Source organism: Agelaius tricolor, unplaced genomic scaffold (genome assembly GCF_023055355.1).
Source record: "Agelaius tricolor isolate 1412-34295 unplaced genomic scaffold, bAgeTri1.0.p SCAF_2, whole genome shotgun sequence".
NCBI classification, from domain to species: Eukaryota; Metazoa; Chordata; class Aves; order Passeriformes; family Icteridae; genus Agelaius; species Agelaius tricolor.
The window spans coordinates 24,536,410-24,598,901 of NW_027269262.1; the positions used below are offsets into that span (position 1 = coordinate 24,536,410).

General features: G+C 38.5%; 3 protein-coding genes across 7 annotated transcripts; 1 reads left to right on the top strand and 2 right to left on the bottom strand.

Annotated features, from left to right (window-relative positions):
• Positions 1–11,047: 11,047 nt before the first annotated feature.
• MTRR (5-methyltetrahydrofolate-homocysteine methyltransferase reductase) lies at positions 11,048–39,840 on the bottom strand. Of its 4 annotated transcripts, XM_071454499.1 has the most exons (16): positions 39,651–39,780; positions 38,756–38,889; positions 35,977–36,140; positions 31,455–31,608; positions 28,027–28,144; positions 26,752–27,124; positions 23,753–23,875; positions 21,962–22,115; positions 21,105–21,193; positions 19,234–19,414; positions 17,848–17,890; positions 17,231–17,417; positions 14,829–14,947; positions 13,281–13,373; positions 13,014–13,193; positions 11,048–12,057 (listed from the first exon to the last, which is right to left on the bottom strand). In XM_071454499.1, exons 3-16 carry the CDS (start codon positions 36,118–36,120, stop codon positions 11,913–11,915), a joined length of 2,103 nt encoding a protein of 700 aa, XP_071310600.1. In that variant the 5' UTR covers positions 36,121–36,140; positions 38,756–38,889; positions 39,651–39,780; the 3' UTR covers positions 11,048–11,912. The 4 variants fall into 4 exon arrangements, with proteins under 4 accessions (XP_071310600.1, XP_071310614.1, XP_071310606.1 ...); XM_071454513.1 differs by lacking the exon at positions 35,977–36,140 and having other exon boundaries at positions 39,701–39,840; XM_071454505.1 differs by lacking the exon at positions 35,977–36,140 and having other exon boundaries at positions 39,697–39,836.
• On the top strand, positions 39,776–49,164 carry FASTKD3 (FAST kinase domains 3). Of its 2 annotated transcripts, none has more exons than XM_071454537.1 (7): positions 39,776–39,898; positions 40,268–41,728; positions 42,840–42,925; positions 43,333–43,495; positions 44,480–44,549; positions 45,840–45,954; positions 46,725–49,164. In XM_071454537.1, the coding sequence occupies exons 2-7, from the start codon at positions 40,297–40,299 to the stop codon at positions 46,821–46,823; spliced, it is 1,965 nt and encodes a 654-aa protein (XP_071310638.1). In that variant the 5' UTR covers positions 39,776–39,898; positions 40,268–40,296; the 3' UTR covers positions 46,824–49,164. The 2 variants fall into 2 exon arrangements, with proteins under 2 accessions (XP_071310638.1, XP_071310633.1); XM_071454532.1 differs by having other exon boundaries at positions 39,852–39,986.
• A 1,152-nt stretch (positions 49,165–50,316) lies between these two features.
• On the bottom strand, positions 50,317–58,315 carry CFAP90 (cilia and flagella associated protein 90). Its single transcript, XM_071454548.1, is given in 4 exon segments — positions 50,317–50,498; positions 50,500–50,630; positions 54,220–54,336; positions 58,051–58,315. Coding segments are annotated over 4 exon segments (549 nt in total). The 5' UTR covers positions 58,204–58,315; the 3' UTR covers positions 50,317–50,350.
• Positions 58,316–62,492: the final 4,177 nt, after the last annotated feature.

Genomic DNA, 62,492 nt, shown 5'->3' on the forward strand with positions numbered 1-62,492 from the left:
CCTCAGCTGAAATATATCATAAATCAAGAAGTCCATCTGCCATTGCTTCTGAAAAGAAGCTAATTCTACCAGCTAAAAATGATAAATAGAAGTGCTTGAGGTTAAATTTATTAAACAGTCTCTAGACTTGCAATCATTTGCAGCTCTTCTAAAATGGTTCTGAACCTAAATCAATGGACAGCCTCATTTTGCTTTTGCTCCTACTGTTTTATTTTAAAGCAATCTTTTACTTACTTTTTGACATTGTCATGATACTTTCAACTTTCCTTACAAAGGTCATCCCAATGGGTATCTCTTTATTTGCTCTCTCTCTGTATGATATAGATGCTATTGAGGCATGTTCACAGGAGCAGAAGAATACAACACAAAAATAAGAAGAGAAAATCTAGATATAGCTCCTGTGTTCTTTCTCTTACCCACTCAGGCAAAATAAAACTGTGACAAAAGAGTAGAGGAGTATAAAGTTAATGGCAGGTAAGTAGAACAGATTGAATATAAAAATTTGCAGAAATGAGATGTCAGGTATCAGCTAGACTAGAGCACAGACAACAATCGATCACAGTAATAGTTATTCATCATGACACAATGAGGATGGCACACTGCAAATAGTATTTTTAGTCATATGTAATTAAGACACAATGGATTTATTTTATGCTTTACCCTTAACATTATAATTTTTTCACCAGTGATTTCACAAAAAGACTCTAGTTACAGAGAGACTGTGCCACCCACTCATGATCTGATTTAGGAAATAAGAACTGCTTGCTTGTGTCCAAGTACAAATTTCTGCTCATTGACAATATTATTTGTTCAGAAGTTCCATCCCTGTTCACTTCTGATATTCATATTTTGCCTTATTTTAATTAGAGTAACAATTTCTACTAAAGCAATTAGATTTTTTCTCCCTCGCAAATCTATCCTTAGTTTTTTCTCTTTTCTATCCTTAGTTTTCTTTCTCTCTACAAGATAAGGTCAGACAACTCCTTTTAACATCACACAGGCTGCTATTTCCAGAAGCCTTTTTCCCTTTCCATCTTTCCCTATCTTAAAGGTGGTAGGCATTATAAACACCACCAAAATGTTTCCTCTGGTGCAGCAGCTGCCCATGGCCCAGGCAGTGAGTGACCAACGATATTGTGTTTGTGTAACATGTTAAGGGTGTTTGAGTGCAGGGAACTGTTGATGTCCTCAGTGGCAACATGGGAACACCTTCTCCCAAAGAGGTCACAGAAATCACTGAAGGCAGATGTGCACAGCACTTCCCAAAACAGTATCTCACCAGGAACATAAGCTGTTTGGAAAGTATGCATCCTTCAAAGCAGGTGACTGACCGTGTTAGTTCAGCACATTTCCTGTATTGCTGACTATGGTGGAATTTTTATCTAACTTCAGCCACAAATTAAAGCTGATTGCAAGACAGCAGAGTCCGCAGCACCTGACAGCAGTGAAAGCATCCTCTGCATCCTCAGAGAGTAAGTCCACCTGTGGCAGAACTGCCTTCATTGTACTCCTCTGCTACAGTTTGCCAGCAGAGATAAACTGGGCTGTCTGCCTTAGGAAAGCCACTGTGTTTACTCTGAACAATCCAGGCAATGAATCACAGGCACCCTGTCAAGGAATCTTCTCAACCCTAGCATGCAGCAAGGAGACAAAAATCTGACAATGAAAACCGTGTATACTGAAAACCAATACTCATTATACCTGCTTTAATGATCCTTCTCCTCCTTTCTTAAAAAAAAAAGGGTGATGAATATGCCAAGGGCAGATTCACAGCAAGAAAAATCTGTGTATGCTACATTGATCATTGATTGCTTATTTGCTGGCTTGCCTGGGGAATGATTTACACACACACACCCCCTGCATGGGTGATGATAAGAGGATGCACACACGTTCTGCTGTCGTCTTCCTCACCCCGGTGCTGGAGGTGTGTATATCATGTGTGTGTATTTTTTGTTTCCCTTGACACTGCATTATTTGAACCTGGAATTAAACAAAGCCAAAGGATGACATGGCTATCTCCATCACATTCACTTGGAGTTTACCAGCATCAATGCTGAAGAAAACAATAATACTCCATCTCTTTATTCTGAATGCTCTGTCATTTAAAAAGAAGGGCATATCCTCTGCAGAGGACAACCCAGAGTCTGCATAAATTGCCCAGTGCAAGTTCAGAACCAAAAAAAACCAAACAAACAAAAAAAAATATTAAGAGACAAATAGAGTATTCTATTAAAAATGGGGATTTTATAGCAATTATTTCTGAAATACACAGAAAAATTTTTTCCATTGATGACTCCTGGTTGCTTTACACTTTATTGCACCAGAAGTGCCAGAAAAGAAAGACAAAATTCCAACCTCGATAATGCCATTGGAATTATTGCCATAAAACAGAAAAAAATATTGTCTACCCTGCACATCGATGTTACAAGCAAGTATCAACCATTCTCTTCAGATGTCTTAGAAATATAAGTGATCATCTGAAACTCACAATAACCTGGATCTCTTTTCAGATCAAAGCTGACTATTCTCTGGTGCTGCAGAGCCTCAATAAATGACTCAAAAAACAGCAATGTAATCATTCCTTGCACAAGCCCAGCGGTAGAAGTATAAAACAAAATGTGGTTTATTAGGCCAGCTGGCATGTATACTTTGTCTTTTTGAAGCCTGCATGCACCCTTTTTTTGCAGCCTGACTCACAGTCAACTAGTTTATTTTTAATTTAGCTCTGCTGGGGATGAACTTCCCCAGATGTACTGAATTGCAGAAGTTCATACCATGCCTTGAATATTTTCTTTTAGGAGATTAATCTGGCTTTGGACCAAAACAAAGCAGGAGTACAAATCACATGTAGTCACATACCAGTGCTTAAGATGCTGTGCTGAAAATCTTATAATGGAAAAATACTGTTGAACTTCAATGCAGAAGTTTTATTAGGAAACAAATTGGTAATTTTTAAAGCAAACAACAGGGAAAAGGTTCTACTGGATAGATGGCAGCGGTGGTCCATTAAATCCCCTCCCCCAAACCATCCCTTCCAAATATGTGTAGGCACAAAGTGTCAGGAAAGCAAGAGACCACAGACATCATATAATGCTGTAGGTAGCAGAGGCACCAAGGAACAGCTCAGGCTCCCCAGTGTGCAAGTTTTGGGTAACCTCTACAGGACTCTCTCCTCATTTGCAGGTTTCCTGGAGGAATACCTTTTCAATGTCTGAAGCCTGTGCCTAAAACTATCTGGGTGAAACTACACTCCATGTGAGAGGTGCCAGCAGTTGTAAACTGGAGACAAACACATGCAAAGGTCACTTGCAAGAGAGATTCCTGTTGGCTCTGTGCTCCAGACTGTCAGAGCCCCCCACTAAAAGGCAGCACACTCCTCTATGAAGCAGCACTGCACTCCCAGCTCTCCATCACCTGTCAGCTTGCTGAACCTGCACTTGCCCCATCATCCAGGGCATTGAAGGAGTGCTAAACTGGACTGGATCCAATATTGTCCCCTGGGGCACTTTAGCGACAGGCTGAGCTAATCTCTTGTGACCAGCAGTTCAGCCAGTTTTCAAGCCACATCACAGTTATTGCTTTAGACACGATTTCTTCATTAGGACAGTGGTAAAATCCACATTATAATTGAGCTCCAGGGATTTCCACTACTCTGCCCTGATTCAGGAAGGCTATTGCATTGGTCAGCTGCTATTTCCTCACCATCCATGGTGACTAATCCAGATCACCAATTTCCCCTTAGAAATGGTTTCCAGGAGGATTTTCTCTTATCACCTTCCCAGGGAACAAGGCAAAGCTGACCTTATTCAGATCTTCCTTGTGGTTCATCTGAAGTGATATTTTCTTTCCTCCAGCCCTTGGGAATCTCTCCTGGTAGTCATGACCTTTCAGTGATAATCTAGAGTGGACTCACAATCTACATGTTGAATACATAAAGAGAAACAGTGGATAATAATGTACTCACAGAATACAGATTCCCTCATTCCCCTAAACTTTGTCAGCAATGTCAGTTGATTAAATGAAACTCTACAAAAGCCTTTATAGTTAGTGAGATTAATATGAACAAGATCAGTTGTGTTTCTTCATGTGTTTGAAAGCCTCTAGCATGCTACAGGCACTGTAAGAAACAATGAATGAAAGAAAGAAATATTTCCACCACATCTATAGAACAGTTTACAGATTTATGCTCTCATTTTTATTTGCCATTTGTGCATCCATAAGTTTCTTTTTCTCAAAAAAAAAAAAATCCTGTATTCTTTTGATACCAATAAATGGAGGAAACTACCTGGAAGCTATTTTTTCTTGGAAGCATTCATTTGACCTTTTCTGAATTAAAATTTGCATATATTTTATTAGTATATATAGCTGTGTAAACTGAAGGACACCGTTATCCAAACAGGGATTTCAAAATACATCTTATCTGTAAAGCAAAGACAAAAACTGTATGCAGATCTTGGCAATGCATATATAAAAGATATATATTTCTATTTGAAGGTATATATATTTATTTGAATTTATTTTTTATACTTGGATATATACATGCATGTCTACAAAGACAAAAAAGATGTTTTACACACCCCGTTTAAAAAAGAAAAAGTGAAACAACTACAAACTGCTGAGAGAATTATTATTCCCATGGCCTCTAGGCAATGAAAGTTCTGAATGGACTTTGTTAGGAAGTTTTACAAGCATGAAAAATGTTTACGTTTACCTTAAAATGCAGTACTCTCTGTGTGCAAATTTGTAAGAGCCTTAACAAACTTGCCCATGGGTAGATAAATATAGCCATTTCTACTTAGGAATTACCTTTCTGTTTGGGAATTTTTCAAAAATAGCTTAAAGAAATATCAGTATGTTCTTCTTCTCATAGGAGCAGATATTTTAAAAACTAATGTGTGTGAAATTCTTGGGTATCCAAAAATTTATTTAAAAAACATGACAGTGTTCATCTCTCCTCCTCCTATTTGTGTTTTCTCTAGCTGTTTTAGGCAAGGAAAATATAAAAAGTTTACTACCATTAAGCTGTGCCTCTGGGGTGTCCATTGCAAAGCCACCCCTTCCCAGAAGCCTAGGAACTGTAACATAAAAAAAGGGAAAGAGATTCTGCCTTTAAAACAGTGTCTTACAAATGCCACAAGCTGATACTTGACTGTAGTTTTGGTAGCTCATGTACTGCTCCTTTCTCATCCTTGCAGAACACAAAAAGGTGGCATAAAGAGTGGTTTATCTACAGGAACCTGTTCCCACCACAAGGAAGAGAGTGCAGTATTATCTTAGTCTCAAAGTAGTGATCTGTAAGAATCACAAGAAGGGAGCTGGCATTTATCTGGAAAACACAGGATATACAGATGCACACAGAAGTGCCTATTTCAACAGCTGCCTCCAACCAAAAATGCTGAGTAGTTACAGCCCCATAATTCTGCTTCAGTCTGGTTTGATGTTCATAAATCAAGGGCAAGTGACACCATTTTCTCACAACATGCAAAAAACTGAAAACATTGAGGAGTACTGGAAGCAGCCTTGATGATCATCCAGCAAGTTACCATACAATGCATTACAAGAAAATAAGGAAACCTAATCAATCATCCATGCAATTGAGTTAAAAGCAGATTAGAAATGAATATTGCAGACTGATGGAGCTCTACAAAACTGCTGTTTTCAAACCAACAGTAGAACCTCCTTTTTTAATAAGAACAATTGGCTTGGAGTGCTTTGTCAACATGACAAACCTTTTCCACCACAAGTGAAGCATTTATTCAAATGCTAATGAAAGTGAATGTAATTTGTAGTGGTGCTGAATCAACTTTTCAAGACTGTAATTTGCATTTCTATAAAAGTCTGATTCTTTCAAAATGAAATATATTTGAATACGGTTTTCATACTAAATAAATTGATACACTGTTTTTTCCATCAATTCAAAAGCATTTTGATTTCTTTATGTGAGGCAACTCCAATAATACAGAGCAGCTTTTTATATTTACACTGTCTTCAACTAGAGAACAGACACAAAATTAATTAAAATTTCTATAGCTCTTATATTAAACCATTGTTATCAAATATCGCAATTTCAACAAATTAATTTTTCATATTCTGCTAATGTAGATTCATCTCTTATTTACCATAACTGACCAGGGCTTCTAGATAGTAACTTTCAGTGATGTAATATTCTTCTTATAATCACTAGCAGGTGCACAGTGATTCTCCCATTTTCATTCCTCCATGACATTCCAAAACCCATAAAAGAATATAAAATTATATTGAAAATATTGTTGCTATTTATTATATAATGACTGTCATGTCTGAAACTGGAGTACTGGATTCAGAGTTGGTCTTCCCAACTCAGATGATGCATAAGTGAATTAAATAGATCCAGAGCTGGAGACATAATTTTTTTTTAATTTGAGGAGCAGGGATAAATCTGAAGATGTCAGATTAAGATGCAGAATGACAGTGCTACCCAGAAAAGAAAAAAAAAAGTCCCTTTTACACAAAGTGAAACTGAGACACTAATAAATTGGTTGTGCAAAGCCATCAACATACCAAACTGCTAAATGTATAAATATTCAGTGAGAACATCAAGTTTTACATCATAGAAAATAAAAGTTGCAAGCATATGACTTTGTGGGAGCCATAAAACTCAAAGCTGAGTTACAAGCAGGTCATCTCATATCTGCTGCTGTAAGTGTTCTTCTATTCTTCTTTTTAAAAACTCAGCTGCAGAATAATGGATCAAATAGGTCAATTTAGTACAATTCATCACTACCTGGACCTGCAGCTGAATTTGTCCATTTAAACAGGGCATTTTTGAGTCAGATACATTTAAAATTATCTCTGGCATGGTGTTGACCAAGGTTTTAAAAAGCATGAAGTCTTCAGATATAGCATCTGATATGCTATCTGCTACGGACACTACTTTAGCCAAGCATGGAGCCTAACAAAATATTTCCATCCTCAACAGCACAGAATTATTATCATCTGGGAAGCAGCATCAGCAAGGATACAGCACAACACTCAGATAAAACATGCAGTGTGCATTTTCCATATGGTTTATGTGACAACACATCCTTGTACAGTAACAGTAATTGTTATTAGGCCGCATCAAGTATTACTGCTGGAAAAGAATTTGCATTACATTCAGGACAGGTTTCAAAAAAGTTGTAATTTTCAGAGTATGAAATACAATACAGTAACTAAGAGCAGTGAGACACTGGTTAATGGAAGAGTCTACATCAAACCTGCACCAGTGCTGCCAACTGCAGCATTCTATGCATCTCCTGCCCTGTGCAGCAGTATGAATGAGGGCAAAGAACAAGCAGGAAACTGAAGAACACTTAACAAACAGAAATAAGTCGGTTTTTTTAAATTGAATATATTGGAATAGTAACACCTTCACTGTAATGATCTAACCAGTTGAATAAAAACTGAACAACATAACCTGCCCAGTGAATGCTCTGAGAAGTTTTAATGAAAACCAATTATGATTGCTTGGCACTATTAAAAAAACCCCAAGAATCTGAAAGCATAAGAAATATATATTAAAATGATTATAGAAAAATGAAGGGGTGAGGAAGACACTTTCATCTGAAGAAACCGCCACATGACATTTCTGTTGGGCAAGGAAGACAGAAATAATTTTGTCCCATGAGTCTCCCTAAAAGCAGGACATATCTGAAGCTAACACCTACCAGTGGATGCAGTTGATAAAAACAACAAAAAACACACCTTGTCAAAAAACCAAGAAAACAAACAAACAAAACCGCATGAGATGACTTCACTGCGTTCCTGAATATAAGCAGCAGCTGATGTGATAATTATCAGTTGTACAGCTATACTGAGAGTAACTGGAGAGTAAAAAGGATGTCACAGGAGTAAGGAATAGCTCATGAATTTGCAGAACTTCTGGTTTTTTTTATATATATATATATATGTATACATACACATGAGCAGTCATTCATAAAATCAGAGCTGGGGGAAACCAGACACAAGGCCTCTGCTACAAAATCTGTGTTGTGGGTTCATATATATTAAAATGTACACATTCCCATATGTGGCCTCATCTTCAGATAAACTACATGCAAACAAAACACTAAATTTCAGCAAATATAGGCTTGGAGGGTTATTTCAAAATGCATTTAAAAGTCCATTATTTCAGGGATACAATTTGGGACAAGAACTGGTATACTCATATATGCCAATCTGTATCAGGCAGTGATCTGAGCTGGGAGGCTTTGTTCATTTCCTACTTTACTTTAGGCTTTTAGGCAGAGAAACATGAACATATAAAGATAGAAAGAAACTTATGAGCAGAATTCCTACTTATATTACTAGCAAAACCTACTTTAACTAATACTCTTATTCCTCATTTCCTGTTCCAAAAGTAAAATTTGAACAATTAAGCCAAAACCTGTGGCTTTGGGGCCTAATTTCCAAAGGAAACAAGCAGACAGCAATACACAACACATTCCCTAGGACTCATGAAAAATAGGACAGGGCTTCTGTGTGAAACAGATTCAACAAGCATAGCACACCAGTTGGTACTGCTCTCCTCACAAAGTTGGGCAGAACAAGTACTGACAGAGGACAAGCCAATTTTATTAAATAAAGCAGTGTTTGCAAATCTACTCAAAAAGATTCATCTCAGCAAACTAAATCCCCTTAGGACAAAACATTTCATTTTGTGTAAAACACTGTGTGATTCATCACAAATCATGGTTGCTGATAACTGGAAATGGTGAAAGGAACAAGTTAGTTCCCTATTTCAAAATTGCCAATGAACTATTCTTTGCAACACAGCCCCCCTTACTCCAAGAGCTTATGAGACCAAATCAACCTGTACTTTTACTCTCAATAACCTCTCTCCAACCCCTCACCCCTGTGCTGTTCAATATCTAAGGTGCCATTCAGTAAGTTCAACCCTTAAAATGGACACACAAGTGATGCTATGTGATTCTGCCATTTCTTTCATCTGGCCTTGTAATTTTCCAAAAGAAACTTCTCAAGATACTCAGTATCTTCAGACACTGCTAAAAAATCCTATTCATTCTATTTCTGCCAATATGCTAGATTTCCTGAATTGAATTCCTGAATGAGAGAAGAGGGAAGGAAAAGGAAAGGAAAAAAAGGGGCAAGAAACATGCCAATACTACTTCTGCTTCCAGGTGCAGGAAAGTCAGCTTTAGTTTAGAAGCAGCAAACTGAAAAAAATTTGTCATGATCTTAATAATTTGATAAGTCAACCCCCTTTTAAAAACTGTAGTTTAAAAGAGAAATTTCAACATCGACCCTGTTTCACAAATTCAGAGACTATTTAGAGACTACTGAGAAAATAGGCCATAAGGAAATGCTCTGGGACAGCAGCTTTAGCACAACCACTAGTCCTTGTTAGCAGCATAAAAATTGCAAACCTCCTAAATGTAACTGCACACAATCTTCACTACTTCTTTTAAATAACAAAGGTATTGTGTAATAAATTCTGTAATTTTGAGGAAAAGCAGATATGTGGTATTTCTCTAATAGAAGAAAATCAAAAGATGTTTAAAAAAACCACCCTCCTTGAGAAAATTTCGTAAAATCCACCATATATGCTTTTCTAAAAGAAACAGAGTCATAAATCAGTATTATCTAATTACAGAGAAACAAAATGCAATTAAGAAAAACACAGCTTTTACTGCAAGCCTTTTCCATCTCCATGATTCCTGTATTTCAGAGGTCCTCCTCGATCAGTGTTGCTGAAAGAAACTTCCTGCTCAGGTAACAGACAGTGGTGTTTGCTGGAGTTGTTTGAGCGTTGGGCTTTGCACCATGCAGTTATAAAGTTAATAATAACCTGCAACAATTTTTTGTGGTTCTAAGATATCATAATAAAGCTCACAAGTTTAACTAAGGATTTACCCCTAAATCATCCAAATGTTTTAATTTTGCTGAGGATTGACAAAGGAGAGGAGAAATGCGCAGACGCCAACTGTACGTCTGTCAAATGCAACGTACACAGTCCGAAAAGGACACTCAGCTGTCAGTATCCCAAAGGGTGCCATGCAGTGACCTGCAGTATTACCAAAATGGTCACTGCAACTCCTGGATTGTGGGATGGAAGTCTGAAAATGAATACCTGCAAGAGATATGGGGAAAGCTGAAGCTGGCAGTCAGAAAATCATTGCTTTTTCTGTAATCTCCAAGCACTTTCGAGTGGAACAGAAAACCCTAAGCTGAGAATGCACATGATACAGTAAGTGCTTTTTCCAAACAAGCCCCAGCCAACAGAAGGTGGTTAAAGATTTATCTTTATTATTCTAAAACTAGTAGATTGTTCTTTCATTAATAGTTTTGAAAAATATGTAAAGTTGATTCACTGATGCAAAATGTTGACATTTGCATTGTGTTCATCATTTGCATGAGTTCAAAATTAGAGTACTTTTGAAGAAGAAACACTTCTGTTCCTTTTTATGTGCTTAAGATTAAAAAATGCAGCTTGCAATTACTGTAAGCCACCTCTCTCTATGGAGTATTTCTGTAGAGATTGCATGACAGAGTTTGATATAACCACTCTTCTGAAGAACTCCTGCACAAAATTTTAGTTGATATCTTCCAAGGTTACTTAAATAATCATTGCACAGGTTATATCATAACCTTACTTCCAGGAACTTCACTGGAATGTTTCTTCTTTAAACACATGGTTTTATTCTAACTGATCATTCTAATTTTTCCATTTAAAAAAAAAATTTACCTACCAGTTAACTAATAATGACTAGAAAACAACAAAAGTTGCAGTAAGTGATGTGGTTCTGATTATGTGTAAGTCAAAACAAAACAACAATTCCTTCCAGGAAATAAATAATGATTTGCCTAAAACATTTACTCACACTTTGTGTTTATCTTTAAAGGTCTAAGCATGACTTGGAATCGAGGAGACAACATGGATGTTTAGAAGTCAGAAAAAGCAGAGGGAAGAGAGCAGGGCTCTGAAGAGAAGCCTGAATGACTTAATTTTACTTTTCCACCTATCTGTACTCCAAATGTCTCTTGTTAGAAAGACAACCACACACTTCAGTAATATACTTTCAGCCTCTTTATTTTGCAGTGGGTGGCCATACATAAGGGCAACTACTTTCAAAACACCATATTTTCTATGTCTTCAATTTCAGAAGATTAATTTAGTAATCTGAGAAAGTATTTACCAAGCAATATTATTCCATCAACCAAATTCAACACAACTGGTGAGTTTGCACATAAATTAAACCACAAATGTTTCAGAGACAGGAATGAAAACAATTTCAAAAGAATTATGCAGGAAGATCTAATAAGCATTAAAATGCTGTGTTGCAAATTTTGAGACATGATGTGATGGAAAAGCTAATTATTTAAAGAGAACTTTGGAGTTGAAATTTTTCAGTAACCTTCCTGTGGAACATCCTGGACATTCATTCCTTTTGGCAGTTATTGTCATTGTGCAAGAAGAAAATATACAAGCAGTCTCAGGAAGTATCTAGGAAGTGTTCAAGTAAATATTGGCAAGTCAGTAATATATTTCATTATTCACAGATCATTGTGCAACATATTTGTTCTGTAACTTCTTTATGTATATATTACAGGAAAAGATACACGATGTAATGTGAACTTACAGTTATGCTTGTACAAGTGCAGAAGTTTTTAGTTTATACAGGAACCCAATCTTAAGACGAAAAATCAAGGCACTGAGACAGTCCAATATGAAACATCTCTAAAACACCATACACTTCAAAGGCCAGCCTGGTTGGTTGTCATTTAAAAGGTTTCTTGTTCCTGTTGGAAAGGTCAATAGGGAAAGTTAACCTTTGTGCGACTACTGACAGAACTTTTGGCAGTAACTTTTAGTCAAAAACAGATGTGTAAAAGGAAGTATTTTGTATTACAAAGATATAGGAAAAGCTCAACATTTAGCTCCAAACATCCTGCAAATATCGTTTTGCTTCTCGAAGCATGGCCAGGATCTTCATTGCTTCCAACTTGTCAGCTTCCATTTCCATGCTCAAAATGTCTACTACAGCATCACTTACATCATCAGCCATGTGCTTCTTATCTCTGAAAAATAAAAAATAGAGGAGGAAAAGTGTGATAGTGTATTTTTCCATTTATCCATAGCTTCAGAGGCAGGACAACAGAGGAAAGAATCATTAAAAAAATCCCAAACAAAAATAGAGTTTTTATATTGTACAGCATGATTCTCAAGAGTTTTCCTGTAGCTGAGCATTGACATTAACTAGGGTTTCTCTCAGTCAAACACCACATAGTTTTCAGCATGCTGTAATTCATAAGTAAAAAACCTTGCCACCCTAGTTGAGCTGGCAGAGAATAATTGGTTTCTTTAAAGAAGAACTGGACCTGCTGAATGAGTGTTGATTCCTGTATCACTATACGGTTCCAATATTAAAGGAAAAAAAACCCAAAAATTGGTACCAAACCCCTCACTTATTAATAATGCTATTTTCATTACAAATAGCTGACATTTACACCTGCAGGAGAACACATTAACATTGGGCCCTATATTCAAGTAGTTTGTCCATTTATCAACAAACTTTCTAAAAAACTTGAACATCCAGGTAAGTTAGCATCCACAAACAAAATCTCCCCCTGTAAAATTTTTTACTATTACAGAGCTATAGCATTCTGGAGCACCTAAACCTGGAACACAGATGACTGCTATTGTCTCACAGATGAGGAATTTCTCATCACATCTACTCACATATATAATTTTCCAAAGAGAAATCAATTGGCTTGAAATCTCCTATAATTTAACTGAATACTGAACAAAAAAAGGAAAATAAATTATAAGTGACTAAAACAGTCAGTAGAACTGTGGTTACAAGCTGTATTTCAAGATTATACTGGGAAACAGAGGTCACAGGGATGGCAGTCTAGCTCTCCAGGAAGGCTCTTTCAGCATCATATTGGTCCTTTCTTTCAGACAGCTCTAAGTCTTTCCAAAGCCTCCAACTCTGCTACTCTCTTTCTGAACAGTCCATTTCCACTCCACTCACCCACATATATAGAAGTAACCTCCATCCTTCAGCAGGACTCTGGCAACTTCCTTAGCACAAAGCCTAAGGACATCTTGCACATATTTAGGTGGGGCCACTTCCGCAGTTGAAGAGTCTCTTGAGAAACAAACCTTAAGATGAGTTAAGGTTCCATTTTTAAGAAAACATTGGAGCTCATCTCTGAAAGGTAATAAAAACCTGTTAGCAATGGCTCAGAGATGAGCATTCCCTCATGAATACAAAAGAGATGTTAAGTGGTGAACTTGCTTGAACAAATAGTCTCGATCCTGATGCCGACAACCAAAGAACAGCCATGTTTCTCCAAATTCCCAGTCTGTATGTTGTTCCCTGAGCTTTTGCCTAAAGAAAAAAAAAATTTCAATCATTTTTTATCAAGTGCAGAATATGAAACATATATAACCTAATTTTTAATTATAATATTTTAACAAACCTCTGGACTGGCAGAAACGTAAAACGATTTAGGTAAATCAAAGTCAAACCCTCATTTGATTTTCTTGACTACTCACTTTCAGACTAGCTCAAGATCAATCAATTTTTTTTTTTGCCACAGTTTCATATTGGAATAGTCAAGACTGACAAACATCTCACAAAATAATCCTGACTGATTCACTACCTGGGTAATCACTGCCTTTTATCCTTCATTGGAAGCTATGTAAAACCACCTGGGAAAACTCAGCAGTTTTAGGCAGCTTTCCATTTAGATGTAGATACCTGCTAGATATTATGAATAATAATTTATTAACCACCACACCATCAGAAAAATTATTTCATTTTCTTGAAATAATGCTGGAAGTGTTATTTTAAAGGAGTTTTAGCTGCCATTTTCTAGTTACACCAAGAGAGAGATATTTCATTTATACTTTAAAATAAAATGCAAAATACTTTTGAGACGTAAAGGTATATTTGAGAATCAAAATTAAGGAGTACACAATGATTTGGCTAAAGCAAAGCATGGAGTTAGAAACACCATGTCAAAATTTCACTTTTCTCTCAAATAAAATGTTTTGAAAATTGCTATAGGACCCAAGAAACTCTGTTACCTTGCTGGAACTAATGAGTCACATTGGAATATGCGTTGGTTGCCTTCAAAACTTAGAACCATTCCCACCCAAATACTTCACTCCTACTGTTCTTTTCCTCAGAATGATCAAGGTTTTACATATTCTTGGTGATGTGCTGTCACTTTTTAAACAAACATCTCTTTGCCTTGCAAAATTACATTGCTGTAACTGGAGAGGGAAAATAAAGAGATCCACCTTCCCTCACACACAAACTCCCAAGCACCAAGACTACTGCTGAGTTGAAGGTTCTGGTGCCAAGCTCCTTATCTTAAAACACCAAAATGTAAACCACACAGAAATAAGAGAATATGGGAGAAATCTAGACATTCACCATGCCTTTTAATATAGATGCTGTTTCTCAAGGAAGTGGATTGAGTAACAAACTTAAGCCAATCAACACATTATAAAGAACTATCATACTCTTACAGGCCTTCCACCAGCAACACAAAGAGATAAAGGATTTAATTTCTTACTACTATTTCTGTAATTCACCCAACTTCTCATATATCTACTACGAATAGTAAATACAGTCAGATGAAAATGTAAGTTTTACTACTTTGAAAAACAAATAAATACATGAAAAATGCTTGTTTAAAATTATTAAAACTGCTTATAATCAGCATATCACCATTACATAAAGGAAAAAAATTAACTGCATTTATACTCAAACCCTAAGGCTGTATTTCTCCTCAACATAAAAAGGCTGCTCTCCAGATAACAACTTGGTACATACCTATGTTGTAGGAAACCAATAAATGGTGCAATTCCTGTTCCTGGACCAACCATAATGAATGGCACAGATGGGTCTGCAGGTAAGTGGAAAGCATTGTTTGGACGAGGAAAAATAGAGATCTAAAATAAAATCAGGTAAAATATAATTGATGGGCATTCTTAAGCCTTAAAAACACCATGACATTTTTAGAACCTTCAGGATATTTACACAGCATATGTACCCACACACCCTTCCAAATCCTGAGCTTGAGAGTTCATCTTTAATGCCACACAGACATTTAGAATAAAATCTTACAGAAGTCTCCGGAGGAAAAAAAACAAACAAGCAACAAAACCACACCATATTTACAAACCTATTAATCCATCTGGAGGAAAACTGGGATAAACCTCACAGACATGAGTTGCTGAATATCAAAACTGACTGCACCACAAATTTGGGGAATACTGTTAGAGAATGCATGGGAAGATTGCTGTTGGCATTTAAAGAGAAGTAAAGCTAGTTTATGGCTATCAAAGGCAACTCAACCTTTTTTCACATTGTTGGAGGTCAGGATTTGTTTATAGTGAATTGAAGCCTGCTGGTAAAGAGCCTGCTTTCTTAATTTTCATAAAAGTTTGACATGATTTCCAAAAGTGCATATGGGTGAGGGGAGGCACATAACAGCTCTGAGATCTTGGAAAATGTTTTATATAATCCCAGTGATAAACAGTAATTCTAATTTTCATATCTGTATCAGAAAGGAAGTCATATTTTCATATGAGCTCCATACCTATCCTCTGACACACAGCCAAAAAAATCTATAGAAAACAAGAGATTACTGTTTTTAATTCCAAGAGATTATTCAAGACTCAGCAGCAGCCATAGCAAAGCTTCATACATTAAAGTCATAAGTAAACATCTAATTTGTTTTATACATTAATTATGAAAGGATTTGAATTTACTTTCAAGTTTAATGAAGGAGAAAGGCACTAGACCAAGTTATTTAAACTACGTTGTGTAAATCTGAAAGGTTTAGCACTGCTAATTTTTTAATAGCTTAATTCACTACAGATATAACAATGTTAAAGAGCATTATTTTCCTAGTTTCATGATGATAAAAAAATAGAATAATTCTTGCAAGTGAGGAATGATACTTTATATACATACACTTCATACCACACTTGAGTTAGGAGGATATTTACCCTATTAATGATTCCAAACTGGTCATTCTTTCAAAACAGACTGCAAATGGTAAACACATTTATACTGTAAAGTGTATTCAATTAATCTAATATATTTTTGCATAAGATCACACTCATCTGTTTTGCGTGGTTATCCCATATATTTCTGCAATCTATGTGCACTGCTGGCCATTTATCTATGCTGAATTCTAGCTTGTGCGGTAGACAAAATCGTTTCTAAACTTTATCCAGACTCATTTTGTAATAATAATTTTTTTTTTCTTTTTATCCACATCTTTTTCTTTTTTGATCTTCAATTAATTTCAAATCAATTATACTTTAAATAAAGAGCAGACATGAATACTGGAATAAGATATATGATGCACATATTTATCTTTGCATTAGTTTTAAAAAATGAAGATAACTTGTATGGTGTTTTTCCCTATTTTGTCTGACTGATACCTTGAATTATTGGCACAGTTTTCTTTCAACCAAATTCTATTCTTGTTTCCATTTTTCATAATCAGATATAGATTAGGCTGCCAGTAGTTCTTTCAGAGAAAAAATATGTATATCACACATATCAATGATATAGCAGAATTCCTATTTTTAAAAATTAGCTTAGACGTAGTGACTTAGAGATGGATCAATTACACAAAATCTCTGCCACAAAATGAAATGAGGGGAAAAAAAATAAAGAAGTACCTTTTCCTAGTAATATCAACTGTGCCAAACAATCAGTGATACACGTCAGAAATAACCACAGAGGACTGTCCCCTGCGTCACATTCAATAACTTGGCCTTTGCAAACTCTGGAAGACCTGACAAGAAATGTGAGTTTTACAGTTTCTCCCCTATTACCTGCCACTGCTTCCTGGAAATGACCCAGTGCCTCATTCTTGTGATGCAAACAGTCACGACCATTTAATTACACAGTGGTAGTTTAGTCCACGAAAACATCCTTCAAGATACACTTAGAGCTACAGAGGGGTGGAAAACAACTCTGGCCTTTCAGCAATGGGAAATTTCACAATTTAGGTATGCATAGATAAGTAAAATTTAACTTTAGTGTTTAAGAATCAAGTTCTGGACATGTTATACAGAAGCAGGGTAGAACTGCAAAATTAAGGTTTATGCTGCCAAACCACATGCACTACATCACAACAGTGAACAAAGAAACCTGCAGTTTTTTCAGACATGCATACATTTAATAGTTAATGACTTTAGAGCTAATATTCATACCTTTTCAGTTGAAGAGCTTTCTCCTTTTGTACCCTGAGAGTTTTTACTGGGGTGCAGTAGAGGTGCAACTAACTCAGCAAGCCACCCTGTACAAACTCCTTTCCGTGAGACAGGTCTAGAGGGACCAGCAGGGAACTCCACAACATTAAATACAAAGCACAACCTTCCTGGCTGATATAAGTTTGAACTGCAAAGACAAAAATATTAAAAAACCAACCTAAAACCTGAGAGACAGCTGTACAGTGTTGCAGTGGGTCCGTTTGCAGCCCCAACCATTTCAATTGAATCAAGATTCTCAATGTTCAGCTAACTGCATAATATTTATATTTAGTTGGAAATTGTTTTAAGGCTGGACTCAAAAGCCAGTGTCTACAGAAGGGAATCCGAATTCCTACCAGATTTACCTGTGTGTGAGCTTGTTCTTGAGACCTTTACCAAAGTCTTGTCACACACTCAAAAAAATATTCTTTGAAATAGTCTATGTTTTTTGCAATAGAACCACAACTATGTTTTCTCCTTTACTCCTCTCCTTCCTCAGATTCTAACGTACACAAACATATTTGGGAAAAACCCCATACCTAAATAAATAAGAAGATACAATTTGAATATTTCATTACCTTGAGACAGAGTAGGATCTGGCTTGTAATTTAGGAAGATGTTCTGAAGAACAGAAAAAAAAAGTTATCACTTATTAGATTCACCCCAATGAAGATATTGTATAATGAGTGTTTACACTACAACAGATTACAAGGTGTTTTAATTGAACTGTAATTTTACTCTAGTAACATTCAGTGTTTGTGGTTCAGAAACAAGCAATTAAGACCTGAACTCTGTTTTGAATGCGTTTTAGACTTTGTGGAACATCAATTAGAGATCCTATACAATAAGACTATAACACTTAATTTATGGGGTTCTTGGTCAAGCAAAAGTGACTGTAAGGTGTACAGAAGAGCTGCCAGTTGCTTTACCTGAGATGATGTGAAGCTTGAAATTTAATTTTCCCCACCTTCCCTCTATGAGCTCAAAAGCTCTCACAATAGAAACTGCTTTATTGAATGTTTCCCATATATAATGTCCTAGAAGCAGATGTGCCAGCTCAATTTCAAACCACTGATTACCTATGCCAAGTTTTGAAGTCTTAGCTGAAAAAACAAGACACAGAAGTTCATGGGGCATTTTTTGAACAAGCAACCCCCTATATATATATCACATAAACATTTATGTCTATGTATGTACAGGAGCAGAACTACTCTTTTTGTCAGTACGTGCACACCCTGACATATTTTAAAGGTGCTCTGCTACATAAGATAGTTGCTAGGCAGAGTTAAGAAAAGGTAGTGCAGTGAAATTACTAAAACAAGACACTAAACCCTTTCAGCAGTTTTGGGTGAAGGTGGACAAAATGACTGCAAGAACATGGAAAGCAATTTCTTTTGACTCCTATTATGAAACATATCATGAAACTCTGGATTTTAATTTGAAAAATAACTGCCAGCAATTTCAGATGTATTTGACATCGTTACAGCTGCAGTCCCATCCTTTCAGTATTTTATATCAGGAACCCAGTGAGTGTATTAGACACAGCACAAATACAGATATACTGGGAAGAGCATTCTGTTTTAACAGGTAGAAGTGCAAGACAAGACCATGTAGGCAGAGAAATTAGGAGTTGCAAAAATATGTCTTTTATAGTTGTAACCAATTGATGAACTAATTCACAAAGACTCTAATCCTGCAAGCACCTTATGCTTACTTTTTATGTACAGGAGTAATGCAGAGTCAAAGCATTGATATGAACCTAAATGTTTGCAGAAAGAAAGCCAAAGACTATGAACCATAGAACAGAGCTATGTTCCTCAACAAGACTTTCAGCTTGATCACTATAGAAACTATATTCCTAAATCAGTTAACTGAACTGTTACTCCCCTTTCTTGGGAAATTGAACATTTAGCCTGACACATTTTCAGAAACCAAACCTAATTAAATCTAAATCAGTCTTTTACCAATTAACAGGCTAAGTGAAGGCTTGCAGCTTGGAAAAGCATGAAGTAAATCCAGGAGGCAAACATTAGAATCTCTAATAAAGTGAGTATAATCAGAGGCTCCTTGTCTGCTGCAAAGCTCTTGAAGTCTCCGTTTTTCTTCCGCATCACTGGTACATTCTACAAGAGCTCGCAAAAATGCCTGTAGAGAAGAAAGGAAAGAGTGAAGGGTAAAAAACTTGTCCATTTGGGAAAATTATCACAAAACTGGGAAAAACTTGGGTTGCCTGGGGACAGGAATTAGGTGAATGGATAATAGACTTTTTTTTTTTTTTTATTGCTCTTCTAATGTCTACAACAAGTAAGCACATCAGAAAATCCTACTTAGCGTGGGTGAGGAAGAGACAAAATACAGGCACAAGCCATTTCCCCCCAAAATTCCAAATTTTTTAAAGGTGTTCTTATTGCCCCTATTTACACTTTAGTTAGGCAGCTCCATAACACAATTCAAGACAAAACACCATTTGCTAGGGTACAGAAGTCAGGAAACAGTAACAAAAATCTTAGAAGAGGTATGACTATAAATAAAGTATGGTATTAAATGAGTCATGTTAACGTTGTTGTGGTGCTTTATTCTATACTTTATGCCTACACACTGGTAGTGTAAACTTTTCTTAAAGGGAAGCTAAATTGAACATTGTAAGATAAAGTGAAGATCAGATGTAAATAGTTACAAGGTTTTTTTTTTCAAAAAAGAAAGATTGAAATAGACACAGTGCATAAAAGAAAAGTGATAGAAAACACCAAATGCAATCAGATGACACATTCTACACAAAGGAATACTTGAAAAATAATGTGTGCTCAACCATAGAGCTTCCAGACAATAGTTTTGAGTATGGAGTCACATAAAGCACACTTCAGGCTGAAGACTTAATACAGCAGACAGGTTATAAAAACTGGCTTCAGTGATATTCCCCAGCCAGTACTCTCTGCCTACTCTTATTGCTGAGACACATTTTCAAAAATATTAAATGCGGATTTGAAAAGGTTGGAATAACAGTAATATTCCCTTCTGCTGCAAAATCCACTAAATTGAGTAAAAAGGTCCTCCCAAAAACTGATTTCCCTCAGAGACCTGACCACACAATCATTTAGCTTCACATTTAGCTTCATCTTTCACATAAAGTTATCTTTAAATATGTTTTGACAATACCAGAAATACAGATACGTTTTCAGTTAGAAGCTTTGATTTTTTTTACATGCACAAAATGAAAGGAAAATAATACATACATGTTGTGAGAACACATACTAAAAAAGCAAAAATCTTCTTTTGAATTCTTCTATGTTACTGAAATGTTAAAGAAAAGCTTTAAAATTTCACAGATTTCACACAACATTGTGAGTTGGAAGGGGCCGACAAAGAACATCAACTCCAGCTTTTAAGTGAATGGCCCACCCAGGGTTACCAGCACCATGCTCTAACTGAGCTATTGTAAAGGACACTGTGGTACTTTTGCATACAGCAACATGTGTATTTTAGCAACAGAATTTGACAGATGTGGCTTCCTCTGATTAAAAAAACTGTTTACTTTAAAATGACTATGGGGCTAGGTTCAGTCAGCCTTCCCAGTTATCTGGCACTGAGTCATCTAATACTTTTTTGCTTACTTCCAGACTAGTCATGAATCAAGATACTGCAGAACAGGAATGTCTGCCAGATAAACTACCAGAAGTGACTTTTCTCAGAGTAAAGTACAAACAGTAGCATACAAACTGACAATCCTTATTCACCAAGAGATACCATAACTACACACAAAGCAAGGACAGATCTGTAAGAGACCATATAGCATAGAATGACTGATTTGTTTTTAGAAGAAAAAACACATAAGCACCTTTTTGGGAATTGCTCTTATTTCCAGACACCAGGTTAGAATGAATTTGAGAGTGCTTCTTTCAGGGATGTGTTGTGGACGAACTGCTCCTAGTTCAGGGGGAGAACAAAACACAAAAAGTAAAATGTGCATCTATTAATATACAGAAGTGGCATCCCACATCTCATACTTAATGGACAACTTGTGCAGCCCTCAAAAGTGCAGGGAATCTTGCGGTGAGAACTGATTTACCTATAAACCAGAACAACAAAGAGCCTTCCACCAGCCTGTGGAAATAAAGGCACAACTCGGCAGCACTATTAAGACCCCAACTGCAATACAAGAAAGGAGTAATTCACACAGGTCCAGCGAGCAGTGCACAGGCATGCTTTGAATCTGAAGCCACTCCTTCTAAGTATGACATCCTAAGACTCAGCAGAACACATCCATAGACCTACAAGTCCATTAAAAGGCACCTTGCAACAGCATTAAAGCTTGTCCTTGAGGAGTGCAGACCTCTTAGGATGTAAAACAGACTGACATGCAGTGTTGTGCAAGGAGATTTTACTTTCAAGTGAGGGATTGTAAGGTTATGTGATTAAAGCCTTATCTCCACAAACATGAAGGAGCACAGAGTAAGAGTGAGATGGATGGATGCCAATGCCAGGCTGCCGTTCCCAGTCAAGAGCTCAACTACAGTAAAACCAGCAGCATTCTTATGCATCCTCTTTTTTAACACATCACTGTGAGTTCCAACACGCCTCCATGAAAGACAGCTGTGTTCCCATACTAAAGGTAAAAATATTCAAAAGTATGAACACCAACTCCTACCAACACAGAAAGGAGTGCTGTTCCATGAGCAGTGCATCACACCATACCTTTTTTTTTAGTGCCCTGCTTAACTTTTACACAAACGATGTCATCTCCTTTTTCAGAAAGCCCCAAAATGTGAAGAAGCTTTTCCACTTCACTGACATTGTTGGGACATATTACACAGAAGGCATCTCCAGGCTGGTACTCAAAAGCTGTATCCTGTTTTAAAACATGAAACATTTCTATTAAATCTTACTACAAAACAAGGCATTCCCATCCCTGACAACAACCTTACTACTATTGTGCTCCCATTAAGTCAAATTTTTTTACTCTGTAGTAACACTTTGCTGTTTTGAGCACATCAGAAATGAAGTAGTCATGTTTTCTTTTCAGGCTTAACCTTACTAATTAGAAAAAGTCTTTCCTTATCTGGTTTAAATATTTGGACACTCTTTAATGAGAACTGCTGAGCAGCCCAAACAGAAAGAAAATAAATACGCATTAAGAGGTTGTGTTATATAATCAGCCCAGATCATTAATTACTGATGTTCTACATTTTCCGGTTTGAGAAGAGCAGAGCAATGAAGTTCTCATAATTAATGTAACTTTTTATAGATACACATTATCACTAAAATAAAATTTGCTGGTTAAACTATTTGATGAATTGTGACAGAAATGACCAGAATTCCTTTTATTTTTTGGAGGAAAAGAAGAAAAAAAACAGACAAGAGCACAGTGAAAATTCAAATCTTAAGACCTAGATTCTAGTTAGCCACCTGAGATTCTTGTGTGCAACTGCTGAAACTGTTGTGTGCAACTCAAGCTTCTGCCTGTTAAAGGAACATGCAGAATTATACTTGCATCATTATGTTTCCCTTATGCATCAGGTGCTGTATATCCATTATGCATACACAGACTAGCAAGAATGTTAGGTGAAAAAGGCAAGTGGGGGCTGATTTTCAGTGGGGGCTGATGACAGAATGCATGTAAACATACAAATGCATGCAAAAAACCACGTCACTCAAAGAATCAGTTGCTCAAAACTTAATAGAATCTATTTATAACTGAGATTTAAAGATGTCTCATGCATATTGAGACAGATTAGGCTAAGAGAGTCCAACAAAAGGTGCTGCCAAAAATCACAATATCCCAAAAGTAATATTCTATCAATTTGGGAAACTGCTCAAAAGTAACATTCTTTCCTTTTCAAGCTTTGCTATAAAGTAATATCCAGCACTCTGTGCCTGCCTTTCATCTTCAAACCAGTATACAAAATACGATCTTCACTGAATAAACTAAACCAGTTTTTTAACTGAGGGTAACCAAGGCTGACAGTTTGAGTAGCATGTTAACAAGGCAGAGCAAATGAATGTCAAAGGCAGAAACAGTGCTCAAGAGCTAATTCCTATTGCTTGATACTGTTAATGAAATTACTGCTTGTGTAGATTACCCACCATAATAAACAGCCACAATTTACTACATAGTTTCTGAATATCCTTCAAGTTGTATACTTATAAACTGAACAATTACTCATTTTCAATACTCCCTTACTGCCTTTCTCCACTGCAAATTCCCTTCATAAAGGTATTTCACTCAATATGATATCCGTGGAACAACAAAGTAATTAACTTGACACTTCATTCCTGTTTTGACTTCCATGGAGTCCTGTTTTTCAGCAAATAAATTAACCTTTACATTTACAAAATGGATCAGCATAAGCTGACATCCTATTGAATACAGAAGTATTTTTTCTTTTTGAACAGTCAAATAAATAATTTTCCCCCCTCAGTTATTATACATAACATGTTTTTCACCCTTTATTTTAACCCATTAAGAAAAAGCCATCACCAACTTACTGCAATATCAAGCTCTAAGAGCAATGCGGTCTTTACTGCATCTTCCCTAGTGAGCTGAACTGCTTTTGTAACTGGCACTTCAAAGGTTCTTCCCTCTGAGATAAGTGAAGACAGATGCAGGTTCTGCAAAAGACAACACAAAAACTTACACTAAAAATGCAAATCAGCTTTATGACATCTTACTATGACATAACAGGAATTGGTGTTGATACAGGTTGTTTTTGAAACAATCTTAGAAAATAACTCAAAACAATAAGGAAAAACATGAATCTTCTATACACATATAGTGTTTTGCTCTTTTTAAAAAATCACATCTAAGCAATAGCTGGCATATATTCAATTACAAAAAATCAGTAGGCTTGAACAGTCTAATGGGCCTACATTATTATCAAATGCAGCGAGCTGTTTCATTTTTCAAAAACTGCCTTGAAAATAGCCAATTAGAGAATGGCATTTATGTTAAACCCCAGAAAACTCCTGGCTAATTAAAGCATTATTAGGTGTATAGAATGGACATAAGAAGTAAGAACAGAAGTTACATCATTGTAGGTTTACAGCTTAAGGCTTTAAGGGATCCATTTGGGGTCTACTATTACAGGCAACTTATAAAAGGATTTTTAAATTAGAGCTAATGAACAAAACCCACTCTACAAGTCAGCATCATGTTATAACACAACATTTCTACACAGGTGAGAATGTGTCTCAAGTATGACAAATGGGCACCAGAGTAATTCCAGATCACATATGTCAAAGGCTGCCACTTTAAGATCAGAATACAGCCCTCACTTTTCCATCAGTATAGTAAGCAAGTTTCATTTGAGATCAATGCAGACAAAAATAAAAGGAGGCAGGAGTGATACCAAATGCCTTTAATAATACTCTGTCAAATGTAAAAGAATCATCCTACCAATAGGAGAGTATTTGTTAATCTGAAGATCTATTTAAAAAAGGAGACAAGAGCATCACTTGAGACCAACAGTTGGAAGTTTCTTTGTTTTCTTAGGATTTTAACATGGTGATTAATAGCTCGGGCCATATCAAGTCATTGTGCATCAGCTGGACTGTTGTAACTGTCTACATTTGTATTCCCTTCAAATCAAATTCAAGGCGTAATGAAATCAAGATTTGAGCTAAATTGTATTATCTTACACTTCCCAGAAAGGCTTTAGATCAACTCACTATTCTGCTCTGCTATTAATATGCAGCAACTTGCTAATTCAACCCTGAGACTCAACAGCCCAAGACAAGATCATTTAAGTAACTGGAGAGATCATGTACCAGGCCTTCTTTAAATGGCAGGAAGTCTCTGTTTGGAAATATCCAAACCTCACCTTGATGAATTTCAAAACACATCAACCTCAGCTCTCCTTGGCAAAAAATGTTCATAGATGCTGTTGCAACGTGAAATACCAAAAAAGTACATGAACTGTGTGTGTTATCTGCAAAACTAAACATGACCCTACATAGACTCTACTTGTTGACAAGGTCTAGCCAGCTATGTCAAAAACAGTTCCAAAGGAAAAAACCCACAAACATGCATTTGATTCTTTCCAGGGCTCAAGATGATCACCCCATTTTATATCTGAAATCTGGACTATAATCTGTCACTGAGTTCCAGATTAGCAGATTCAGCTTCTTCCATTTGCTGTTCCAAAGCAAAAGTGCCTTTTTTTTTCTACATACAGAAAGGGCATCAGTATTAGAACCTGGTGAACTATTTCAGAGATCAGTCTGAATATATGCTGACTTTAAGAAAATGGGCTCTTTTAAGGACTGTAGCAGCACATTCAACCCAACTATTACTCTTTAATAGAAGAGAACCTGTAAATCATAAACCTGAAGAATTCGGATTATTAAATTTAACAACCCGAGCAAAACCAACAGTATGAGGTTTAAAAGAAAAGCAAAATTATCCCGTTTTTAAATCGATACACTCTTCCATAACTATATTAGCTAGACTAAGTGATTCTCTCAGCACTTTCATTAACAGTCTCAACAGAGAGAGTGTCAGAGTCCGAGGATACTAAAGAACTTTCATGATCATGAGCAGCCACACCAGAGTACTGGGCCCAGAACCCCCACCTCAGCTCAGTACTTCAGCCCTGGCCTCAGCTACAATACAGCAGCACTGGTCGGCAGCTGAACCACAACCATGCCCATGACTGGACACAGATCCTGTTGATCCAGGCTTAGATCTTGAGACCAGTTTCTTGGCTTGGGCCAAGATTCCCACAAACTTGCCTGATGATCTGCACTCTTGGATGATCCGGGCTGCCACCTCCTGCTTTGCATTGCTTACAAGAGAGATATCCAGAGAGTGGATAGCAACACTCAGGTCCTGGCTCCCTGTCATTTAAAGAGCAGCCAGACTTCACTGCTTCCTTGCATGGATAACTAAAACATCTGCCTTCTGCAGGCAACCAGAAAAGTTGAGTCACTCCTGCCAAGTGGAGATGATTTTCAGCTCATGATAATTCTCTTAGTACAGCAGGTCTTTGTTCAATGTGGCTTCAATAGGAAAAGCATACCAGCTTTTGATCTACAGTTCATCTTCCATTTCCCTCAGTACAATAATGATCATGTTTTCACAATGACAAGTTTCTCCATTACTAAGTATGCAGCAAGATTTTGAGCAATTTTACAGCCTCTTAGTGCATTCTGAAAAACGAAAAATTTGAACAGAAACTTTACTCCTCATTACAGCAAGATGTTTTCACTGTTATAAGCCACAGAGGTTTTGAATTCTTTCCTTCCTGACAGTGCAATACCAACTTACTATTTAGCTGAATTATATCTTGACATAAGTGTCCATAACCCATATGGTGGCACCTACATTCAGTATAAATGGACTTTTTACTTAAAATTCAAAAGCCTCCTGCATTTGGGGACATATCTCTGTTATGTAAGCATTCACTTGCTCTTTTGAGCCTCATGTAGGAGTATACACTCATACTCCCACAGGAGCTAGAGGCTTCCATCACTCAAAGGGAAGTCCTTACCTCACCCTGGGTGTCCTGAAACTCCACCTCTATATATTCTGGTGGCAGGGCAGGAATATTAAGAGCAGATTGAGAGACAGGAGGGACAGAATGAACAAGTGAAGGTTCAGTGTCTCTAGCTGGAGCCACAAGATTGATGTCATCCAGTTTCTGTGACAGAGTATCAGACCTCCTTGCTCCCTCATCTTCTAGCTTCAAGTTCTGTACTTCAGAGCTTAACTTTAGCTCATGCACAGCATGTGGAGCTGTAGAGAGAGAGCTGGAAACAGCATTGACAGCATTGTTCATGCCTTCTTTCTCTTTCTGAAATTGCAATGCTTCCTTGAGAGCAAGCCAAAGTCCATCAATCCAAGGATCAACCACTAATTCCAAACTGGGAATGGAGGGGAAAAAAAAGAAGAAATGCACGGATGAATTATTGTGACTTCCTGGACTGGTAATTTACAGATAATGAAAGACCACAGAAGCAAAAAACACTATTCACTTTCCATTTCTAATATATATCTGCAGCTGTTATCAAGATTACTTCTTTGTAAAAAAAAAATTTAGTTGTTACCACTATGCAAATTTACAGAGTCTAAAATGTCTAACAGCCTTGCTCTTCTATCAGTTTCTCATTTTTATTTTCATATGCTGAACTTTATGACAGAAAGTTGAAGGAATGGCAGCAGAATATGCAACTTTTCATTGTGCAACAGCAACATCAATAGCTTACACTAATGGCCCATTTTTATTATTTCAGAACACAAGAGGTAAGTTTTATGGTTATGACAATGTTTGTGTTCAACTGCCTTGCACAGAACCAATAAAAGCAGCAGTTGAAAATAACTAAGCCAAGACTGCAGCCTACTGGCCAGAAAGAATAGCAGAACAGGGAGTTGTTTTCTTACATAATTCCTCTACAGCAAAGAGAGAAATCTTATATAATTACTCTAAAGTGATTCTCTGCCCATCCCCAAAAGAGAAAAATGAAAAAAAAAAGAAAAAAGAAACTACATTTTCAAACCCCTCTACTTACTCTAACTTATTTAATTTCTAGAACTGCAAAATACTAATTTTCCAGGCATTACAGATGTTTCCTCACACTTTAAAAATGGAATTTTACTTAATGGCAATCAAGACTGAAAAGGCATACTGTGCTCAGGCAGAACTCATTTCTAGGAGGTGCTGAGTATCCAGCTTAAATGGACTTCAAACAGTTCAGAACATTTAGCCAAATGCCTACACAAGTATTGCATCATGAAGAAATAAAATCCAAACCCATTCAGCTCTTACCCAACACAGTCATCTGCTAATCCTGTGTCATAGAAGTGCTGGGCACCAAGTTCTTGAAGTCGCCGGTCTACTGTCCTTCCCCCATTACAAAAGAACATGTACTCTGAATCTCCCAGACCTAGCAAATTCAAGGAAAGAGGAATTGTGTCAACCAGGCAGCCTCCCAGGCTACACAAAGTCAGGACAGACTTTTCTTGCAGGCAAACAGAAGAATCAGGTATGTTGGAGCAAGTCTACAAGAGGGCACCAAGATGATTAGAGGGATGGAGCACCACTCCTAGGAGGAAAGGCTGAGATAATTGGGTTTGTTCAGCCTTGAAAAGAGAAGGCTTTGGAGTGACCTAACTGTGGCCTTCCAGTACCTGAAGGGAGACTGCAAGAAAGACACAAGGGATTTTTTACAAAGGACATGTGGTGACAGGACAAGAAGGAATGGCTTCAAACCCAGAGTAGGTTTATACTGGATGATAGCAAGAATTCTTTACTTTGAAGGTGGTGAGGCACTGGCACAGGTTGCCCAAAGACATTGTGGATGCCTCCTCCCTGGAAGTGTTAAAGGTCATGCTGGATAGGACTTTGACCAACCTGGTCTTGTGGAAGGTGTCCCTGTCCACAGCAGGGGGTTGGAACTGGATGATCTTAAAGGCCCCGTCCAACAAAGGCCTTCTATGATTCAATGATAAATATAATTGTGGTATCTAGATATACTTAAACACTTGCATATATAAGTGTATTATTCAGAGGCTACATTGAAATATACATACGTGTATATGAATTTCAAACAAAATTGTGTTTGTCCCAAAATAGGGCTGAAAAACCGTCACCCTCCTTCCCAAACGTAAGACAGAGAAATACTCTGAAAACACTTTGCTTTCAATATTTCACATGTCAGAAGAATGGTGCTTTAGTTTGAGGCTTTTAAAATATACAAAATTCCTCTAACAGGAAAAATATAAGGAACTGAAAACTGATAAACTATGTGTGAATCACCAAAATAAATGATCTTTCAGGATTAAGTTGTTAATAATGTCAACAACATGAAACAGTATTAAAAGAAATTAAAAAGTATTAGAAACTTGAAAGGAAAGAAAGGATCAAACATAGCAGTGATTTTAAACAAGAAGAAAGCTGAAACATCTGCATGAGGGACAACAGTCCAGCAACTTCCTCTGCAGGAGTCAAAGATTTCTTTGCAGATCTTGTTTCACCTGCACTGGGTTTTCTGCTCCCTAACTGCTATGAAGCTGTTTTAGATGAATATGCTCCTTGTTACCAGTTGAACAGTCAGTGCACTCAGGAGGTTATGTTCATGGAAGATCCAAGACTTTAAGAGGTCAATCAAATCACTGACCCACCCCACAAAAATTACCAAATATCCTTTAGAGATCCTTGCCCAGCAATCTTAAAGACCATTGGTTTTAGGTCCATCTTCACAAATTCTCTAAGTAATCCACACCACAGGTTCACTATTGCTATCATCATTTTTCACAGCCTGACCCTTTCTTGTGTGCAATTTCAAACCACTAGATCTGGATTATTTCCACTTGTGCTGGTTTTGGCTGGAATAGTGCTAGTTTTCCTCATCATAGCTAGTATGGGGCTGTATTTTGGATTTGTGCTGGAAACAGTGTGGATAACTCAGGGATGCTTGGTATTGCTGAGCAGCACTTATATATATATATATATAGATAGATAGATATGGCAGCACTTATACATACATATATATATATATGTATATATATATGTATGTATATATATGTATATATATATGTGTGTGTGTGTGTATATATATATATATATATATATATATATATATATATATATATATATATATACACACACATACATATATATAGCCAAGGCCTCTCCCCTTCCCTCCCCTCTCCTCTCCCCACCAGCAAGGGGAGTGGGAGTGCACAAAGTGAACACAGCTGGGACAGATGACCCCAACAGAATGACCAAAGGGACATGCCACATGGCATCATGCTCAGCACATAAAGCTGGACAAAGAAGAGGCAAGGGGAGGACATATGCAGTGATGCCATTTATTTTCCCAAATCACTTCTATATGTGATGGAGTTCTGCTTTGCTGGAGATGGCTGAAACACCTGCCTGCCCATAGGGTAGGGTGAGTGCATTCCTTGTCTTGCTTTAATTGTGTTCATGGTTTTTGCTTTCCCTAATAAACTGTCATTATCTCAACCCACAAGTGTAATCACTTTTACCATTTCCATTCACTCCCCCATCCCACCAGGGAGGACTTGGGTGAAGGAGAGAGTAGCTGAGTGGGGCTTGGTTTCTGGCTGTGGTTAAACCATGATGCCAACTAATAGAGGAGCATTCCCCTCTCCTTTTAACACCGTTTTATTTTTTTTTTTTTTTCCCCTTTTAAGAGGACTTCTGCTTTCTCTCAAGTACAGTACTTAGAGCAAACATTTAATTGGGCCAATTTAGATGGACACCATGAATATATTTTAAGACTGATAACTTGTTAAACTTGAATCACATTGTAATTTAGACACCTTAATAACTTCTGCCATAATAAAATTCAGGATTAATATAATACTTATCTTTACACATACAAATATGCATGCAGTCAGCTGTGAAAAACCTGCCCATTTCACAAACTGCTATATGTAACTAGGCAATAGCATAACAGCTTCTCAAAATGCTACATGATTAGGATGCATATCGTTCAGACTTCCACATTATATATCCAGGAGAAACTTCCTTCTAATGAGTCCCTTCCTTATTAGAAACTTAGAAGTTTCCTCATTCCCATCTAACAAATTAAATTTGTCAGGTAGAAATAACCTAGGTTTAAATAGACATTTCTTGAGTTTGTTTATAAATGAAATTTGAAAACTGAAAAAACTAACCTTACAATCAACTCAAGATAGATAATGTATTTTGCCAAATCTGTATTTTGCTTATCCATCTTTAAGCTGAAGGTACATTCATACATGTTGATGAGTACAACATTCAAAACTAAAGTATTATTGCAAATTTAAATGGATGGGAAGATTTAAGGTTTTTATTTCTAAGAACATTTTACACTGCCTTTTCCTCTGTAGAGAAAAAACCTAACAACTCACACAGCCAAGTAAACTAATCTAGTTTACTAATCTCTGTAGAGACTTGACATGAAATTTAAATTTCAAACAGCTATAGATAGCTTAGATCATATAGTTTTTATGCAGAGAGAAAATTAAGCTGTAAAAAATTACATTGGTAGCTTACATTCAGATAATTTTTGTGATGTTTTTCCTTTATTGCTCATAGAAGACATTACACAAAACTGCTGTTTAAAAAATAAATGTTTTATAAGCACTTAAAAAAGCCAAAACCACCTATTCAGAAATAAAAGAAATATAAAAATTATTCACTGACAGACAAATTCTGCAATAATATCGAAAATACTAAGTCACCTAGCAATCCATACTGGAGATGTGCAAAATGGTCAGGAGGCAAGGTCTTGTCTTGAATTTTCTTCACAAACTTGCGGGCAGTGTCTGGTGGCTCTCCTGTCCCAGTAGTGGAAATAACAATAACTACAGGATCCTTTTCTGTTTCCAGGTTATACTACAAGCAATAAAACAAGTTAAGTTACAAGGTGCCATTTGATACATAATTGTGCCCTTAGATACTCTATCTCCCACTTTTCTTCTTCCCAAGTGTACACAAAACCCATTTAATCACATTTTACCTATATTAAGCCACAGGAAGTCTTTCAAGTTAATTACAAGCAATTTTGGGGATGTAACTTATGATCATATTTGGAATTTTCAAGACCAGATTTGATAAAGCCCTGAAGAACCTGCTCTGACCTCAACTGACCTCATGAAGCTTCTTCCAACCTGACATATCCTATGATCCCATATACAGATGTCCAAGGGCAGCATTTTGAGCAGGCTAGTAGGTACATGAGAATACTTCACAACTGCACTCAAGACAGCTTAAATACACAGTTCTAAAAGTATTTTATTTGTCAAGTGGAAAAAGTATTTTTGGATATATGATCACAGTCACACAGCCAAAATCCTCATGATTTCACACAGATAAGTGGGGTGTGGCTATACAAACTGAAGGGATAATTTCTAAGTCTCATAAATTATGATATGGTCCCGTCTGATAACTTCCATGTTACAGAATCACAGTATCACAGAATTAACTAGGTTGGAAAAGACCTTTGAGATCATTATACCCCAAAAATCCCCCAGTCCTTTTGGGAGAACTAAGGTAACTCTGAACAGTGATAATCAGACACCGTGCTCTACAGTCTGATTAATTTTGGCCCATTCACCCTTCTCCCAATTCACTTGTCTCTCCTTTGCTAATCCTGGTCTCCCACATTCCCCAGAGTTCCATGAAGCTACTCCCATTATACCAGCTTGAAAGAACTGCCTGTAGTAGGGACTGTGTGTCAGTTCCCTAAATTCACATCTCATGCAACCATTAATTACTTCTCAAGTAAAAAGCCCTCAGAATCTTTGACTTTCCCATCTTTAGCAGGCTGCAGCACTGTGCCAGTGTGCTGTCACTCAGGTCACCCATACAAATGGCTCTTGCAGCAACCCCTATAGCCTGTGGGTAGTGACCTCTGTGACACACAGCTCCAATCTAGTGCTTGGGAGTGACCTCTGGAGACCACTTAGTCCCACCTCAAGTGTGACTAACAGACAGTGCTGCACTCGGTCAGCTGTAACTGGCTGAATTTTGAAAACTTCTCAGGGTAGAGATTTCCCTTTTCTGGGCAGCTTCTTCCATGCAGAACTTCTCCACCAGTGTCAAATCAGAGTTTATCAGGCAGCACCCAATGGATTTGGCCTCCTCTCGTCCAGTTTGCCTCACACAGGCTGCTATTAGAGCATTCCTTTGCCACTTTTTTGCCATAATAAGCTCCTTCTAATGTTCCCTGTGGGTTGTAGTTTAAATCATCTCCCAGCACTCTAAGTTTAATAAAATAGGACTATGAGAAAATAGAAAGATTGCAAGAGGTGCTGTGTTCCACTCAGCAGTTTCAAGACTGCAATACAAAACTTCAGATTTTGAGGAGTTATGTTCTAAACACCTCCCTAAATAAACCACTCAAACTTTATCTCCTTGTCAAGCCATGTAAAAAACTACATGATACCTACAACCCAAAAAGGCCAGGAATACACAGAAATAGACTAAAGCAATTTTGCTTTTGGAAATGTTTCCAAATCTTTCCTGAAGAAGCTAAAAGCAGTTGCATGGTAAACTTACTACATGTCTTGCTTCTGACAGTGGCCTAAAGCAGAAGCCTAGAGAAGCACAAGTAAACAGAGTAAACGTACAAGGATATTCCCAGGGCGCTTTGCCAGACTTCAATGAGTTGTGGCCCAGGAACCTTCCAAACACAGCTTTTGTCTTTTACAAGTTCAGGCAAACCCCATGTACTCACAAAATCCTGACACTTTCAAAACTGAACTCTAAGTTGTACAAAAAAAGGCCTTAAGGGTCCTGTTGCAATAAGGACTCATATTTTCAAAGCTTCCACAGCTGATTTGATAACACAGACCCAGAGCTTCTGCAGTGCATTGCCACAGGTGACTACCACATTCACAAAGAAAAGCAAATTCCTGAAGTAAAGAAGAGAAGGGTCTACTGGTATCACATGAGAATATACTCTAAAATGAGCTCCATTAGAAAACCAAAAAAGATACAAGCTCAGGAAGTATGAAGTGGTGTATTAGAACAGAAAAATGATTAGCTCACTACGTTCTTGCTTACTCCACTGCAGATTTTCATCTGCAAACTTGGACACCTTTTGAAAACTAAACATTTGGTGATAAAGGTTCTGCAATAATTTGTGTCTGTCACTTTGCTCTTGTAAACTTCTTCTAAGCCTTCTGATGTTTACATTTTTGTAATGGAGTTTCTCACGCACTTTTCATGTAAATAATGATTGTTTAGCATTCCTTTCTGGAGGAGGAGAGAATTGATGGACTGTTGGTTTGAACAGTGTGGTTGGAGAGGTGGCAATTTCATCCTCCAACCCATGGTCACTTTTAAAATTCTATAAATATCGAGGTCCGGAAACAAACACACCTTTTTTGCCTTGGACATCTCAGTGTGTGAGTGTTGTTCATTTCGTGTTGTACTGCGACATGTGTCAATTACTGTGAGGTTTGCTACATTACCAGACCAGAAGAAGAACCTAATACAACTACAAAGTTTTTACTCTACCTTCCACTTTCTCCTATATCCTTTGTATTTCAGGTTTGTCTCCGTCTTTCTCTTTCCTTCAAACATTCTCCTCAGCTGAGGACAGCAATGCCACACAAGAGCAGTGAGCAGCCTGCTCAAGCTGTGCATGGTTGCTGATAGAAGAGGAGGGGCTCAAAGCAGCCAGGTTTGTCTCATCCAGAATAATACATATAATGACAAATGTACTTATTCAGATAATTCATCTAAGGCTGACTACACACTGTGACCCAAGATGATCTCCATTTAGCCCCCAATTTTTTACTGCTCCTCACTTCCACATAATTTCAGTCTTCATAAAATGTAATCACCATAATCAACTAAAGATTTATGACCTTATCTCACCCCAGGACTGTAGGTGAGAGACATTACTTGGAAACAGCCAGTGTTCCTGAGACCTGAGCAGTATTTGACCATTCACTTTTGAATGGCAAGAATTACTATTACTGGCTCTGCAACCACCTACTCCATCCACAGACCTTCACAAGGTCTGAAAATACCCAAAAGCTACATAAAGACAGACTTTCTAACTGCAAGTAGAGGGAAAAAACAGAAGCTTATCTGTGACAAGATTTACAAAGCTGCAGAAGTTACTTGTTTCCTCAGTGCCCAATTCTCAGATTCTCAAGTCATAATTAATTTGCAGCTCTGAATTGTCTTGCCAAATTTGGCAAAATACATTTATTTAAGTGGCAGGCCAATAACAGGGCTAGAAATGTTCTGACTATCACTTTCCTAAACTAATCTCCAAACCTGTCAAATGCAGAAGAAATTAAATGCAAGAATATAAGGAGAATCTTCACATTCCCTGCTGGCTGCATTAAAGTCTCTTTCTAACACTCAGCTCCGTACTTAGTGCACATTCATTCAAAATGTCTCACATATTCAAGTGCATGAAAAAAAAAACTTTTAGATGTTATTTTCTCCTCATCTCATATGGAATACCAGGGTATCAAGTTTTGATTGTTTGTTTTTTATATGTTTTTGTTTGAAGGCATACAGTTGAGAGTACTTTGTGAAGGAAATTACAGTCCATAATGCTTTCAGTTACAGAACTAAGTTTTCACATTCTTACTCTTGGATAACAGCAAGTAATAAAAAGCCACTTCCTTGTCCCAGCCAAGCATTTTATTTTGTTCTAGAACATAACTTGAAGTGAGTCCTGTGGGAATTGAAATGAGTGCATATGCTAAGCAACACATGAAGACCCACAAAAGCTCCGGGACATGCTGGAGCCCACAGTTAACACAAAACAGAACATCAATGCAACAAAAGAAAGAAAACCCAACCAAACAAACAAAAAACCCCACAAAAACAAGCAGTCAAACAAAAAAAAAAAAAAAAAACTCAGAAAAACCAAGAAGAAAAAGTATAATTTCTAGTAACAGCAGACCTGACCTGTAAATACAGAATTTATTCACTACTGCATACATAAAAAGTTTTCAAGAAGTCACTGAATCATTGTTAGAAGAGAGATAAAGTCATATTAATTTACAGTTCCAATAAGAAAAATCATAAGATTTATCTTTGGCAGAAGACTATTAAGCAACTGTGAGTATTGGTAGAAATTACTGATTCACAAAGAAGAATTTGACACTAGGTGTTGTTTTTCAGGTGGGTGCATCTGCTAGCCTTCGTGACATCCAGAGCCACCACTCTAGCATGCAAAGAAGAATTCAGTTCTTCAATACATATTTTTCAAAAAATCATGGAGTATCTCACCTTATCCATTTCACTTATACAGTGTATATCAGCTTCAAGTCCATGGGCACCTGCTTGCTGCCATATTTCCTCAGCTATGGCTTTTGCCTGCCCCTTTTGTGTTGCATAGAGGAGCAAAAACCTCCTTTTTGACTCACAGCACATTCTATTTTTTTTTAGAGAAACTGCAGGGGAAAAAAGAATTAAAAAAGTGAATTTCCTGTAAGCAGAAAAGCAAGATTTTACTCTGCTTATGAGATTAAAAAGAGATAAAGATAGCAGCATTGGTGTTTAACTTGGAAATGAGGCATCTGCTCTGAAGTGAAGCCATTTCTCACAAGCAAGCTTTGTAGATCAGGTTGCAAAGGATGTGTGGTGTTGGTCCTACGTGCTGTACTGCCTTGATGCTCCAGTAATATAGCAATATCTCTGATATCAAGAATTTAGTTTGTAAATAATGTAACATGAAAACTTTTAAAATTAATTATATACTACTTTTATTATATTATTATATATTTTCTATTTCAATTTAGTGACTGTTTTGTTCACTTTTCCGAGCTGTCTTTGAAAACAAAACAAAACATAGACCTAGTGAAGTCAAACTACAAAGCCTGATGAAAAAAAATTAAATTCTCAGTTTCTTCTTTTCTGAAATCAGTATTTTTTTGCTGAAATGACTTTACACTTTATTGTCCACGATGTATTTTGGAGCACAAACACTGACTTCAATCTTGTATTTCAAAAGGGAGCTCCTTACACAAGTGCAACCTGACCCTGAGGTTAGCTCAGGTGCTCAGAACACAATGGTAATAACACCAAGGTGTTGCTTTTGATCCCCATATTGGCCATTCACTTTGGAGGAGCTGGATTTCATGATACTTCTGGGTCCCTTCCAACACAGACCACTCTGTGATTCTGTGAACTACAGAATTGACTCTTTGGGGTTTTATTCTCCTAAGAGTAAGAAACAATCTTAGAGAAATCTGTTGAGGTGTCACCAAGTCCCTTGCAAGCAGCAGGATGAATGAGATGCATATCCTTATCCATTCACCTGTCCTATGAAAATCTGAATGCAAGAAGTTTTCCATTATTTTGACACAGAGAACACCACAGATTTAACTTCAGGCAGCAGTTATGGAAACCTGTGGCTCCATAATTTGAGATATCTCTTTTTTCTCTTTCTCTCAAGGGAAAACAAACATAGTTCAATTGTATAAGAATACTGTACTCCATAGATATGGCAGAATATTTCTCCCGACAGTACTGCAAAAGATTTTTCCTACAGGATTTTTTTTAAAAAGCATAATTATACATCAAAAGTAGCAAAACTAAATGATAGGTTCTTAAGAATGCCTGTAACATATGTGAATTTCATGAAAAATGTAATTACTATAAAATGTTGAGGTTTTAATTGTATTTTCTTCTACTGTGTAGAAGAAAATTCCACTTTAGTTTTCATTTTAAATTAATTACATATATTATCTAAAATTGCAAGTAATTACCTTAACAGCCACCTTTAAATAAATTCATTTACATAACTGGTTTTATGTGAATGTGTGCACAGAAGGTGCATACAACAAAACAATGCTCAAAATGATTCTTCACCTTCCTTTTCCAAATGAAAAAAATGTGGTAATTATGATGATTCATATAAAATAGCATAAATACAGTTTAAATACCCTCAGATCCCTGTAGTAATACAGATTCATCCTGGTCATGTGCTGTGTTTTCACCTAACCCTCTTGTCAGCAGGTGGCATCACCCGACCACAAATGAACAAAACCAAAAAAGATAAAGCAGCACTTCATTACTACACTCTTCCTCACACCTCAAAAAGGGAGAAAGATATTAAGATCCCACAAAGATCACACCATAGCACAGAAACCTTCTATACAAGAAAAGCTGAGGAGTAAGCTGCCAACATTATAGCCCAGGCATTACCAACAAGTCTGTTAGACCAAGAGTCAGCTTGGGAAGCTGTTAATGTTTGAGAAACACAAAAATTTGCAACAGCAGGAGAAATGGAGAGGGAAACAGAAGGAACAGCAGCCAAGATGTGGTCTGACATGGTCAGATCTTGCCTTAACAGTGCTATGTTAACAGACCCCTAACAGACCTCTGCCTAGGTCAGGCAGAGCAGCCTGGATTCCTGTAAGACATTGTGAGCTTTCTATTCCATCTAGTATAGCAACAATAAAGGGTGCAAAAAGTAGCCACACACATTTTCGGTACATATATGTGACCTTAGAGAGAAGTTTTTTCCACTGGTGAATGGTCCAGTAGATTGTATGAAGACACAAAATCTAGAGCAACTGCACCTCTCACAGACAGCATGTGGAAATAAGAGAACCCACACAGCCAGAAGATCCAATGATGCTGGAGATGCACATGCAAGACCTCCTGAGACAGGGTACTGTATGTGTATGCAACAGTGCAAATGCATCCTTGTGGCAGTTGGAGAGAACACAATTAGACAATTCCTTGGAACTAGATACAGAAAGCTGTTTATATATTTGTGGCATTTATTAACATTTTCTGGGAGCTTAGTGTTATATGTGTTGCATTGTTGCTATTCATCTTAAATACATAATTCAATTAACTGACTAGTTTATTCAATTCCCTAAAAGTTAATTATGTCAACAATAGACCAATAAATTCCTTTGATCATGATTTGATCTAAACTGGACGAGTTGAAGAGTTTCACCCTGCAAACACATCTTCTCTCTCTCATCAACCATAAGATCTTTGTGCACAGACTGCCAAGTGACGTTGCTCAAAGAGAAAAATCAGTCATGCCTACCTGCAGATGAACAACCATAAACCAGGAAAACACTTGCTCTCAGATGAGCATGCTGCCCACACTGTTCTTGCTTTGCTGTTCTACACACTCTTCAAAGATGCTACGCCACTTCCATTTACACGATACAAGTTCAACTGGAATAAAGAGGGAAAAAAGGTAATTCATGAGCTATCGAGCTTTCTGAAGAATCCCTGTAACTTTAATAGTACTACCACACCAGCAGCCTTTAACACGTTATCCTAGTGGTAGACACACATCAAAATACAATGTTTAAGCTGGGAACACGACCTGTGATTTGCTGCATCACACCAGGGCTTAACAGGAAGCTAAGAATGAAATTCCAAACAACAGCTCTCCTGATCCGAGACTTGGAAAAGTCAGAGAGCTAACAGTCCATGGAAGAATAGCAGGGAGTCCAGTGGCTCCCTAAGGCAACAGAGTGTAGGAGAATCCATGCAGGAATGCCGCTGAACCAACCACACGTGCTGCCCCAGCAGTGCCGCAGCTGCACGGCAAGGCCAGACCACGCACGTCACCGAGCTGCTCTGTCAGATATGAACTGCGCGGCCAGGGACCGGGGAAAAAAAGCAAGAAACGTCAGTGCACACACTGCTAACTATGTCATCAGTCGAAGGATAAACTCCTTAGATCCTCATTCAACCTGAGCTGCACACATGGAGGAGTTTCACCCTTCTGAAAGTTAGAAGAACGTCTTCTGTCAGTAACCAGAAGAGCTTCACGCACTCCTCTGTGGCTTTAACCCAGGTTGTGGCACCGTGCCTTGAGCCACGAAGCCATTCCCAAGCCACTTTTTCAACAGCTTGCGACTTGCCCAGAAGCACTGTAGGGCCAAGAAAAATGTAACACCGAAACATACACCCTCCTCCCCGCCCACCCACTCCGCCGGGCTCCGGTGTCCCCCGAGCAGGGAACGGCAGTACTTGCGCTGGAGGACGCGGTGACACGGACACGAATCCCAGTTCCACGCAAAGCGCCAGTGCCAGCGCCCGTTCCGCGAGTGCCCGGGCAGCGCTGGGCCGGGCCGGAGGCGGTGGCAGCAGCGCGGGGAGGAGGCAGGGCCAGGGCGGGCGGCGGCGCCGGAAGGTCCCGGCAGGCGCCGCGCTGCCCGTGATGGCCGCCGAGGTGAGGCGGCCGCGGTGCCTCGGTACGGCCGGGTGCCCCCCGGGGCGGAGCGGCGCGGCCCCGGCCCGCGGCAGCGGCACTAGCAGCAGTAGGTGCTGGGGCGGACGGGGATGGAGGGGCCGCGCCGGTGCCGCCCCGGCCGCGGGGGTGGCGGGCAAAGTCTCCTGGTCGTCTGCCGGCGTGTCCTTGCGGGAACACGGGGCAGCCTGTCACACGGGGATCGCCGTTCCCAGCTTTTCTGCTCTCTGTGCTCGGGGAGAGGGATCGTACCCATTTTTCCAGTCATCAAAAGGATTGGTGTTGGTTTTTTTCTGCATTTTAGCCACCCTGGCGGTTTTGCAGACTACATATCTATTTTTCTTCCCCTAGGTATCATTTCAGAACTCACTTGATTCAATATGGCTTTGATTAGCCGAAAAAGCTTCCAGCTGTATTCATCCAGCACACCAGCGAGCAGGTCTGCTTTGATGACCCTAAGCAGAAGGTTGAACTTCATCAGTGGGCAGCGAAAACCCCAAAACTGTAGCTCCGTGGCCATGAGGATGATGTGTGTCAAAGATAAATCTCAGTATTCGTTTTGTAGGAAAAAGCATGTACAACTGCAGATGCAGTCACTTTCTGTTAATGAAGCTGTGCATCTTGGTGGAGATACGAGGAACTGTACTAAATCAAATAATGTGTGGATGGATGAGCAATCGTTTTTCAAGAGGTTGAACAGCCTTTGTACATCAAAAGAGATTTTATATTTTCTTAGCTCTCTAGAAGTCATGTCTGATACAATGGCCTCGGGAGCCCTGCAGAAGATTTCTGAACTTGAGGTGGATGACAATGGTCTTAAAAACCCTGCACTGTTAGAGAATGAAGTTTTCAGGGCATTGTGCTTCCAGTTTGAATTTGAATCCTCAAAACTGTCAAACACGGGGCTGCTGAATGCCTTGCAGGCTTTGATAAATCTGCGTATAGACCCGCAGAGCACGCTGATGACAGCGCTGCTTTCGGAGAGCGAGGAGCGGCTTGGCAGGGGACAGCTGACTGCTGAACATCTCTGTGCTCTTGGAGAGAGTTTGCTCGAGTTAGAAGGCCCAAGCTCTGCGACGCTGGAACAAATTGTGAACCACATGCAAGAAAGAGACATTAAGAGTTGGAGTCCCAGGGAAATAGTGATGGTTTATAAGATACTGGAAGTGACTGTGAGGGAAGGGAAACAATGGCAAAGCTTGCTAAACAGACTGAACGGTGTCACTTTAAGCGCAGTTTCCCAGCTGAGCCCAAACTTTGTAAGTGTAATACTGAATTCACTGGTGGTTCTTCATCAGACTCGGGCAGTTCTCTTAGTCACTGCACTGTGTAAACATTCAGTGCAGCATGTTCCCTATTTCACAGATCATGAACTGGTAAATGTACTGGAAGCTTTCCTATACTTTGGTCAAAAAATGCAAATTTTCACAGAGGCACTGGAAAGACATGTCCCCAAGTCCATCCACACTATGCAACCTCAAACGGTCAGCAAGGTCATGCAGTATTGCTGCAAAAAGATGATCCTTTCAAAGCCCATCTTTGATGCAGTGGCAGAAGGTTTCATTTCCAGTGCTGACAGACTTACCACTGACCAGATTGCTGCATATGTTATCCCATTTGGGACCCTTAACTACCTCCCTCCAAGTGCTTCTTCCTTGTTTAGGAAGCTTGAAACTGTGCTGCATACCCGCCTGAGGCACTTTCAGCCTCACACCTTGCTGAACCTGCTACACTCGTGTGTCCTTATTCAACGGTACCCGATAAATTTCCTGCCAAAAATATTTAGTCCCTATTTTCTGCAAAAGCTTCAAGGTAAGGAGCAGAATTTCTCCCAGGAGGTTCCACATTTGTTTCTATTATGGAGTTTGTCTCTTGTCAAGCACCTATTTTTTTATCAATTTAATTTGTCAAATCAGCAGTGACCTAATTGAAGTGGCTGGAAAATTGTGATCATGAGGCCAAAGGCTGATGCTTCCTTGTCACAGTTGCCATTGTCTTTCATGTATGTCATTTAGTTGAGTTTGAAAATTGCACTGTACAGTTTTAAAACACAGACTTGAATTTCCTTAAAAGAATTATTTCAGTTAATCCTTCCAGTTTTCTAAAAAAATGTGACCTGGTGTTCCCCATGTTTGTCCTTGTCTTATACATGATGCTAGAACATCCCCCATGTGGTGGCCTGTTCTTGGCCCTAATTATTGCATATTTCAATGCTTCTAGACACAAATCTATTATGAATAACACATCATTTTGATATTTGATACTAAAGCATTTTTAGCATTTCAAAGCATTTCATTGTAGAGAGAGGTAAGCTATGCCAGAAAGATGACTGACTCAATAAGATTTCAGCTAAGATTGCTCTACAAATAAAACTAAGCCAAAGTTTTCAAAATGATTAGAAGTTTTGGTCACTTAATTTTTCAACAACATGAAATACCTGAAGGAGTTGATTTTTTCAAAGCAGATACATCTCCAGAAATTTTTTGGTATTATCCACAAAAAAAAGAAACTATGAGATCCTGGGATTATAACTTGGGGAAAAGTGGTTATAAGAAGGAGATATTTATCTAATACCTCAACTCAAATTTATTCTTCTGTGTGGAATGTCATGCATCTTTTCGATGTTTTTTTTTTTTGAAAAAATGAACAATATGAAAAAATATGACAGTTTTAACTAAGATCTTGCTATTTTTGTATTGATATTTCTGTAAATAATTTTCTCATTTTTCTACCTGTTTAATTTCATACTGATCTTTCTGTTAGTTTAAACAAATGCTGAGAATTTTAATGATTAAGTAGCTTTTCTGCATATCATACTGAATAACTTTTCCTAATTTCTAATTCCATCGTTGGTAAGTATTATGGTTTGTGTAAAGATACTTTATGGAAGATACACCTGAAAACCTGAATGTTGTTGTTTCAGCTCAGCCACCTGGTTTGAACAGAGTTGTAATGTCCCAGCTAACCCAGCTTTTTCTGACTGTCACCCTGGAGTGCCCATTTTATGAGGTACAGTACATGTGAAACCAGAAGTGATGTTAACAAGAGGTGATAAGGGCATTAGGGCCCTGCTTATACTCAGTTGTGTGTATTTCCCATAAAGCACTTTGGAATTAGACAAACCATTTTTCCTTGATGAAAATATGGAGCATTTCTACCTGATTGAATGACTTGATATATTTGTATGAATGGAGACAGCTCGGCATTTCTCATGAACATGATAGCATTGAAGCTTCCTGAGGATGTTCTGGTGGTTGTTTGGGTGATTTTAAGTTTCCAGCAAATCATACCTCAGACTGTAGGTCTCTCAATAGACTTGGCTTTGAAATGCACAGAATACATTTTGCTATGTTAATATGAGGTAATTACAAAAATGTTATCTCCCTTTTTTGATTTGGTCTTCTGTCCTTATCTAGGGTCCAAAACTCCTTTCCAAGTACCAGGTAAAGGCCTTTCCCACACCTCAGAGTTCTCTGGATGTTCACCTCTTTAAAAGGGTGAAGACAGGATTACTTGATTTACTGAAGAAAAGAATATATTTTGCATCAGAGGTATCAACACCATATTTCTATGTAGTTGGTAAGTATCATTTCTTTAGATATTAAGTATGTGTGTGTATGGTGCCAAAACGATCATTTCCTTTGTGGGCAGTCTAAATTGTGCAAATACAGAAAAAGTAAACTGGGATACCAATTTCTGTAAAAGATCTGAAATTTGGGAACTTTAAATAAATAATTTTTAGAGTCAGAGAAAGGAAAATGGAGATAAAAGCACTGCAGATTGGTATTTAGGCAGCCGGTCTGTACTGAAAACAGCTGCTTGTATTCTGTGTTTTTATTATCAGCTCCTTATCCATTAAACAATTCATATAATGTAAAGCAAAATGAGGCAATGCCACTTGCCTGAACTCTCTGCTTTAGTGGTGAGTAGAGAAAGGAAGGTGGTCAGCTGTGTGCCCTGCTCAGCTGGGCTCCTCTCCCCTCAGCAAGAGCTGCTGACAGCACAGTTGGTGGGAGTTTGTGCCTGGTGAGACAGGAGTGAGCAAAACTGAGTGTTGTGTGCAGCAGGAAACAGAAGGCAGTGATGAGGAAAGGCATGTGCCCAGGAGGGGTGGATGATAAGAAGATGTTGAGGGAAGGGAGTCTTGGACACCATGGATGTCAGAGAGATTTTAAAAAAATCAAAAAGGGGGATGATTCCAAAGTTACTCTGTGTATCAGCTTTCCATGAGGATGTTGACGCTAGCAGAGGGAGAGAGTGTGTCTCTCCCCAAAGCCCTCAAAATTCCAGAAACCCCAGCTAGCACAGCAAAGCACCATTTAACTATATTACAGTTTTGAGTGGACTTGGACTTGTTAGCATCATAAAAGGCTGAATTGTTACTAATTATCACTCATTTGTGTTAAGTCTATACAACTTTTGCCAGCCTCTGTGATTCAAAAAAAAATTGTGATAGTATTATAGTTGTTTAATAAAACAACTGTGAGAAGATGAGAATTACAGTAGAAAGTTTGTTGTAAGAAATGACGTTTAATGTCACTTCTCTTTTTTCATCTACGCAAGATATTGAGATTAAATTAGATGAAGAAGGTTTTGTATTACCTGCAGCCCAACTTGAAGAAGTACACAGACGGTAAGAGAATAAAAGAAACCACTGGTAAAATGTTGATTTACACTAGGAAAGAGTATCCAGGGTGAAAAACTGGCTAAATTTAAGCTATTTGCAGTTTTGCCATTGACTTCAACGAAGTTCAGGTCTCACACTGAACCCACTGGCAGAAGGACAAGATTAACAATCTTTCTGCTCATTGTTTTGCCACCTGACTATGCAGTGTCAGACTATGCAGTTGGTTTCTTTACTCAATGACAGAATCAAGTGATCCTTATTTGGATTAATCTGTTTTGATATTCTGGAATTAATTTTCAAATTAAAACTAAATTCTAACCGAGTGTATTTGCACTGATTTAACAGATTTGAGTTCACAAATTTACTTCTGCAAGGAATCCCGAATAATAAGGATATTTACTACAGATGCAGGTTGTTTTTTTTTTCATTGAGAAATACATAGGTGTTTAACAGTTTATTAAAGAAGGGTTACTGTGGGAAGCCTTGGATACAAAGTTAAGCAACCTGCCTGTGTGATAATTGTAACTGCAGTGTGAACAAAGCAAGAGTCTTTGTAGAGGTTAGGCTTTCTCTTCTGTTGTGGTTTAAGCTGAAACCAGGACACCTTCACATTTACAGGACTCAGATACTAATACAGGTTCTTTCCGAGAACCCATGCTTAAGAATGAGCTTCAATGTTGGGGTTTTTTTAAGTAGTAGCTTTTATAAAGTAAATAAAGTCACAGTATACTTAACATACTGAAAATTTAAGCAACTTTTTAACAGTAGATATAAAAACCTTGAATTAAGTTGATGGGATTTTTATCACCCAGAAGAAAAAATATTGTTACAATACATGCTGCCAAACATATGTTCAGATTTAACTTAAAACAGACATAGTTTGAACTTAATTTAAACTCTACTGGATTTAACAGGTAAATTATTAAGTTAAATATATTTAGATGCTGAAATATTTTCTAGCTGAGGCAAGTTTTTTTACGTTTTTCTTTCTAGAAAAATTCAAAACAGTTTACTAATCATAGCATTAAAAAAAAAAAAACTCTCTTTAACTTGCATGGTAATTTTTGTTCAGAGCAAATAAAAAAGCTTTTCAGATCAGTTTCACTAAGTTTCAGGGTTTCATCTCCCACCCTTAAACTGGGTGATTTGAATTATCCTGGACTAGATAACACGAGTTCTAAGAGGGAGGTATTGTCTCATGCTTCTTAGGAACTGCAGTAGTTGTGGTGATTAAAATAACTGATTGTTGTGGGTTTGCTGGGGTTTTTTTGATATTACACTTATGCTTAATTTTAGAATTGCCCTGTGTGTTGATGGTCAAAATAGATTTTGTGCTCATAGCCACAATCTGTTGGGAGAAGAAGCTATTAAACAGAGACACCTTCAGTTACTTGGTTATGAAGTTGTGCAGGTAAAGTATAAAGACACTGATTTACTTTTGCTCTAAGAAAACAAGCAAAAAGTTATTTTACAATACTTTAAACTGTAGTTTCAATTAATTCCTAAAGCAGATATAGTCTTGTTCTTTCTATATTGCATTCTCTCTGCCTAGTTTTTGCTTTTTTAAGGGTGTACAGAACTACCTTTTTCTTCCTTGGATGAATTAGTGTATTCTGTCTGTGTTTTTTGCCACATAGTTGCTGTTTGAACGAGTACTTCTCTTCAGTGATTAAGATTCAAATCTTGAATTAAAGGAAAATGTTATGTAAGAGTCCATTAGAATTGGAATTTTTAATTAAATACTTTTTTAAAAGGTTTGGAGTTTAAAAAAAAGAGTTAAAAAATGCTGATCTGTATCAGTTGGAAAATAATATTTTCACAACAGAGTATAACCTTTATTTTGACTATTGAATTAATAGAAGTATATTTTTCTTGAAACATACTTTGAATGAAAACTGTTCGTTTCTTGAGATTTTAGTTTTCACTTATCATCACTTATTACATAAGCCTAACTTCATAATATTTAGCTTAGTTTAAACTGTAATAAATATCACTCTTTTTTTTTTTAATAGTAATCTCTCTTCAGGTCATTTATGGATCAATAGTACATTTAGGATTAAATCTTTAGTTTTAAAACAAAATAAGTATTTAGTGTAGTTTTGCAACTGCTTAATGAACATCAGTCTTATCCAGTTGTTTATTAAAAGGTATTTTCAGCAATCATTTCTGGTTTGTTTCCAGATTCCATTTTTTGAGATAGAAAGTCTACAAAATACCAGAAAAATAGCAGATTATCTACACAAAAAAATCTTTCCTTGTACATATGGACTCAGCAACTGACACTGGAGAATACTACTGGATAACAGGCTGACCTTCTATACTACAAAGTGTAAATTCTGTGCATGGAAGAAAAACTATTTTTTCTAAGTAACTCTACCTCAGAAAATGTGAGCTCCTGAGTGTGAAACCTTCCAATATTTGGAACAAGTGACATGTAAAGAGTAATAAAGAGCATAATATTTTCTTAAGATTTGTATCAATATTTATTACAAGTGTACAGATATAAGTGCCAGACAGGCAGTGCTTCTTTTCCCTTGTATTTTTAACTGATTCTAATTCACAGCTGCAAGCAGCCACGTGTGACTGCTGAAGGATACTGGCCAGTCTGGATCTACAGAATATGCCCACAGAATACCTACTAATCAGGGCTTTTCTTGACAGTATAAAAAGAAATTGTGCAATTTACGTACCACTGCTCACGTAATTTCCCAAGTGTTTCATAAAACTAAAATTTGAAGTAGTTGCAGAAGCAGTATTGGCTTATTGGTTTTACTTAAGAGATGCAGAGTGCTGTTCAATAAATAGCAGTGCCTTACAGAAAATGAGAAGATTTTTAATAAAAAGGATTTGCTTCATTTTGTAAAGTAACAGCTGCCATAGGATATGGACTTGTACAACTGTCTCTGTGGGGCCACCCAATGTTCCAGATATATTCTATTTGTCATTTTGCCTTTGGTGGCAGTTTTAGCTAAATTGTCTAAATGGGGTCATGTATGTGCTCCAGAGTTCCTCTGGGTTACAGAAACTCTATGCTCTGAAGCTCAGAAGAACCATGTCCCATGGCAGCCCTTTTTTATGTATGAACAGAAATTCTGGAACTGAGAACCAGTACCCACTTCAGCCAGAACAAGTGCACTAACTTGGGTCAGTACATTGCCTTGCAGATGATGAAGGGAAAACAGGAAAACTTTAGTTCTGATTATATCATGTGTTCTTGATGAACTGCCATGTAACACATTTTCTTGTCTTGTGCTTCCTCTCTGTGTGGAACTACTATTTATGAGTAGCAAAGCAGAATTCCCAGCATTACCTAGTTTGAGTTTCATTGTTGTTTTGATACAAAAAAGTGAAGCTTTCACATCACTGACATTCTGTGTATTTCACCAGTAGATAGAGAATGTGGCTAGTTTTTCCTTCCAATAATTTGTGAGTTGCAGGTGTCTGTCAATTGCCCCAACAAGCTGCTGGATGCAAAATCCAGATGCAGAATATGCTTTACATTGTATACACTGTCCATTAATTTGTTGCATGTATAAAACTCTTCCTCACAGTAGTATGTCAACACTGACAGATGAGAGAGCACCAAAAGGTGCTTTCCAATGTGTAATAGTAAGATCAGAACATCAATAACCTAAGAATTTGTCATTCTAGCAAGAAAGAAGTTGAAGGAGAGTTGAAATGGCTTTGCAAATGTTTATAAGGAACTTATCACTAATACAGAAGAAATTGTCAGGGTGTTGTTCTGAGACTGAGCACTGAAGGAAGAAGTGAACCATTCAGAACTGAATGGGAAACAAGTAGTGGGAGGAACAACCTGTGAAAGACCTTCCAAAGTGAGTACAGATGAGAAGGATGTGACATAAGCAAAGAAATTATTTCGGAAAACTCAAACTGGTGTTAGGATGTTTTTGGTGGAAGTGATGCCTATTTCTCACACAGGCCAGAAGGTGGTGGTATTCTCAAACAAATTTGATTTCCAATAGTTTTTCAAACACAGATGGTCTGTAAATATAGTAAGGCTACTTCAAAAAAGCAATTTGTACTGACTGTCCCAAAGTAAAAATAACCTGCTAAGAATATGGCCATATTCCATCTCATTCTTCACTGGTATAACTTTGATACTGATTTTTGGAAAAGCATTGTGGTATTAGAAAACATTTTCTTCTCCCTTTGTTCTTACTATGATTCCTTTCATTTAATGCTGCTGAATTTGTTTAGTGAAGTGATTATTTTTGGAAAGGAATGTAGCTATTAATGTCTTTTTGTCCATAGCCCATTGAGTGTAGAAGAACTGTGTCGCAGACATCTTTTCATGAAAATCCTTTCCTTGGGATTTTTTTCCTCCTGAGAAGCTGTGAGGCCTTAGGGACAAAATGTAAATAATGGTTATCTGCTGCTGTGGATTGCAACAGGTGGGTCTGTGATTGGTCTCATGTGCTTGTTTGTAATTAATGGCCAATCACAGCACAGCTGGCTCTCTCTCTGTCCGAGCCACAAACCTTTGTTATTCATTCCTTTCTATTCTTAGCTTAGCTAGCCTTCTGAGAACCTTTTCTTCTATTCTTTTAGTATAGTTTTAATGTAATATATATCATAAAATAATAAATTAAGCCTTCTGAAATATGGAGTCAAATCCTCGTTTCTTCCCTCATCCAAAGACCCCTGTGACCACTGTCACAGAACTGCAGGTCATGAATAATGAAAGTAACAAACACCTCTCAGAATGGGCTGCTCTATGTGCTCTGCTTCTCACACCATGCCAAACAAGTGCTATTGATTGCCTAATTTACTACTTTTTCAGGTCCCATATTTAGAAGGTTTTTGTTTCTCTTTTTTTTTTTCCCACTAGGTGTCTCACTGCATTTACCAATGACACAGATTTCCTGTGTCTAAATACCTGACAAAACCAGTGTCAGTGACAGCTGTGGACTTCCAGTCCTTTTCCTGCTATGATCAAGCTTGCTGCTCCTTTCTGAATGACACTGCTTCAGGCTTAAATAACAATAGGATCAATAGCTCTTGAGAACCAAACTGATGCATACTCTGCAGGAGAAACTCCTCCTGAAATTACCTTAAAATTAAAGTACTGGATTCTGTGAAAGTACAAGGCACCAAATGTTTCATCAGATTTAGACATTTGTGCTAAATATGCTTTTTAAATGGCTGCTGCTCAAATCCTTTTGTTTTTTTCACCCCTTCTACCAATTTATTTAGTGCTGGTTCTGCTAGTATTCTTAGTCTATGCTCCCATTTTCTTCAGATTCGATACAGAACCAATGATGATTTTTCTTGTTAAATCAGTCAGATGCCATTCCTAGAGTGGGTCAGTGAAATGAATGTCTGAATTCAGCTAAATCCAGATTTTGTCTCTTCAAATGCCAAGTGCTCAGAAGCTCCTTTTAACTTGAGTTCCACTTGAAGTCTAGTGAAGCTGCTAAGCACATAAGGCCATACATTTTTGAAAATTCTGAGCTGAATATCCATTTCAGGTTTTGTGTACAAAAAACAAGGTCTCACAATTCTCTAGCAACTCTGTAAGGATTGAAAAATCCATGACTACTGATACCTTGAGAGACAAGCTTGTTTAAAATGTTAGGTCTGTGAATTGTTATGTAGATGCAGTGCCCAGAATTGCAAACTCAGCTTTTGACCCAACAGGTCTCATTCCCAGTGTTACTGCCTAAAAAGTTCTTATTGGTGCTGCCCTTTATGAGATTTTATGAGAATGTAAGAAGACATGTATTTTAATTAGCATGAGAAAAAGTGCAGCTGCTATTTCACCCTATTTTTAATCCAGATAATTCTCATTAAATAAACTGTAGAGGAAAAGGCAAAAGCACCACATTGCTTTTCAAAGAGTTGGGCTTTTTCCCAGCTAAATGTTGCTGGTGATGAGAGATACAAGAGATTTCCCATGGATCCAGGCCTGGAGAAGGTTTTTTAATGAGCGGGGTGGCTGCTTTCCCCGTAGATTGCTGCGTGCAGGCTATGAACCCTGGCATGCTCTCTGGTTGGTGGGTCTAAGAGCTTATCTATGCGCTTCCCATACTCTGAAGATGTCAGCACAGGAACAGTTCTTGCCATTTCCTGTGAAAACACAAAAGTCGCCTTAGAAGAAAATCACAGGGTGAATAAAAAACATGGCAGTTTTCTATTGCTAAATGTGCTGTGGCCAGGGGTAAAATAACTGACACAACTGTACAGCATCTGCAATATGCATGTGTATTTGTTTAGCACCCTTACTGTTCTATCCCTCCCCTAGTTTTTTATGTTATATTTATCTTAGTAAAACATGAATGTGTCACTAGATGACAAGATGATAAGATACAGAGCTGTGGACTGATAATTTTTTTACACAAAGACATACACACGTGATTGCCATGTGATTACTGGGAAACTAAATGAATACCATGTGATTACTGGGTAACTAAATGCTAGAAAAACACTGATTTTATTTTTATTTTTCTTGTGCACTGAGTTTCATGATTCTTTTGAAAAACAGGAGAGATTTGTGCCCCCCGTTACAGGAACACCTACCCTGCTTGCACAATTCAGTGAAAGCACAGCATGAAAAAAATCAAACTCTAAAGAAAAACCCTGAGCAACCACTAGCCCATGCAAGCTTTCCCTGAAGGAAATAAAGCATATACTACTTTATTTCTGCACAATGAAAGGTTTTACTAAAAATACTTGTAGCTGTAAGATTACAGAAATATCTGCTTTGCCATGATGGAAAGTGGACTTGATGAAAAACAACCTGACCAAGAAAAGATTTTAAGCTTGTTCTTAGTTAGCTGCACTTTAAGTGGCTGTGCAATCACTATCTGAATCTGCAGTTCCTTCCTGTGTTAGAGCAACAGGGAGCTACAGAGTCAGAAGGGAAAGACAGGATTTGTTTGTTTTTCTTTCCCTAGCCAAAGGTCTCAGATTTATCAGGCTGCTTGTATATTTGCACACTGACTAACATAGTAAGCCTTGGTCTGCAATGTGTTTTTCTCATCTTATAATACACATAGTATCTAACAAATCAAAATGCAGATGCCACACCATAGTTCAAGTGCAAGCAAATTACTACTTTGCTACAACAGACACAAGCCTGAGCAAATCAGCACTTATGTTCTGCAAGGATGCTGGTGGGAGCACTGATTGGTGGGATCTCATAGCAGGGCAGTCAGCTGAGAGACATTTCCAGCCTCATGGCCAGAACCTGAGGTTCTTGGAAAGATGCTGTAAACACTTTTTAAAAACAAACTAACTAACTAACTAACTAACAAATTAAACCACACAATACAAAAGCTCATTTCAAAACAACCATTTATCTCCCAGTTCTCCTGCCCACCTTACTCTACCCTCTTAAAAGCTATTCAGTACACCAACTTTTAACCCCAGCAGAATGAAAATCAAGTCAAGAAGACTGGCAGGCAAAATTAAGATAATTTCCTCCCCTGCCCTAGTTGTGGATAAATGCTGAAAAATGAGAAACTAAATAATCTTTGTACCATCAAGAAAGACTTTGTTAGAAATTCAGGGTTTACAGTGCTAATGACAGGCAGCAGTATGTAATTCCAACAGTTTGTGTTCCTTTTAAATAAATAAGTTTATTTAAAATCAGTTTTCAGCATCCTTGGTAGCACAGTGCTGACTGTGCACACTGGCATTTCATCTTTGTGGGTTTGGCATTCAGTGGGTTTCAGATTTTCCAACAGTTGGCTGGGAAGCATCCTGCTGCCCGCCCTCGCAGTGTGTAATTCTAGCACTGTTAGCACTTGCAATCAGCAATGGCAGCCCTGAGCACACGCTCCACTTCAGTTACTCAGCTGCATGTAGCTAAACCGAGTATCTCTCACTGTACTCTTGAATTCCCTGGGTGCAGCCAGGTTACCTGCAGGAAATGACGGGCTTACTTGCAGTGGTTTGCTTTTTTCTAGCTCAGGTAAAGCAGTGTGCTGTGGTGGGTACAGTCTGTCTGTGTTCAGTGTTGAATTAGAAAGATGTCAATTGTGGTATTTTTATTTATTATATTGTATAATTTAGTTATTATTATATAAAGCCTGAGAGGGCCACTGTGATAAAAATGAATTGAGTATGTGATCTGCACTTAGTTATGGTTACAGTGTTGGGTGTCATGACATGCAGGAGGATCATGCTGTAGTATTAAATCACTGTGGGTTTGATTGGTATCCATGCTAATTAAAGGGCTGGATTAAGGGACACCTGTTTGTTTGGACAGTCCCTTGTATGCACTGCCCAGCACAGCTGGTATGAATTCTGGGCCATACAAGTTTGCTCTAGGAAGAAAGCCAATTGGAAAGTGAGTTTTGTTGATACAAGAGCTCAGTAAAAAGCTGTAATTTTATATTGATGAACTTTCTACACAAATTTCCTACTTGAAAAATATGCTTGGTACTAGGGGAGGGAGGTTGTCTTTGTTTTGTTTAAATAAAAAGTTTAATTTCGAATTGGAGTAGTCATTTACATGGATACACAGTTTGCATTTGAGTTATTAGGTATGAGCAGGTGATGCTAATGGGCACTCCTGGGATTCCTTTGGGAGCATCTAATGCTTCTTGCACTGTCTGATAGAGTTGAAGGACATTATGGCTACACACTTGCACAGAAACGTCTGGCATATATAACTGCTAGTGAGACGAATCCCAAGCAGTGGGCTTTGTCAGAAAAAAACAATTTTATTGAACAGAAGTTAGAGCAATTTGAACTTTTGTGTCATTCTTCCTTCTTCCTTCTCTATAACCATCAAATCAGGCAGCCATCCCTACGTCCCTAGCCTACCCATCACTCTAATATCTCATTAACTCATTGGGATTTTGTGGTCATTATTACACAGTGGTTGCACTTCATTTGGTTTATGACTAGAGCCTCTGCCTCTGTATGCAGTTTTGTGTGTGTATGCATAAATATAACTATATACACAGACGGTGGTATATATGTGTATTATTCAGATGCTGCATGCAAAAATACATCTACATACATTTATCATATATATTACAGTGTTTCTGTTCCCAAGGGAGTATTTACCTATCAGGCTGCACATCAAACAGAGATTCTGCTGGCCTCAAATACTTGCCCATCCTTTCCCAGGTATGCCCATGTGTTCTGATTGACCACACCTTTGCTCTAGCTCCCTATGAATTTCCTTCCCGCAGGGTAATCTGATGTAGGTTTTCCTAACAAACTCACCAGTTTCAGAGACTTGGGCTTTCACAGCAAATGCTGGTGGGTGTCAGAGGACAGTAGTGAAGTCATGGCCTCTGAATCCAGTCCTCTCAGGGAAAAGAGTTTTTAAGCACCGCAGAAATAACTGCAGAGCCACCTGAAGTACAACTCTTGAGGGGCACAGATGGTTCACAGTACACCCTGCACTCTGCAAGAGAGGATTTGCCTCTTCCCCCTAGCTTTAACTTGCATATGTCTTGTCACCTGGAAATCTTCAGGATATGAAAGAGCAAGAGCTAATTTGGGTGTCTTCAAGCTAATTTGGGTGTCTTCATGGGATAATGCTTTCTCCTAAACCTGAAGGCTGATGTCCTCCTTCCAATTCCTTTCTCACAATATGGGCTACAATATAAGGGGTAAAACAATGCCTAGAGCTTCCAGTCATGTCAAAAAGTACAAAACACCTTAAACAAAGATAATTATGAATTTATCAAAGGGTTACCTCCTCATTAATTTTAAGGCCACGAGCCTTTGCGTGTTTTCTGTCACATCGTGGAAGATATTGGTCGTAATCGTCTGGTATTCCAAAAGCAGCATCATAGGTGAAAAAATCTCCTGTCTTGAGAAAAGGGGGAAAATGGCTAATTCACATAATTGCTTTACTTTACAGATTACAGAATACATGTAGTCAAATCAATATCTACATAGTGCATATATTGCATTAGATGATGACAACTGTAATATTACTGACCTCATTAGGAAGTTTGGGCCAGTCCTTTTGAATAGTTTGCAAAATTACCTAATGACATGTGGTATTATTTATTAATTTTTTTCAGCTCTGAAATTTCCCTTGTGGCAATTTACTTCTTTCCCCCCCCTGTAATCTGTTGTAATTTTGGAAATTGATCTGATCTGTTTTAATTTTCTGCACTTAATATTCTCCTTCCTAAATTTCTGTATTTGTCAAATGATCTGGCACATTTATGTAAAAGCAAAACAGGGGCTTTCAAATAGACAAAGGTACCCTGCACTGTAAACATAATTTCTGATTAGAGCAAAATTGAGAAATGTGCCACAGAGGTAATCCTGTGATCCAGTGGTATACATGACACACGTATGTCAGGCATTAAAATAAAGCACACCCCAAGCCATAATATTGTTGTTCAACTGTTGACATAGTTTGCTTCCAAATATGCAACATAAAAGATCTGCTGTTCTAACAAAGGTGTTTGTGAAATCCAGTCAAGAAGATCTCATAAATGGAATCAAAGCAATTTCAAAACTAAAAAAAAAAACTTTTCAAAGAAAAAAAAAAAAAAAAAACAAAAAGAAAATCCCCTCCTGAAATATGCTGCCAGTTGTTACTGAACTTCATTAAGGGTCGATATTCTGTTAAAAATGTCGATCATCAAATCATCAATGGCTTTGTGCATGGCTGACTAAAAGAAGGGTGCATTTTGTTGGGCTTTTTTTGTCCTCTAATTTTACAGTGTGTCCAATTTAACCTTTTAAAATCTCATGTACTTTGAGATTTTCAAATTACAGTATTTAAAATACAGTGGTATTCTCCAAATATCATGGCAGGTCAAGAAGGTTAAAATAATTCCATTAAAATGAAACCATAGTTAAGAGCACTAGGGAGACACTGCTGTAATTTCAGGCTTTGTTCGTAAAGGTATCTCCAATACCTGGCTCTGCCAAGAGGAGAGATTATTTTGTATTTAACCTATCTACCCCTTCACTACTCCGAAACCATTGAGCTTCAAAGGATTTCAGGCATGTTCAAGAGCACCCTGCAATGATTGTCATCTCCATGATTATTTCCATGCTTCCTTGCTTCTCCTTTCCTCCCCACACTACCAGTTTCATTCAGTGAGCATTTAATTCGTACTCATCACTCTTTGCTGGTATTCATGTGGCATTATTTGTTACTTGTTTCAGAGTAAGAAAGAGTAAGTGTCATCTGTTGCTCATGTCAGAGCAGATAATTCATCCTTTCTGGAACTTGCAGTCAGCCAACCTATTATATCTAAAACTAGCTCTGTCCCAGGTATCTGTTTAAGATTTTCTGCCAGATTAATAGAGACAACACTTCTTTGCTCAATACACTGATAACATTCTGCTGCTGTTTCTCTTTGTTGTAAATGATAACTTGGTTGGCCTGGGTGGTGGTGGTGGTGGTGGCATCGAGCTGTTTCTTAAACCCATCAGAGTGAGTGAGTCACACAGAGCTGATGATAAATCTGCACTCAGGGTGGGCATCCTCTGTGTACTGCTGCTAAAGCTAAATGCTTTGCAAGCATTCATTAGTATTCCAGACACACATAAAATAGGTAATAGCTTTCTCCACATCTCAGAAGAGGAAACACCAGGCACACTGGCTACAGTAACTTATGTAAAGTAATCCAGGGAGTAACAGTCAACCAAGGGATTAAAAGGAAGGAATTTCTGGCTTCTGGCCATGCAATGAGCACACCTTCTTCCTACTTCTCTCTGCTTCAGTCTCTGATACATGGTTGGTTTTAGGTATTTAAGCTGCAAAAAGGAATGAGATTCCTTTTGCTCTATAAATAAAAACATTCAACTTATCTAATTCCTAAATTTTGCAGAAGAATGGGTTGAATCTGCTTCCTGCCCTGTGGCCAAGGCCTGGGCTCTGAAGACACCTATTAAACAGCTGTTATCACTTTTTGTTTCCATGCCACTGGAGCAGCTTTTTTCACAAACCAGGCTGTTGTGAGTGTGAAAGCAGACTAGGAAAAGCTCTGCCATAGGGCTGCTAATTCTGTGCAGTCTGGTGAGCTCCACCAGCTTCAAGAGCACGATGCCAGCCCTCTGACCTGCCCTTACCTTACTCTTGTTGTGCTCTCCCTACTGTTTTGTGAAGGATGGCACCAACTGTGACTTCTCACCTTTGGGTCAGATCACCCTGCCAAGGCAATGTTGGAATCAACACAAAAGAGTCACAAGAGAAATCTTCTTGTCTTTTAGCAGGGCCACCTGGTCAATGCAGGAAATTTGCTGTTCATTCAATACCCAGCACAGTGCTCTGCTCTGTACCCTGCCCACATCCCAGGGACACAGGACCTGCAAACGCTCACAAACCACCACTCAGCGCTGCCCAGTGCTTGGTGCATTCAACAGCTTGTCACTTGGGTGAGGAGAGGACTCATGGGTTGTATTTATTGTTATAAATTGCCATAGCATTGCTATGTTACATTGACATAATAGGTATTTCAGAACTTTTTTATACTATCTTTTTTTTTTTTTTTTTTTTTTCTGAGAAAAAAGCTGGTTAACTTCAATGTCTCATATGACACTTCATAGAAAAGTTCACCACCCAGGAACTGTAGCTCAGGTGAGCCAGAATGTGTAAGATTGTTTTCATTTCTGATTTTAAATATGAGGACAGAATGAGAAGCAATGGTGACATAATGGAGCAGAGTGAGGAGTGAGGTTCCCTGCCAGCACACTTGAGTTACCACACATTGAGTGGCAATGTACCACCTTCAGAAGCATTCAGTTACAGAGGCATATATTATGTATCTGTAACATATATATGTTACTGGTTTGAGTGATTTTATTAAAGCTGACCATGCAGAAAATTCATGCAATGCACATGGAAAATCTTTTCCCTCAAATGAGAATAGAGAAGTTCCTTATTAAAGGGTTCCCAAGACTGTGTGTTACAACAAAATCCACTGGTGCTACATCAAACCCTAGTGACAGATGACACCTTTCCTAGAGTTCCTCCTAAAAATGCCTCACATTTCATTGATACCAAGTGGCCTATTCATCCTCAATCCCTGGGAAATAATGTCTCTGCCTTTTCTTGTTATCCAGTGAAAAGACCTTACCCTCATTTGTCATCCACAAGTAGCAAACACACTTTGCAAAGGCCTCTGATGGTGACTCTTGTTATTTTGGCATTAGATAGCCTAGTAATAGAGATTTATGTCCCACATTTCTGTATCAGAAAAAAATTTTTCCCTGTGAGTGTGGTGAGGAACTAGAACAGGTTGCCCAGAGAAGCTGTGGATGCCTTATCCCTGGAGGTGTTCAAGGCCAAGTTGGACAGGACCTGGTCTACTGGAAGGTATCCCTGCCCATGGCAGGGGGTTGGAACTGGATGACCTTTAAGATCCCTTCCAACCCAAATCATTCTATGATGCTATGACAATTTTTGGCACCTGTCTGCCCAGGTCGCTCATGATGAGGACGGAGCTCTGCACCGGGTCCAAACAGAGGGTCTACACTGCTCAGAGACCCACGGGGAAAGCTGGTCCCTGCGCTGCTCCCCGCCTGTCCCGGCTCGCTCGCTTCACTCCCTCACCTTGTGCGGCCGGTTGTAATAGCTGAGCTCCGGAGGCCCTTCCCGTTTGGGCGGGACGAAGCTGAAGGCGGAGAAGGAAGCGAGGGCAGGCCGCCTCCTCCCCGGCGCGTTGCCGAGCGCCTCCTGCGCCAAGCGCGTCCCGCTGGCGGCCATGCTGCCCCGCCGCCGTTACCCGGCAGCGCCCTCGGGCACCGCCCGGCCCGGGCAGCCCGGCCGCAACCGCCCCGGGCGCGGATGGGCTCCGGTGCTCCGGGACTCCTGCAGAGCTCTGTCAAACCTGAAGTGTGAGTTCTGGACACCCGATAGCGGAGTTTTGGTCTCAGTCTTGTGCAGCGACCTCAGCTCCCTGGTCCTTTGTGTCCGTGGAAGCTGGGGACCAAGGTTAGAGGAAAGCCTAGCCGCACGGGACTGACCTTTTTCTGTGACAGCTTGCACTAGGCCCCAAATACCCCTCTAAGTGGGCAAGTTGAATAAAACCACACCACAGCATGGAATTCCCACCAAAATAAGGAGCCAGTGTCATGAGGACCTTGGGCTTCTCTCTTTGGATAGTAGCTCACTTACTCAGGCACAGGCTTTCACACACGTCTTGAACTCTGTCAGGCTGTGACCACTTCCTTGGGGAGTCTGATCCAGTCCCCAACCACCATCTGGGTGAAGAACCTTTGTATAATATCCAGCCTAAACCTCTACAGACACAGCTTCAGGTCCTGTCACTGGTCACCACAGAGAAGAGATCATTGTCTGTCCCTCCTCTTCCTCTCATGAGGAAGCTGTAACTGCAATGAGATCTCCCTTCAGTCTCCTCCAGGCTAAACAGACCAAGTGACCTCAGCTGCTCCTCATATGACTTCCCCTCCAGACCCTTCACCATCTTTGTTGCCATCCTCTGGATGCTCTGTAATAGCTAATGTCCTTCTGAAATTGTGACACCCAAACCTGAACACAGGACTTGAGATGAGGCCGCCTCAGACCAGAATACAGCAAGACAATCCCCTCCCTTGCCCAGCTGGCCATGCTGTGCCTGATGCACCCCAGGACACACCTGGCCATCCTGGCTGCCAGGGCACTGCTGACTCATGTTCATCTTGACATCCACCAGGACCCCCCAGGTCCCTTTCCATGGCACTGCTTTCCAGCATCTCATTCCCTGAGTTGTACATACACCCAGGGTTTACCCATCCCAGGTGCAGAATCCAGCATAGAATGCTCAGCCATTTCAGGCAATGCAATTTGAAAATTCTCTTATATACTTACTTGTGTTGGGAACACTGAAAATAAGTCTTCTGGGTATAAATCTCAGAGTGACTGTAAAACTGCTCTGCCCTAGTAGCACCTGGCTCCTAGTTTTGATATTCACCCCATGGTTACCCTGGTTTAATACATATATCTAACTATGCCCATGCTGCTTCTTCTGTGGTCCTTAGGGATCTGTGAGTGGCTTGGTTTAGTTTACCTTCGTTGTCTGTAACCACAGGTGTAGAGCTACTGTCCTGTAGGCACAGCATTACTGTTATTAATGCTACCAGTAGCTTTTGGTAAGCACTTTTACCATAGCACTCTCCCAGGCATCTTGAATTTTACCAAACATCCAAAATTTATTTTAAATCCCCCAACTTTCAGAGTACTAGAAATCCACAACTGATTGTTTCAGGCATCTTGGAGCCAGGCAATAATTCAGCTACATCGTCCCTATGTAGCTGCCACTCTACCTTTATAAATCTACTGAATTACACAGACTCCAGCTTCTTTGCAAGTGTCACATGGAGGCTTTATAATCTGCAGACTGGTGTGAGTGTTTTTTTTAACCATTAGTGACAATTTCCATCTGCTTATCTAATAATGTCCCTCTACCAATTAAGATCCTGTTCTTTCTGTAGCATGGGCCAAATTAGAACAGTGTAAGCGAGCAGTGAAATTGAAAATCCAACAGCTGCCTTGCATCAGCTTCCTAAGCAGAGACCTGCTTGCCACTGTGCAAGTGCTTTTCTGTAGTTTAGTCCGAGCACAAGGAGATAGCAAGCTCATTTATAAAAAGCAACTCAGCTGAAACTGCAGCTATAAATAGAGCCACAAGAAACTGTTCACCAGAGATACCAACTAAGCTAGACAAGAGCTCTGAAGTCAGATCTGAAATATTTCCCTCCAGTTTTCTTTCTACTGTTCTCATGTAGCTCCTTTTTATTAACATTAAATTGATGGAATTTAATTGAATTACAGCATCTGGATGCAATACAAATTGTCACAAATACTGCTAAGATTTGCCATACCACCACTCCCCCCATTTGAAACAATTAAAAAAAATGCTTTTTACTTAATTTTTCCTTCCCAGTGAAGGTGTAAATCCTTTTAGAATTATTTGAAACTTACAAAGGCTTTTCTTCCTGGTCACCTTTTGCAGACTCCCCAGAAGCAGGATATGAATGCCCAGGGAGGTTTGTCCCAGCTGCCACCAGACTTTATTAACATGCTAGTGTTAAGTGTATGTTTATGTTATAAAATAGCACGGAAAGTCAGTGTGTTTCCTTAGTAACTTCAATACGAACATGTAAACAATGGAGCAGTTTTAGTCTATATGGTGAAAACTATGCATTCAAATACAACTGAGCTAAGAGACCAAAGTGTTAAAAGTTGCTTCAAATTTGGTGTCTTAAGGAGGAGAAGTTCAATTGCTGCCCTTTTGGAGAGTAGTAATACTCCCTCAGGTTCCACTGCTAAGGTGTCTGAGTTTTGAACATGTTGGTATGTACTTTTATAGCCATAGCGTGTCTCAAAGGCAGGGTCACTGTTCTGAAATGTCAGACTGTTTTGCAGAATAACTCTGAAAAAACTTCCTAAAAGGAATATGAAGCAAATAATAATGGAGACAGGGAAAGGAGACACAAAAGAGACAATGGGGAAGGGAGACAGGATGCACAGAAGAGGACAGATGACATATAACTGGCATTGATAGAAAAAACAGGAGCTGTTTTCTTACTACAAGCTGAGGTACTTGTTCTAGCCTTTTGTCACTTAGAGCTGAGATGACAGCCTGCTGTCAAATTAAGGTTTAGCAAGCCCTTTCCTGTCTTAGCTCTTTGACCTCAACATGTATCAGTTTGCCATATGGCCCTGACCTTCAGCTGAGCCATGAAGGGGAGACAGTCTGCCAAATATGTTCCATTCGATGGCCCTTGAAAGAGGCTGAAACAAAAATAGCTCAAAACTTGTCCCCTTTCTACTACCATAGCTTTGGGTCAAGTTCTTTCACAGAGTGCTTGTTTTTTCTGGATCCTAATTACTGACTGAATGCCCACCTCAAATGGGAAGGCTCTTCAGGAGCATTGCATCCATCCCACAGGAGACAGTTCTCCAAGAACTTCTCCCATTTGAATCCTTCTCACAGTCTGTAGTCTGTCATGAATGCTTCACCATGGGTCCCTTTCTTGAGGCGCAGTCCTTATGGAACAGGCTGCTCCAGTGCAGGTTCCCCATGGGGTCACAAGCCCTGTCAGCAACCTGCTATAGCACTGGCTCCTCTCTACAAGGGCTCACAGGTCCTGTCAGGAGCCTCCTCCAGCACAGCTTTCCCACGAGGTCACAGCCTCTTTGGGGCATCCACCTGGTCCAGTGTGGGGTTGTCTGTGGGCAGCAGGTGGATCTCTGCTCCACCACGGACCTCCAAGGGCTGCAGGGACACAGCTGCTTGGTGATGGTTTGCACCACAGGCTGCAGGGGAATTCTGCCAGGAACATCTCCTTCCTTGCTGCCCCTGTATTTCCAGAGATGTTTCCTCTCTTCAGCTGCTAGTTCTGCTGCATTTTTTATCTCTTCTTAAATATGTTATTCCAGAGCTGTTGTTGATGGGCTCAATTTGGCCAGTGGTGGGTTAGTCTTGAAGTTGTCTGGCATTGGGTCTGTTGGACATGGGGGAAGTTTCTGGCAGCTTCTCAAGGAGACCACCCCTGTAGCCCTGTTCTCTTCTCCTTGCTACCAAAACCATGCCACACAAGCCAATATAGCTGACTGATACTTGCTCCAATTCAGATCAATATTCTGTTCAATAACTCTCTTGGTAAGTAAAGTAGTATACATTTTTATACATGAGGTGACATAACTTTCATAAAAATTGCTATTTGTAATGTTTTTTTGGTATCAAACATGAAAAATTCTAGCCCAGGAATATCAACCTTTAGAAATACTTCACATGCATTTTTCCCTGTCAAAACTGAGATTTTCATGAAGAGCATCTAAATGGCTACAAAGAGATTTGAAAAATTCTCCATCCAAAAAATTTCTAACAATTCTTGGCACAATCTTTGTTTTAAACAGGGCATCCTATAACATAAATGAGTTCATATCTTTATAGCTGTAAACATTAATAAAATGCCCTTGTCTTGCATTTTGACATGCCAAAAATTACATTGACCTGAATAATTCCTGCTTCTAAATCTAAAGATGCT

Excerpts from the sequence above, each read along its gene's own strand:
- MTRR (XM_071454499.1), bottom strand. The coding sequence starts at position 36,120 with ATGTGCTGTGAGTCAAAAAGGAGGTTTTTGCTCCTCTATGCAACACAA. Across the intron at positions 27,125-28,026 it reads TTAGCAGATGACTGTGTTGG|TTTGGAATTAGTGGTTGATC; the intron begins GTAAGAGCTGAA and ends CTCCATTCCCAG. Across the intron at positions 17,891-19,233 it reads TTCACTTAGCCTGTTAATTG|AACATCTTCCTAAATTACAA; the intron begins GTAAAAGACTGA and ends TCTGTTCTTCAG.
- FASTKD3 (XM_071454537.1), top strand. The coding sequence starts at position 40,297 with ATGGCTTTGATTAGCCGAAAAAGCTTCCAGCTGTATTCATCCAGCACA. Across the intron at positions 42,926-43,332 it reads TGGAGTGCCCATTTTATGAG|GGTCCAAAACTCCTTTCCAA; the intron begins GTACAGTACATG and ends GTCCTTATCTAG. Across the intron at positions 45,955-46,724 it reads TTGGTTATGAAGTTGTGCAG|ATTCCATTTTTTGAGATAGA; the intron begins GTAAAGTATAAA and ends GTTTGTTTCCAG.